Source organism: Notamacropus eugenii, chromosome 2 (assembly GCF_028372415.1).
Source record: "Notamacropus eugenii isolate mMacEug1 chromosome 2, mMacEug1.pri_v2, whole genome shotgun sequence".
NCBI classification, from domain to species: Eukaryota; Metazoa; Chordata; class Mammalia; order Diprotodontia; family Macropodidae; genus Notamacropus; species Notamacropus eugenii.
In genome coordinates this window covers 249,312,595-249,384,683 of record NC_092873.1, presented here as the reverse complement: position 1 = coordinate 249,384,683, position 72,089 = coordinate 249,312,595, and the positions used below count along the sequence as shown (strand labels likewise).

General features: G+C 36.7%; 1 long non-coding RNA gene across 1 annotated transcript; it reads right to left on the bottom strand.

Moving 5' to 3' along the window:
- Positions 1-35,901: 35,901 nt before the first annotated feature.
- Positions 35,902-59,363, bottom strand: LOC140523859 (uncharacterized). Its single transcript, XR_011973493.1, has 3 exons — positions 59,102-59,363; positions 36,349-36,386; positions 35,902-36,066 (listed from the first exon to the last, which is right to left on the bottom strand). It is a non-coding gene; the product is annotated as an uncharacterized lncRNA (long non-coding RNA).
- Positions 59,364-72,089: the final 12,726 nt, after the last annotated feature.

Sequence of the window (72,089 nt, the reverse complement as noted above, 5' to 3'; positions counted from 1 at the left end):
GCAGCACTCTTTGTAGTTGCCAAAAACTGGAAATCAAGGGGATGCCCATCAATTGGGGAATGGCTGAATAAATTATGGTATATGAATGTAGTGGAGTACTATTGCGCCATAAGAAATGATGAACAGGAAGACTTCAGAGAGTCTTGGAAGGACTTAAATGATCTGATGCTGAGCAAAAGGAGCAGAACCAAGAGAATTTTGTGCATAGCAATGACCACAGTGTGAGAGTTTTTTCTGGTAGACTTGGATCTTCATAGCAATGCAAGGACATAAAAAAAAAAATTCCCAATGGTCTCTTAAGGCAAAATGCCTTCCACATTCAGAGAAAGAACTATGGAATTCAATCGCAGAATGTAGCAGATCATTTTGTGTGTATTAGGTTTTGATTTGTTATATGATTTCTCCCATTCATTTTAGTTCATTTACACAGCATGACTATAGTGAAAATGTATTCAATAGGAATGTATGTGTAGATCCTATACAGAACTGTATGCCGTCTTGGGGAGGGAGGGGGATAGGAAGGGGCAAAAAAAATCTAAGTTTTATGGTAGTGATTGTAGAACATTAAAAATAAAAAAAAATTCTTTGCTCTAGTGGATAGATCTCTGAGAAGGAGGAGGGGGAAAGATAAAAGAGGAAATGTTAAGAGAAAACACATCAATAAGAATCTATTTAAATTAAAAAATAAAATAAAATAAAAATGATTGGTAACCTCAATCATACTGATATGTACATAATAAATAGAGCACTTCCAGAGAGTATTATAAAAAAATTCTATTTAAAAATTTTATTTAGTAAATAGTATTTTATTTTTCCAATTACATGTAAAGATAGTTTTCACCATTCATTTTTTATTTGATTTTGAGTTCCAAATTTTTCTCCCTCCCTCCCCCTCCTCTCCCCAAGAGGGCAAGCAATTTCATATATGTTATACACGTTCAATCATGTTTAACATATTTCCACATTAGTCATATTCTGAAAGAAGAAACAGAGCAAAAGGAAAAAGCCAGAAAAAAACCCCCAGAAGTGAAAATAGCTTCCATCTTCATTCAGATGCCATAGTTTTTTCTCTGCATGTGGACAACATTTTCTATCATGAGTCTTTTGGAACTGTTTTGGGTCATTATTTTGCTAAGAAGAGCCTAGTCAACCGTAGCCAATCTTGGCACAATTGCTGTTACTGTGAACGTTGTACTGCTCATTTCACTCGGCATCAGTTCATGTAAGTATTTCAGGTTTTTCTGAAATCTGCCTGCTCATCGTTTTGTATAACACAATTGTATTCCACGATCACATTCACATACCACGACTTGTTCAGTCATTCTCCAACTGATGGACATGCCCTCAGTTTTCAATTCTTTGCCACCACAAAAAGAACTGCTATGAATATTTTTATACATGTGGGTCCTTTTCCCTTTTTTATGATCTCTTTAGGATCTAGACTTCGTAGTGGTATTGTTGGATCAAAGGGTATGCATAGTTTGATTGGGCATAGTTCTGGAACTGGTTTTTCTGAAGGAATAACTACCTGGTCCAAATAGGGGACTGAACACATAGCTGCGGCCTTATTAGCACTATGTGCTAACCAACAGGACTAATACTCACAAAGAGAAAAATCTTGCATGAAAAAAATCGGATGAGTAGATGTCTAGCTACCAAGGGACAATAGCTTGGGTAGTCAGACCACAGTTCCTTTCGTCCCTATTGTCAAACTAATTGCCCTACCAAATTCTCTAAGTGCATTTTCTGGCCATAAAACTCTTACATAGGAGAGAGGTGCCAAAATCATCAGCCTGTGGAAGCTTCAGTACTTTCCAGGCCAATTTGCCAAAAAACATCAGAGAGAGTTATTGATCTTTTTCCTTGTGCTCGCTCAGCTAATATTTTTTTCGAGCTCTTTTCCCTTCTTTTCTTCTTCTTGAGCTGACACCCAATAAAAGCGATTTCCTCCAGGTGCCAGCAACATGTCAGCAGCCAGCACCATTCACAATATGAGTTGCGGTTCCTCCCTTTTCTCTATAAAGATACTTTTCTCAGTTCTATTGACTGCCTGGGTATCTGTCAAGCTTGCTTATTTTCTGCATTTATTTGCTTGGCAAATGGGAATCTTGAGTGGCACAAGAAACTAACCCCTCTTGCTTCATTTGAAATTTATCTCACAGTGTATACGAGCTCTCAGGGCAATCTTTCCTTCTGCTTGCTTTTATAAAAAGAAGGAAGGCCTATAAGATTAGGGAGAAGTATTGGTTTCTTCACAGGAGTAAAGTCTGGATAGGGCCTTCAGAGATATGAACAATCTTTCTGATAGCTCTGTCCTCCTTACATGATCCTAATGTCTCTTGCTGACAAAACTGGTCATGTAGTGTCTCTTGAACTGGACTGGGAGTTAAGACAAAAGAATCTATACAGGTAAACACAAGCTTATGACTATGGGAGATGGATAGAGTGGGAAGGATATGCCAGGATTTATGTAAACTCAGAGAACTTAATACTAGTTAGCTAGAAATAGTTTTTCTTCCTATGCTAGAAAGTACGAATAAACATCACTAGACCATGCCTTTAGTAAAGTGTAGGTTAGTGTTTGAGTTGTCCTGATGATAAAAGCAGGCAGGTGGTACAGTGGATATAGTGCTAGGCCTGAGTCAGGAAGACTTGAATTCAAATCTAGCCTCAGATACTTAGCTGCGTGACCTTAGTCAAGTCATTCAATCTCTGTTTGCCTCCATTTCTTCATCTACAAAAATGAGGAGAATAATAGCACTTGCCTCCCAAGCTTGTTATGAAGATAAAGTGAGGTAATATTTATAAAGTGCTATATAAATGCTAGGTATTATTAGTATTACCATTATTACTGTATCCATAACTTGGTTCTTGTGTGGTCATTTTCATTGTTCAGTCATTTCAATTTTGTCTGACTCTTCAAGACCACTTTTTGGGGCCAAGATAACTGAAGTGATTTGCCATTTCCTTCTCCAGCTTATTTGATAGATGAGGAAACTGAGGCAAATAGGGTTAAATGACTTACCCAAGGTCACACAGTCAATGTCAAAAGTGATATTTGAACTCTGGTTTTCCTGACTTCAGAGCCAATGCTGGAGCCACTGCATCACCTAGCTTCCCTGTTGGATCTTGCTTGAGTGAATCACTCCACTGTGAAAGTTTTATAATGAGTACAAAATTTATGATCAAAACATAACACAGATTATGTTCATAATGTAACACAAGTGACATAAGTCTTTTCTCTTTCTGGACAGTAGAAAGTAGCTGAGTTTAAAGTCAAATCCTCATTTGCCACATACTGGCTATGTGACCCTGGCCAAATTACTTCCATCTCTCAGTGCTCTAGACAACTCTCTAGGACCGTATATTGCAGAGGAGGTGTCTATGTGAATAGTTAGAGAAAGTTTTCTCATTTAAGAGTTCCCTATATCAATGAAATTCCTGTCACAGTCCCAATCCTATCCCAGAAAATGGCATTCTGGGTTCTGCTTCTCACCACAGATCTGATTTGCAATATTATCCCAGGCAAACCAAAGATTGCCTTTGTTTCTTGCTGAAATTCTTAGGCCCTAAGTAAGTGTTTCCCTCCTTTCTTCCCTTCCATCTCCCCTAATTCCAAAGCACCATGATGCATATGCAAGTTAGTTTGTATAGGAGCAATTGGAAGTCAGGAAGAACATAAATACCTATGTCATGGGATAAGGAATTAGGATAGAGTTCTGTCCTGGAGTTAGGAAGACTCATCTAACTGAGTCCAAATTCAGCCTCAGATGCTTACTAGCCGTGTCACTGTGAGCAAGTAATGTAACCTTTTTCTCAGTCTCCTTGTCTGTAAGAAGAGTTGGAGCAGGAAATGGCAAACCACTCCATTATGTTTGCCAAGAAGACCTCAAATAGGGTCATGAAGAGTTGGATGTGACTGAACAACAACTGAACACAAGAATATATGTACCTCATCACATTGCTGATGTTCAATGGTTTAGTTAGACCCAACTCTTTGTGACTCCATATGGGGTTTTCTTGGCAGATAAAATGGAGTTGTTTGCCATTTTCTTCTTCAGTGAATGAAAGCACAGAGAGGTTAAGTGACTTGTCCAGAGTCACACAGCTAATGAATGTCTGAGAATTAATTTGAATGCAAGTCTTCATGACTCCAGGCCCAGTGCTCTAACCACTGAGTCACTAAGCTGCCTCCTGACGGTGGTAGAACGGAAAAAATAATGACTTTGGAATCAGAGGACCTAGTTTCAAATCTTGCTTCTGTCACTACCTATATGATCTTGGAAAAGTCACTTACCACCTCTGAATCTCTATTTACTCATCTGTAAAATGAAGGGAGTTGGAATAGATGGTCTCTAAGTCATCTTTTGGCTCTAATTCTATGATCCCAAGAATTGGCTTTGGAGCTATCTGGCAAGTAAGTCCTGGAGATTTTCCCTGAGGTCCATGTGTAAGACTGGGAGAGGGTAGATATAATTTCATATAGGTTCCATATGTACATATTAATACAACACATACCATTGGAAACCTCATCATTCTAAAATGAAGTTGATGGAAAAATTTAGCCAGCAACATTTTTACCAGTTCATTAATCCTTGTCATTTGCTTTTCAGAGCATTTTGTAAAGATTTCTTTTTTGATATATGGGGAAAAGGTTTTGAGTTTCTTAACTCACAGCCATTAACAACTACCAAGGATTTTTTTAGGATATAAAATTTTCTTTATATTAATTACTTTATTTTATCCATCTCTGATTCCACCACCTCTTTTCATGCAGTCAGTCTCCCTTTGCCATTTTAAGAAAGTAGTCAAGAAAAGCATTTTTTCCCATCTTTGCAGCAAGTTTCTCTGATAGACATCTATTTCCAAGATACACAAGGATCTGATTCAAATTTATTAGAATAACAGCTATTCCCCAAGTAACAAATGGTCAAACAATATGAACCAGTAGTTTTCAAAGGAAAAAAATCAAAACTATTAAAAATATGGAAAAGTATGCTAATCACTAATAATTATAGAAATGCATATTGAAGCAATTATGAAACTCAACTTCATACCCATCAAGCTGGCAAAGTTGATTAAGAAAAAGATGATAACAAATGTTGGAGTGGCCATGAGAAAGTGGGCCCAACCAGGTAAACAACCAAGGCCTGTAGCCCCTGGCCCAAGAAGCCTAAGAGACTGCCCTTTCCACCTGAGAAACAGAGCTCAAATTTAAAAGAAAGGAAAAAAGCCAAAAAGAGGTGAGCAGAAAAATAACAAAAAAAATCTGACCATAGAAAGTTATTATGGTGACAGGGAAGATCAAGACAGAAAGTGAGATGATAACAATGTCAAAACACCTATGGGCAAAGCCCCAAACAAACATGGCAAGTGGCCTCAAGCTCAGAAAGAACTCTTGGAAGAACTTAAAAAGGAGCTTAAAAATCATGTGAGAGAGGTAGGAAAAAAAATTGGAAAAAGGAATGAGAATGATGCAAGAAAATTATGAAAAAAGTCAACAGTTTGGAAAAAGAAAACAACTGCTTAAAAAGTACAATTTGTCAAATGAAAAGGGAAGTACAAAAGTTAACTTAGGAAAACGACTCTTTAAAAGTTAGAATTGTGCAGGTGGAAGATAATGACTATGAGACATCAAGCATCAAACAAATTCAAAAGAATGAAGTAACAGAAGAAAAGTAAAACACCTCATTTGAAAGAACAACTGACCTGGAAAATAGATCCAAGAGAGACAATATCAGAATGATTGGATTACCTTTGAAAAATCAAAAGGAGGATCTGGATAGCATCTTTCAAGAAATTATTAAGGAAAACTGCTTTCATATCCTGGAACTAGAGGGCAAAACAGGCATGAAAAGAATCCACTGATCACCTCAGGAAAGGGATCCCAAAATAAAAACTCCAAGGAACATTATAGCCCAATTTCAGATGTCAGGTTAAGGAAAAAATACTGCAAGTGGCCAGAAAGAAATAGTTCAAATATCTGGGAGCCACAATTAGGATTACATAGGACTTAACAGCTGTAACATTAAAGTATCAGAGGTCGTGAAACATGATATTCTAGAAGGCAAATACAACCAAAAGTTACCTATTCAGTGAAATTAAGCATAAAACTTTAAGGGAAAAAATAAATTTGATTGCTAATATCAAGACCCAAGAGAAGCCTAAAAAGGGGGAAAAGGAAGAAAAAAACATAAAGGATTCAATGGAGCTGAACTGTTTACATCCCTACAAGGGAAGATGACAACTTGGAATTCTTAAAAATTGTACTGCTAATAGTACAGCTAAAAGGAACATACTTAGAGAGTGTAGATATAGGGTGAATTTGAGGGAATGACATAAAAAAAAAAAACAATTAAGGTATGAGAAAGAGGAATTCACTGGGTAGGGAGGGGAGAGGTAGAATGGGATAAATTATTTCACATGAAGAGGTGAGAAAAACCTGTTACAGTGGAGAGAAAGATAGAAGGATGGATGATGGGCATTGTTTGTACCTTACTGTTATCAGTTTTGACTTCAAGAGGGAATAATATGCACAATCAATTCAATATAGAAATCTATCATACCTGATAGGAAAATAGGAGAGGAGATTGGGGGGGAGGAGACTGACAGAAGTGAGGGCAGAACAGGGGAGGCAGTAGACAGAAGCCAAACATTGTTGAGGAAAGAAAGGGTGAAAGGAGAGAGAGGACAAACAGGAGAAAAAAACAGGATGGAGGAAATCACACAGTTAGTAATCATAACTGTTAGTGTGAATGGGATGAACTCTCCCATAAAATGGAAGCAGATAGCAGAGTAGACAAAAAAATCAAAACCTTAATTCTACAATATGTTTTTTCAAGAGACACACTTGAAGCAGAGAGACACACATAGAATAAAGGTAAGAGACTAGAGCAGAACTTATTATGCTTCTGTTGAAGTACAAAAAACAAACAAACTGGGGGTAGCAATCCTGATCTCAGAGGAAAAAAAAGCAAAATTTCTATTTTCATGTTTAATTAGAGATCTAACATTTGTTTATATTCTTGTTTTCTAACTACCTATCAACTTTATTGATCTGTTCTCTTTTGTTGATGAAAGTACTTAAATATATAAATTTTGCCTCAAAGAATGCTGTTGCTATATCCCCCCTATTTTGTACTTTGCTTCATTATTATTGTCAATAATGAAGTGACCTGTAATTTGATTTGGACTTATCAGTTCTTTAGGATTAATTTATTTAGTATCTAATGTTTATACCTTTTTAATGTCCCTTTATTGAATATACTTTTTATTACATTATGGCCAGTAAATGATGTGTTTAATATTTCTGTCTTCATTTGTTTATGAGGTTTTATGTCCTAATAAATGATCAATGATCAAATGTCTTCTGTATCCTATTTTCTATTCCTAATCAATAATCATTAGGGATCTTTCTTGTTTAACTTTTCTAAGGTCTTATTCAAGTTCCTGACTCTTTACTTCCTTCCTTCCTTCCTTGTTTCCTTCCTTCTTTCCTCCCTTCCTTCCTTCCTCCTTCCCTCCCTCCCTCTCTCCCTCCTTCCTTCCTTGCTTCCTTCCTTCTTTCCTTCCTTCCTTCCTTCTTTCCTTCTTTCTTTCTTCCTTTCTCTTTCTTTCTTCCTTTCTCTTTCTTTTCTTTCTTTCTTTCTTTCTTTCCTTCTTTCCTTCTTTCCTTCTTTCCTTCCTTCCTTCCTTCCTTCCTTCCTTCCTTCCTTCCTTCCTTCCTTCCTTCCTTCCTTCCTTCCTTCCTTCCTTCCTTCCTTCCTTCCTTCCTTCTTCTTCCTTCTTCTCTTTCTTTCTTTCTTTCTTTCTTTCTTTCTTTCTTTCTTTCTTTCTTTCTTTCTTTCTTTCTTTCTTTCTTTCTTTCTTTCTTTCTTTCTTTCTTTCTTTCTTTCTTTCTTTCTTTCCTATCTTTCTTTCTCCAAGTTTAGGTATCTCTATCTCTTACATTTTCTGGGTTCCTTCAAGTGCTACCTAAAATCTCACATTTCACAGCAAACCTTTCCTTATCCCCCTTAATGCTGGTGTCTTTCCTCTGTTGACCATTTCCAATTTATCCTGTAAATGTCTTGTTTGTACATAATTGTTGATATATTCTTCCTCATTAGACTGTGAATTCCTTGGCACCAGGGATTGTCTTTTGCCTTTGTTTGTATATCCTCCGTGCTTTGTATATGCCTGGCACATTAGTAGGCCCATAAAAAAATTACTGACTGACTGATACTGGGCTAAAAATTCCTAGTTCCTATAACTGACCATCAGGTCCTCTGATTCCAGAGGGGTTGGAGGTCCCTCATTATTTTTATTTTACTATTCCCTATAGCTAATTTAGTTTTTTCTTTAAATATGTAGAAGCTATGCCATTCAATGTACATGTGCATGTGCACACACACATATAATTTATATTAATTCATTTCTTTGGTACCTTTCTGAATAATGCAGTTTCTCCATTTATCCTTTATTCTAGTCTAGTTTCATTGTTGCCTTGACTGAGATTGAGATTCCTTTCTGAGTTCATCTCAGGCAAACAGATCTTATCCCAGCCCCTAATTTTATATCTGAATGAATATTTCTGTTTCAAGTGTGTTTCTTGTCTATAACATTATTGAATTATAGTTTTATCCATTCTGCTATCGTCTTCTCTTTAATGGGTGAGTCAATTCCATTCACAGTTATGATTTTTAATTGTGTATTATCTTCCATTCTGTTCTCTTATATTTTTTCTTTCTTTGCTACTTGTGCACTAAGCACCAGTACTCATTACTTGATTCAACCTAATTCTGCTGCCCTCCTCCTCTTCTTATCCAATCACACATTCTTGCCCCTTTTTCTTCCCTTTTAACTTCCTCTTCATGGTTAGAGTTTGTCTTGCTTATGTTTAATCCCTCCCTGAATGTACTGTACCTCTTATTCCCTCTCTTCACTCTCCTTTTACCATCCTCATCTGATTCTCTATTAGATATATTACTTCACTCAACTCTGCCTATGTAGACTAACCCCTTTTGACCACTTCAAGTAAAAGTGTGGCTCAAGTGTCTCTCACTACCCCCACCACTTCCATCTTATTTTTAGTCTTTTACTTAACACCCTGATCATGGGAGATAATTCCTTTACTCTTACCCCATTTGTCTCTAATGCATTACTTTTTCCTTTCCCTTCTTCTTTACAGACCATCAAACCATAATGAAACCATGTTTGGCTTGTCTGTGGTATTTAATTCTCTCTGATGACGTTAGGGTTCTCAGGGTCACTTGTGTCATTTCTTCTGCTAGAATGTAAAGACATCATCAATGTTTACTATCTTCTGATTGGTTTTTTGTATTTGCTTTTTATGTTTCTCTTGATTCCCGAATTTGTATTTTATTGTTTCTACTCAACTCCATTCTTGGAATGCCTTTATTTTATTAAAGGTTTATTTCTCCTATTCCCACCTTGTAAGATAATACTCAATTTTGCTGAATAACTTATTTTTGGTTTTAAGCTTACATCATTTGCCTTTTTGGCAATATCATATTCCAAGCTCTCCACTCTTTAATGTTGTAGATACTATATCTCATGTAATTTTGATTATGGCTCTAAAGTATTTGAACTTTTTCAGTTACCTTTCAAGATAACTTGCCATGTATCAAGCCTTCTGTTAAGTGCTGTACAAATGTTATCTCATTTAATCTTCACAACAACCATGGGAGGTAGGTGATATTAATATTTCCATTTTCTAATTGAAGAAATTGAGGCAAACAGTGGTTAAGTGAGTTGCCCAAGGTCACACAGTTAATAAAATGTCTGAATTTGGATTTAAACTGACTCTAGTTTGAATATTTTATCCACTGAACCACTTAGTTGCCTTTGACTTAGCAGTTCTAAATTTTGGTTATGATGGTCCTTGCAGTTTATGTTTTGGAGTGACAAGTGGATTTTTTCTATTCTAGAAGAGACAATAAGATAGGATATAATCCCAGAGGGCCTGTATCTTTCACAGCTTCATCTCTAACTTCTCTTTAAATTGAGTCACCAACATCCCCAAATCTGCTCAACTTAAAGCAGAACTCCTCCTTGAATCTTGGAGAAAGTATTGTATATTCAATATTCCAAGCTTGAAGGACCAATTCAGAAGTTGTTTATTTTCAAGTAACAAGTTGTTGTGAATAAGTGCTTATCCATCCTGCCATATTAACAAACAGAAAGCTGCCTTCTTAAAAAACCAAATCATGTGACATGTCTGGGGTTGCTATTCCTGACACCTATTGTTCTGGCTGCAGCCAAGCGGAGTAGAAGAAAGGCAACTCAACACACCTAACCAATCCCAATTCCAAACAGCTAAAAAGTAATTTGTTATCTATTGTGGTGGTTGGGCAAGCAGACTCCCATTTATTAGACTATCCATTTATTAGTACTACCGTATTGAATTTTTGTTCTGTAATGCACTGGACTATATGACTTTTGATGTTCCTTCCAAGTCTGAGATTCTCTGTTTCTGTGCTTTTAAAATATTTGCAAATAGTTGTATTTCCCCACCATTTTCTCTCAAGGTAAACCATTCCTGGTTCCTTTCCTTACTCCTCATATGATTTGGTTTTGAAATCTTTACTATCATCTGGAGGCAATTCATTTGTAAAAGTCCTTCTTAACAGCTATATCTATAAACAACCTTAATATCCCAGGTTTAGTCTGATCAGTCTAAGGTACAATGAAACTACTACCTAGCTTCTATTATAATCACACTAATTTCTTTGGCTTTCACATTATGCCACTGACTTATATTGAATTTATAGTCAACTAAATTCCAGAATGACTATGTCCTCCCTTGATTATTCCACTTCTGTCCATTAAGGTATGGACACCAACTTTAGGACGGACAATCAAAAAAACTTGAGTTTGTACAGAGGATGATGATTAGGTCCCTTAAAACCATGTCATACAAAGACATTTTGGAAGATCTAAAGATAAATTTAGTTTAGAAAAGAGAAGTAGGGAAACATGATAGCTGTCTTCAAATATGCAGCCACTTCTCATTTAGACGATTAGATTTTCTTTGCTGGATCACGGAAGATAGAATTAAGATCAATGAGTTGAAGTGAAGGGAAATCTAAGGAAATAGGTTATAGAAATAGATGGAAATCTATACTCCTAACAACTAAAACTATTCCAAAGAGAAGTAAATGCTATTCCTTTAGAAAGAGTCCTGATGGCCAATTTTCAGGGATGTTACAGAGAACTTGCATGTTTCAACTATGATTTAAACAGGATGACCTCCCACACCTCTTCTGAATGGAAAATTCTGACATATCGTATTCTTAGTTCATGAATGACTCCTAAACCACACATTCTACTATTGGTTCTATTGTCTTTTTAGGCAACTCATACTATAAATTGTGTGTGTGTATGTTTGTGTGTGTTCATCCTTCATTGCTGAAGAAGACCATGCGATCAGAGAAATAATGACATGACTTGCACTTGACTTTGTTTTGAGTGAGTGAGGGCTCACTTCTTCTCCAGAGCCATCTGAATCCAGTGACCAGATATTCATCAGGATGACTGGAGATGACCCAAGATGAGGTAGTTGGGGTTAAGTGACTTGCCCAAGGTCACACAGCTGGTGAGTGTCAAGTGTCTGAGGTGAGATTTGAACTCAGGTCCTCCTGACTCCAGCAGTGGTGCTCTATCCACTGAACCACCTAGCTGCCCCTACTATAAATTGTAGAGACTATTAGTAAACACAATTTCCTTCTCAAAACATTCCCCACATTGATAAAATCATGAGTCCAAGGCCTTGGTCTTACATATGGGCCTTTAAATTCATCCACATTAAATTTCATCTTACTAATTTCGGTCCATCATTTCAGCCTATTGAGATCTTGTTTCATTCTCATCTGTCACCCAACATGTTAGTTATATCATTTATAAATCAGAGAAGCATGGCTTCTTCACTTCTATGACTTCATTCAAGTTGTTGATAAAAATGTTAATTAGAGCAGGATCAAGGCACAATCTAATGGCATATTACTAAAGTTCTTCCTCTAGGTTGACATCTATCCATTAGTGGATATTCTTTCAGTTTAAATATACAACCCAATTGTAATCTCATCTGGGTTAGATTTTTCTGTTTTATCCGAAAGGTTGTAGAATTAAAGAAAATGGATATGGCAGGATCCTTACAGATTATCTAGTTTAACTCTTCAAATTTAGAGATCAAGAGAATAATATCCAAAAAGAGGATTTAATTTGCCCAAAATCACACAGTGAATTTGTGACAGAGCAAGAATGTATCTCTGCATTCTCCTATTCAGTGCTCTTTCCACTATATTACACAGCTTTTCTCATCACAAACTGTCAAATACTTTGCTGAAAAAATCTCAGTTTACAGTCTAGGACATTTCCCTGATTTAAGAATGCAGTAGTGGGGAGGTAGTGTCAATTAATGACTAGAGAGCAATCCTGTAAGTTTGAAAGACCTAGGTTCAAATCTTGTCTTTGATATATGCTAGCTATGTGATCCTAGGTGAGTACTTTAACCTCTTCAAGCATTTTTATTGGTTTATTCTCATGCCTAGAATTTCCTCTCTCTCTTCATCTCTCCTTCCTCTCTTCTCTGCCTTCCCTCAAGTCTCAGCCAAAATCTCACTTTGTACATAAAGCTTTTTCTTATTTTCTTTCATTCTAGTTCCTTCTCTCTTGATTATCTTTAATCTAGTCTATATTTATCTTGTTTGTGCGTATATATTTTTTTTCTTGTTGTCTTCTTCATTACACTGTGAGCTCCTTGAGAACAAGGGCTACCTTTTGCCTTTTGTGTATCCCCAGTGCTTAGCACAGTGTCTGGTATATAGTAGTTGCTTAATAAATGTTTAGTAACTGACTATCAGCATTCTTGACAACATTTTAAATCTGTAAGTTGCAGAGAAGGTGCCAACTTGCATTAGTGGTGGTGGGAGGGGGTCTATCTACCAACATATATATATATATATATATATATATATATATATATATATATATATATATATATATATATATATATATATATATATATATATATATATATATACCTTATTTTTTAAAGTATTAGTATTCTAACTTCATAAATAGGTTATAAATACTGAATTTATAGGTTAGATTTTTAAAACTGTTTTAGATATTTCAATGAAAAGTGTCCAATCTACTTTAAATGTTTAAAATTTATTTTTGTTTATTTTACCTCTATGTATATAAATTTTTGTGGGAGGAAGAAAAGGGAGGAAGGCATAAACCAATTGAACTCATGTATGTAAAGGGGGAATATCAAGTATGGATGTGATTGAAAGAGAAAAAGAGCATAATTTTATAAAGGAACATATACCTTTTCCAACATGTGACTGACAATATGGGGACTTCCTCCATTAAAAGGCTCTGGCTCTGAACTCACACGGACTTGGTTCCTTGAGGTGGGAAGGTCAGGCTTCTTTTGATCTCTGGCTCATTCTGACTTCATTCTGGAGTAATTCTAGGGAAATGTCTAAGACAGAGCTTAGGGATAGCACATGTCCAGAACATTTTCAACATATGGATAATAAACCATTTATAATGTCGAGGGTGTTCTAGAGAACCTCATAACCTCATATTTTTCCCTTATACAAGTGAGCTGTGTGTTTTGGGGAAGAGATAGAACCCTACCTAGGTCAATGTAGGAATCATGGAAATGCATGTTGTGGTCCCTTTATATTTTATTCCATTAATATCAGATTCCTCCACAAAAGTCCCACTCATGCTTCCATGTAATTTGAAAATGACCCTTAGATTTACAAAAGTTATGCCCAAAAAGGATTAATATTTTGCAGATTCTTGACAGACTTACATAAACTGATGCAAAGTGAAGTGAGCAAACCCAGGAGAATACTGTACATAGTATCAGCAACATTGTGCAGTGATCAACTTAATAACTTAACTATACTCAACAATACAGTGATCCAAGACAATTCCACAGGTCTAATGATGGAAAATATTATCCACATCCAGAGAAAGAATTGGAGTCTGGATAAAGATCAAAGCATACTATTTTCATTATTTTTTTTGGTGGTAGTTTTCCTCTTTTGTCCTGTTTCTTCTTTTACAACATGACCAATATAAAAATGTTTTACATGATTACACATACATAATCTATATCAAATTGCTTACCATCTTGGGGGAGAGAAGAAAGCAAAAGGGAAAAAAATTGGAACTCAAAAATTATCAAGTTGAACTTTAAAAATTGCCTTTATATGTAACTGAAAAAAAATACTATTTAAAAAGAAAAAAAATATTTTTCAGGTTTCACCATGTCATAAGTGTTGTCTGTCCTCCATGCCTAAAAGATATTCTTTTCTCACTCTGTCCTCCTAGTATCCCACTTTTTGCAAAGCTTAGTTCATATGCTGTCTTCTCAATGAAGCCTTTCCTAAGCAGATCACAGCCCTTCTCCCTAACTATACTTTTTGTTGGTCTTAACATTCATCTCCATACTTGGCTCCTTTTTCACTTTAGTACTTGTAGCATCAATGTGGTATTCAGAGCACCTATGGCAGCCATGAACATGCCAGCTCAAAACTGAATATCAAAATACAACAGACTCTACACATGGAAGACAGAACCAAAACATTTGTTCAGACACCAGAAAGCCAAATCCATCACAGTAACAAAAATCTATACACAATAACAGAGGACAACACCAGCCCCAAGCCTTGCCCCTGCTAGGCTTCCCACAAACCAGCTCCTTTAAACAAATCATGGACAGGCTCTCTCACTCAGGCTAACCAGCTGCCATTCCCAGCTCTTACTGCTCTCTGACTAACTTCCTTTCAGCTCTGCTCCAGCTTCGCCTCTTCCTGTTCTACCCTGCCTGCTCCACTCCTTCCTGTTCCTTGTGACTTGACCCATGTGACTCAGGCTTCCATGTGACTTAAGTGGGTCACATGGGCCTATTAATGGATGAAAAGTTCTTCCCTTAAGCAAAAATATATTAACCCATTATGCGAAAATACATTAACAATACAGTACTTAACACAATTCTTATTGGAGAATGCATTTTTAAAATTCATTTTCTGTTACTTGCTCTGATTTCACCTTCTATCCACATCTTTTAAAACTTTTCTTTGTTGACCAATAACTTGCCAACCACATCAGTCTCCAAATATAGACACTTATCCTTTTTTTTCCTCATTAGAATCCATTCTGCTTCCAACTTGAAAAGTCTTTCTTTTTTTAAAAAAAATTTATTTGGTTATTTTTAGTTTTTAACATTCACTTTTATAAGATTTTGAGTTCTAAATTTACTCCCCCCCCTTTTCTCTTCCTCCTCCCCATATGATTTTAGATGTATAGCCTATATCAAATTACAAAAAGTCATTCTTAAGAGTTTTGAATCCCTCTTGGGCTGATCAACCCTTCAAAATATTAAATAATTTGATATTATCTATCCTTTTTCTGAATCTTTTGAAATTTGTCCTTTCAAAATCAAGGATACACATCAAACTATGCCAGGATCTCCTCTACTTCTCTTTTGTGGACTCTGAGCAATCAGTTTTTGGTTTCTACTTCATCATGATTTGTATTCCCATCAATTCTACTTCAGTTTGTGAGTTCCTTCCTTTTGGACAGAATCAGACTCCAGAAGGAAGCCATAAGACTTCTTCCTGCTTCCTTCTTGTGAAAAAGGAATTAAATTTATTCTGTGTTGTTTCAGGGGATAAAACTTGGAACAGTAAATAGAAGTTATAAAGAGATACATTTTGGCTCAATTTAAGGAAATGTTTTCTGTCATAAAGGTCCTACAGTAGGATTGTGCCTTTAATTACTGACTTAGGTTTCTGTTTTCTAGGAGATTGTGAGCTCCTTGAAGGCAAGGATATTTCCCTTTTCTTTGTATCCCCAGAGCTTAGCATAGTGACTGATTCATACAAGGTCCTTAAATGCTTGTTGACTCAACTTTTTCACTGAGAGTTTTCAACAGAAGATTTATGACCACTTGTTGGGAAAATGGAGTCTTTCATGGAGTGGGAAGATGGAATACAAAAGCTCCTTTTCAGTTATCTGAAAGCTAAACGATGTAACTATAGAGCAGAAATTGTAGTTCCTATTCATATAGCACATTAGAAGAAAGGCTAACATAATCTTAAAAAATGTTTTGTAAATAAGGCACAACTGGCTAGACACCATTCCCAGCTTCTTCTCTGGCTGGTATTTTTAATATTCAGTACTGGATTTGGAATCAGAGGAGCTCTTTTCAAGACCCAGTTCCAATACTAACTAGCTGAATGACCTTTGGCAAATAATTTAATTTCGCTGATAGTCAGAATCCTCCCCTACAATGCAATAACATCTATCCTAATACCTACTTCACATGGTTGTTGTGAGGATCAAACAGAGAGAACTCAGGAAAGATTTTTTTAAAATTAAAAAATACCATACAAGATGTACCAAAAAGGTCAAGTTTCAGCTTTAATAGCCAAGAACTAAACTAAAAGTTTGGGGAAATACTGTATTAATAATAGCTTTAATCATTGTTATTGTTACCTGAGTCAGTTCCTTTACTGCTAAAGAAGAGTTTGCTAAGGTGAGGAAATTCAGCAGTCTTTATTATTAGTTACCAAAAAGAATTTCAGGCCTGAGAAATTATGTTTGCTGATGAGCTAACCCCCCCCCCCCCCCCAACATTAGTGAGATAGCTGAAGTCAATAAATACCCTAATTAACCAGCAGATGTTGACCATTTTAACAGTATATGTTTCTCTAGCACTTTTAATTCTTTCAAAGAATTTTGGTCTCTACTGCTTCATTTTAGCAAGAGAAGCTTCTTCTGTAGGCTTTGAAATATGAATGTCCTTAGGGCTAATTCATTTTAAACTAATGAATCATTTGGGAATTGAAAAAAGCAGGAATTCTTTCCCCTCCCTTTTATAGTCTAGTAATAAATAGAGGGGAAATTAAAGATTAATTTAGAAGCACAATACAATATGTAAACTTTCTCATGTTGACCTGAATTCAAGTCTGCAAAAGTTTTCTTTCCAAAAATAATCCTTCATAATTGTTTGTAACCTGATACTTTGAGGGATTCATGATTTCACCATCAGCATTTCTTCCATCCATATAGAGTCTCATGTCATCATACCTTTTTTTTCCTATGCAATTTTTGTCTGTATTTTTCCATAAGTCTACTCTAGAGGATGTATGTAACAAATCTACCTTCCTGTGATTATTTTTATGTTCCAGGGTTGTTTGTCTCTCATTCTCAATACATTATTGATTTATTTCCTTGTCTGGTCATATATATACCCTCAATAATGTCTTTTATGCCACTTCTTGTATGCCAGTCATTGTTGGCAATATGAAGCAGTCTATTTATGACTACCACATATCTGTCTATTGCTTTTTGATGAAGTCCATGTGTAATTCTGCAATTTTGAGTTTTGTAGTATCACTAGGATCCATGATTTATACCAATACAACTTCCCTGGAAGAATATAAAAGAGGTAGACTTTTTCAATAGTGTACGGTTTTGGGTTTCCCAAACATGGTCCAGTCCAATCTCATCTTACATAATTCTATTCATTGTTTATCTTTAATACCTTTCCAAAAAATATGGCTTGGCTAATTTATTGGACTATCCAACTGGATATTATCATATAAACATAATACTTTCATTCACCTTATTTTTCCAAAGTGCATGATCAGGCTAATTTCTTTTGCATTGTATAAACTTCACTAAAGAGACTTTGTAATGTTCTAGGGCTCAGTGCAATTAGTATTATGTCCATAAATAGGAACATTTGTAGAAATTTGTCATCAATAGGAAAACCTTTTTATCTGTTCTCTATATAGACATCTTCCATATGCCTTAGATGAACATATATCTCCATATTTTAAAATTTAAAGACTTTAAAATTATATACTCATATAAAGGTACATAGATATACATGTGCATATATATAAGTAAATAGATAACATATATATATACATATACGGAGAGAGAGAGTTCTCTTTTTGATGGAAAAAACCCCATAACTAATTATGAAAGCATTCTATATTCTCTTTGACTTGGCTTTGCCAAATTGTGTGTATACACACACACACACACACACACATACACACACACACACACACATACACACACACACGTACACACGCACATATACATATATATACATATACGCTCTCTCTGTATATATATATACATATATATATATATATACTCTTCATTTGTTGTAATATTCATCTGTAGTTCTTAAATTAAATATGCAGAATTTATCATTTGTCTGAGTTAAATAAGACTATTTAAATGTCAGCTGTGTTTGGCAATGATAGTTATCTCCCTAATAAGGGATTAGCAAACATATCCATTATTAACCTGTTGGATTCAACAAACAATTCATTCAACAAATATTTGTTGAGTGTTTACCATGTGCAACACATTTTGTTAGGCAATGGGAATAAAAAGAAATGAGTAAGACATGATTCCTTTCTTAAGCATCTGCTTCAATTAGCTTTGTAAACAAAATCACCAGTTCATCACTTTCTTTTCTAACATAGCTGCAAATTTAATCAGAAAATACATCAAGGTGTGTCACTACTTCACCATGTAAAAAAACGTGTAAATTTAGGACTTATATTTCTCTGCCTCTGAATTGTCAAAACCCTATTCTGACCTTTTTTACCTCTTCTTTTACTCGTACTGTATTCTATACCAGGAATGCCTTTCTGGGATACTTTTACAAGTTGAAATCATACCCATCCCTTTGTGTCCAAATCCAGCTTCTCCATAAAAATCTTCCTTAATTTTCTTAGTTAGATGTGATCCCTCTCTTCTATTAAGTTTTTTCTTAGTATAATGAAAGGAGCACCAAGTTTCAATTCAGAGGACCTCATGTTAAATTTCTGCTCCTGCCAATAACTGTGTTAGTGACCTTAGGTTAGTTTCCAGGCCTCAATTTTTCCATGTAAAATAAAAGAGTGGGACTAGATGTCCTCTAAGATCCTTTCCAGATAGTAGTTCTATAAACATGTTCACGCCTCTTTTACATTCTTATTGCATTCTATTTTAAATTCTAATTGTGTATGTCTAATGTTCCATACTGGATTTAAACTCCATGAGGGCATAGATCAGTATGCCTTATTTACCTTGGTATCCTCCCTAGTGCCAAGCACAGTTCATCAAATGTAGTGGGTACTTCATATATTCATATATGTTCAATGAATGAATATTGAATTAGTAAGCACCACAGAAAATTTTTTTAAGTTTTATTTTAACTAGATTTTCATCTACTTCATCATAACAATTAGGAAATTGCTGATTGTGTTTATACTTAGTTGTGTAAATATAGAGTTTTCTTTTTTGGTGGAAAAAAACCCCATAGTTAATTATGAAAACATTCTATATTCTCTTTGACTTGGCTTTCCCAAATTGTAGCCATAGTAGTCAGGAGAAAATAGACTCTAGATTCCTGATCTGCTAATATAAGTCTATCTATCTATATAAATAAATATGATATAAAATAAAAATAATATAAAATAAATATAAATTTATATAAATAATAGAAGTACAAAATTGCCTATAAAATGATGAGAAACATCACTGCCCTGCTTCTCTCTTGATCTCCTACGCTCTTTATCCCACTCATCTCCTACATCAAATTCTTCCCCAGGCAACTGAAAGAAAATAGACTTAAAATCATTTTTGATAAACCATAACAAGCACCACTGCTACCAAAAGATGATGTTCTTCCTTTTCTCTTTCTATTTACTGACCTTTCTTATGCTCTTATCTTACTTCTATTAAGACAAAAGCAAATACCAAAAACTAAGAACAAAGCTTTTATTAACCCAGTAAAAATCTTTCCCAAAGTTTACAAAAGCCAATCCATTATTTTCTTTTCCATGGTTCTAACATAGCACTAACATAGTAAAATTGTTGAAAGAGACAAGAACTAGTTTGCATTTCTGGTACAGTTACAGTTCAAGGCTAACTGCAAGATAATGTCCCACATTCTCCTGAGGGTCTGGCTAAGGTTCAAAGTAAATGAAAATCTTTATTTTAGGTGAAAAAGTAACCTCAATTTCGGGACTGTATCTTTGCTGATTGCTTTGTTAAATTAAATATTTCACACCTGAAAGGACAGGAGTGTTGAATGTGGGGTTTTCTTGCATTGAATACTGAACATAAGGCAGGTGCTCATATTATAGAACATTATCCATTTCTCTTCCTGCTTCCTCTAACTTCCACCCCCACACACAATGAATCAGAGGCTCATAGAATTTCAGAATTGAAAAAGAGCTCAGGGGCCATTTAGTCCAACATGTAACCAATAAAAATGTACCCTATACAATATACCCTGCAAATGGCCATCCATCCTTTGACAGGTTCCCCTGTTGGGGAACCTACTTCCTCTAGGGGTCCGTTCCATTTTTGAATAGCTCTAATTGTGAGGTTTGTCCCTTATAGGAAACCTAAATTGTTTGCTGCATGACTTACCTATTTCTCCTTGACCTTTGAGGACAAGCAGAAGGATGGTTAGTTTCTCTTCTGTATGACACCTTTTCAAGTATCAAAGATAACAATCATGTCTGCCCATGAGTCTTCTCTTTTCTAGGTTCAGAGAGCATGAATTTGAAATCTTTAACTATGTGGTTGACCTCAGATGGAGGTTCTCCATCTTACCAATGCGACGTATAAAAATATAATACCTAAAATTGAGCACAATATTCTAGATATGGTTTGAAAGGGGCATAGTAAAGTGGAAATGTGAACTCATTATTTTTGAAAGATATGTTTCTTTCAATGTAGCCCCAGTTCCTCTTTTCTTTTTCTGTCTACCATGTCACACCATTCACAGAATCACAAGTGTATGGTAAACAGTACGATAAGGTAACTGTAGGGTAAACTCTATCTACAACATTTTCCTTGGCTTACCTAATAGTTTAGTAACTCTATGAAAAAATGAAATAAAAATAGTTTAGCATGACCTATACATGATGAAACAATACTTTTCCTTTGTGATTGCCACTCTCCTCTCTAGATATTCTCCAACTTTTCTTGAAGAATCCAATTTAAAATTTTGCCGTGAATTAAGTTCACTGAATCATAGTTGACAAGTTTCATTCGTCTCTTTTTTTTTTGAAAATCAAGACATAAGGGTCAGCTGGTTGATGCAGTGGATAGAGCACTGGCCCTGGAGTTAGAGGATCTGAGTTCAAATCCAGCCTCAGGCACTTAACATTTACTAGCTATGTGACCCTTATTAATTAATTGAACATTAACTCCATGTTGTCGTTCTACCATTTCTATCCATCATTCTCATTGACAAGGGAAACAGAAACAAAACAAAAACCAGGGAACTATGTTTCTTTCTGTTGTTGATTATCATCCATTGGCCATCCTGAATGAGGAATCTATTCATTTTTTGGCCTTCTCTTTTCCTTACCATAGATTTTTTTTAAATGACATTTTTGTCAGTTTTTCTTGTCAGCCAAAGCTGAATCTGAACTTTAGGACTCCAGACTGTATTCACAGAGGACTATCCATACTTCTTGATTCATCTAGAACTGATAGTTTGCCTTCCTTCTGACTTCATGTACCTTAAAAAATCAACTTGATCAGTGAATTCTTCACAAATCCTCATTGTTTATTTTAGCCAACTCCTCCTTTTCCTAGTTATTGAAATATTCTTTGTGTCTTCAAAATTTGTTCTTGAGAATTGCCTGTCCCTCCTGAGTTGACTTCCCTCTGGAATTTTAGACCATGGGATTTATTTTTTTTCCCCTCAAATCTTCTCTCCTAAAATCTAGTGTCCATGTCAGATCATGCCCAGCTCTCCTTCCTCTCCTTTGTTGTAAACTTTAGGAGTGACTGGTCAGTACCCCATAGGGTTACCATCATTTCTCCTTCAGTAACTAATTCCTTCTTGCTTACAACAATTAGAGTAGAATTCATGGTCCTTCTGTCTTTTTAGGGATGAAATTATCATTAAGAAACATTAAGAAGTTATTAGCTTATCTGCTCTAGGCAAGATGAGTTTCCACTGATGTCATGGAAGTAAATAAAATTCCTTTTCACTACTACATTATCAATCTGTGCCAGTTTTATGATCTATTTCCTGAACTCCTCTCTGCTTCTTCTTTCTATCCAGGTGGCCTATAGAATGTCTGATGACAAAATTGTTTAGTGTCTCCTTTCATTGATCTTTACCCAAAGGCTCTCCACCATGCTTCCCATAATGATTCTTGAATGTCCTCACATTACACAATGTTTCTGTTATGATCTTCTTTGTATTTCAGTAACAATTTTTCCTACATTGCAGCATTTCTCTGTGCTATACCTTGGCAATTTCTTTCCTTCACCATTCTTTTGTGGTTTAAAGCTCTTTTGTTTATATTTGTAAGATGACAGAGAGATCATCCTTGCCAACATGTGTTAGGTGCACTCCATCCTTGGTCAGGTGCATGCCATTCCTTCATTTTAACCTGAGTTCGGAAATCAAATTTTTATTGTCAGACACCATCTTCTTTGTGTCTGTACATTCTTTAAGTTTCTTGCCCAAGATTGCAATCTTTGGCAATTTTTTAGGATCCTTCTGGTGATATTGTTCATGACAGTATGAGTTACTGGAAATAGATATTAGTTATCCATTTTGAAAAAAAATCTTAGTTTGTCCTTTCTATCTTGGATATGTAGTCTGTGAAGACAATAGGCCTTTCTATTGTTTTTAATCAGTATAGGCATGCAGGGAGTAGGGAACCTATGGCCTTGAGGCTACATGTGGCCTTCCAGGTCCTTGAGTGTGGCCTTTTGATTGAGTCCAAGTTTTACAGAACAAATCCTTTTATTAAGGATTTCTGTGAAGTTTGGATTCAGTCAAAGGGTCATACTTGAGGACCTAGAGGGACACTTGTGGCCCAGAAGCTGCAGATTCCCCACCCCTGGACTAGTGGACAGGGAGCTGGGCTTGGAGTATATGTGACTTGTATTTAAAATTTGCATCTGATGAAGTTTAACTGTTAGACCCTAGACAAATCACTTACTTTCTAAAGTGCCCCAGGCAGCTCCCAAAGACCATAAGTTGCAGAATAGATACAAAACTGTTTATCTTTCCCCCTAAATCTTCCATAATTCCTACTTTGCCTATTACTATAGAGAGCATCATCATCTTCCCAGTCCTTCAAGTTCACAACCTTGATACCTCGTTATCTCTCATCCTCACCCCCAAAACCCATATCTAAGCAGTTGCCAAGGCCTATTGATTTTACCTTTACAACATCCTTCAAAAGTGCATTTTTCTCTCTTCTCTGCCCCTGCTCTAGTGCAGGCGCTCATCACCTCACACCTGGAATAATGTAATAGTCTGCTGGTGGATCCACCTGTCACTCGTCTCTCCCCACTCCATTTTATCCTCCATGTAGTCACCAAAGTAATTTTCCTAAGGTGCAGATCTCTCCCCTACTCAATAACTCCTTATCACCTCCAGGATCAAATACAAAATGATCTGCTTGCATTAAAGACCCTCATAATCTAACCCCCACCTACATTTCCAGTCTTCTTGTACCTTATACCACCATGTACTCTCTAATTCAGTGACACTGGCCTCCTGTCTGTTCCATGAACCATCTCTTGATTCTGAATATTTTCTCTAGCTATCCTCCATCCCTGGAATACTCTCCGTCTCCAACTTCACTTACTGAATTCTCTGGCTTCCTTGAAGTCCCAACTAAAGTCCAGTTTTTTACAGGAAGCATTCTCCACTCCTCTTAATTCTGATGTCTTCTCTCTGTTAATTATTTTTCATTTATCTTCTATATAACTTGCTTTGTATATTTTTGTTTGCACGTTGTCTCTCCCATTAGATAATAAGCTCCTTGAAGGCAAGGACTATCTTTTGACTCTCTTTGTACCCACAGCACTTAACATAGAGTAGGCACTTAATAAATGTTTATTGATTCTTGATTGTTATCCATCTACATTGAAAGAGGTAATTTTCTGCCTAAGAGTTACCCACACTAATGAAATAACAGGTTTCAATACCCTCAGTTCTTCTCAACAGGGAGTGGCCCATCAGAGATACTTCTTTTTTCATCCTGTAATCCTTATTTGATGATCTACCTGACAGCACCTGTGAAACAATTAATCATTCCTTAGAAGATGAGCAATTCCATTCTTTTTCAATGAGCTCTACTATTTCCATGTTGTTGTTCAGTTGTAGTCAACTCTTTCTGACCCCATTTACAGTTTTCTTGACAAAGATACCAGAATGGTTTGCTATTTCTTTCTCCATTTCATTTTACAGATGAGAAACAGAATTAAGTGACTTGCCCAGGGTCACATAGCTAGTAAGAGTCTGAGGCTGGATTTGAACTCAGGTCTTTCTGACTCTGGACCCTGCACTCTATCCACCATGCCACCTTTTCATAGTGTTAAATGTGTTTCTTAGTTCCATTCATTCAGTATTCTTCTTCCCTTCCTCTTTGTGACTTTTTTCCTCCCTCCAATCCTATGACACAGTTCTAGATTACTTTTTGTGTAACTTCTTTTTCTTCCTCATTTTCACACTGAAGTGCTTTTGAGTTTTTTTCTAAATCTTTTTAAAAAGGATACTTTGTCTCTGAAAACCCATCATGTAGAGAGGCATTCCTTGATTTCGGTCACCTTCTCTTCTTGAAGAGTCCCCAGCATGTGCTTTGTGCATAAGAAGTAGACACTTTGGCTGTGGCAAGAGTCTAAATATATGCTGAGTACAAGTTACAGTTTCAATTTTGTCTTTGTGTCTTTAATACCTCAGTGTCTGGCACATAATAGGTGCTTGTAGATTGATGGAAGTCACTGAAACATGCTCCCTGTTATCTCCTTTTCCTGACAGTTTATGTACTTTTATCACTTCCTTCAATCTTTAAGTCCTTTTATTCCCTTTATAAAATATCCTTTGTCCTCTAAAATTTAAATCTCTTCAGGGATCTCTGCTGGGGAATTTAGCAAGAATGGTTTACTCCATTTTATTTGTTTAGTTTCTTTACTCTGTTTTATCACTTCTAACATCTTGACAAGTAGAGTCAACTTGTCTCTATTTTAAATAAACTCTTCTGTTTCTTACTTTGCATGACCAACAGCCATTTCATTCTCCTTAAATACTACTCCTCAGTTCTCTTTCCTTCTTTAGATTGATTTTTCTGCCTTCAATTGAAGTCAACATTTTTTTTTTCAAATTTTCCCAAATTCTCTAAAAGTGGCATTCTCTGGAATTCTCATAAGTTCTAAGCTCTCCATATCGGCTTAATAATTTTCTCCTCCTTTCTTTTTAACTCAAGTTTATCTTCTTCCCAGCTCTTCCTGCCAATACAATCTTCCTGAGAGACCAAAAGTGGAATTATCAAATAGGGACAAACCTGAGAATAACACACATGCACACATACATATACATATATACTCTCTCTCTCTCTCTCTCTCTCTACATATATATATATATATATATATATATAAAATGCTCCTATTCCATTCAATAAACACTTATTAAATGCCTACTATGTGTCAAATACTATGCTAAGTATTGAATTGCTAGCATTTATATGGTACCTACTATGTGCCAGTTATGGTGCTAAGTGCTTTAAAAGTATTATGCTATCTTTTCCTCACAATAACCCTGAGAGGTAGGTGTTATTGTTTTCATTTTATAGTTGAGGAAACTGAGGCAAACACAGGTTAAATGACTAGTTAAATGCTAGTGAGTGTTTAAGGTTGAATTTGAACTCATGTCTTCCCAAATCTCAGGCCCAGGGCTCTATCTAATCATCCAACTACTGTACCCTATTTAAAGTAATCAACAAGGTACTCTGGTTTGATAGCTTTATTGGATCTTTTTTTTGAAAAATTGTGTTAATATTGTTTGTTTTTATATTTCTTAAATCCCCCTCCTCCACTTCCCCTCCCCAAAAGTCATCCTATATAACAGAATATTTGAGAACATCTCTGTTGAATCAGTCCACCAAAGGTACCAAACTAATGCACAGCCTGTCACATCCTGTGCATCTTCTATAAAATAGCATTCCAGTTCAGAACTTGGCACTTGAATATCTGGCAGAACTGTTGAGAGGGAATCTTTTGGGGGTGGGTAGAACAGAGTCTTTGTCTCCTCCTCCTATCTTAAAAGAATTCAACCTTGTAAAGGTCGAACAATTTGGATTTCTTTTTGGTGTTCCTTCAGCATCCCAGGAATATCTGTAACTGGTGCTGCTGCATGCACCAGGAGTCAAAGACAAATAGGGAAAGCAGCATTAAAGCATTAATGATCCGAACAGGAAGTCACTCGATGCTTAAAGAGAACTTTTCAGGATCCTACAAAGGGAGAAAGGGGATCCCAATAAGCACAAGTTGTGAGTTTTTCCCTTTGCTGCATGAGCTCTCTAAGTTTGAGACCACCTTCCCCTAGACACTGTATGTACTTTTGGGAGAGTGTGTCACAGATCTTTGAGAGGTATGTTTATAAAGATTGTTACTACCTTAGTTAATAACAACTCCTAAAGGGTAATTGCTCTGGCTAACTAATTGTTATTAATACTCATTGCACTGAGTGTACCAGATGTGAGTTTATGAGTATAGCATAATATTGTTATATACAATATAATATTATATACACACACCTTAGACCCTCAGGGTCCTCTAGAACCTTAAAGGGAGAAATTACAGCCAGCCTCTGATGACCCTACCTGCCAGTGTGAATGGAAGACTAGGATAGAAATAATAACTATAATAGCTACCATGTATTTAGCATTTGAGTTTACCATTTAAAATACTACTGTGCAATAAGAAATGATGAACAGTTAAGTTTTATAAAATCCTGGAAAGACTTGTACAAACTGATGCAAAGTGAAATGAGCAAAACCAGGATGACATCGTACACAATATCAACAACTTTGTGTGATGATTAATTATGAATGACTCACTTCTTCTCAGGAACACAATGATCCAAGACAAGTACAAAGGAATCATGAAGGAAAATGCTATCCACATCCCCATAAAGAACTAATGAACTCTGAATGCAGATTGAAGCATATTTTTTCTCTTCATTCTTTCTCATTTTTTTCCTTCTGATCTGTTTCTTCTTTTATAACTGTGACTAATGTAAATGTAAAATGTAAAAAAATGATGGTACACGTATAAACCATACCAAACTACCTATGATTTTTAGAAGAGGAGAAGTGAGAGAAGGAGAAAAATTTGGAACTCAAAATCTTATAAAAATGAATGATAAAAATTTTTTTGACATGTAACAGGGGGAAAGAATAAAATACTATTAAATGTTAAATAAATAATACACTTCCCATTTAAGATTTACTGAGTGCTTTTGGTAGCTTGTCTCTCGATTCTCACAACCACCCTGTGAGATAGGTGCTATAATAATTATTCCCATTTTTTTTCCAGATAAGAATATTGAAGCTAAGAGACGGTAAGTGATTTGTTGGGTTATACAGTTTTTAAGTGCTATAAGTTGGATTTGAATTCAGGTTTTCTTGTCACGAAATTCAGCATTCAGTCCTCCACCTAGCTACAATTCCATCTAGCCAAAATGGCAGATGCTACACTGTGTACATGTTTAAATTTGCAAAGAGCTAAGTTATGGCATAAATATTCACATTATAAAATAACTATCTGCTTTATAAAAGAATTCGTTGACTAGGATTATTTTAATAACAGGTTCTGGAAGTACATTTCAAATATGAAACTCCTTTACAAATAGAATCTCCTAAACCATCATCCTGTATATAAGACCAGAAGTTCAAGTTTGAATTGAAGTAATTTTATGGGAATACAAGGCTGATGGAAACATTTTACAAATATATATTTCCCATCATGAATACTCACTTCATGGGTTGGCAGTGTAATAGTCAAAATTTTAGCAAATTTAGGGAATTATTCATTACAAGGGATGAAGTCAAAACATGCAGCAGAATTACGATTCGATTGTTATACAGTTTTTGGAATTAGTAATAAAACTGAACAAGTGGATAAGAATTGGTGAAACATAACTGCAGAAAGACATTAGTTGGTCCAACAAATTCTTTCCTCTCAACCAGATATTTTATTTTCTTTAAATGGTCTAAATACTGCAAATAAGAACTTTTAAGACAGATACTTTCAAACTTTTTGTCTCAGTACCAATTTATACTCTAAAATTATTGAGGACCCAAAGAGTTTATATTTATGTGGACTATGTCTACTGATATTTAATGTATTGGAAATTAAAATGGATAAGTTGAAAATATATTTATTAGCACATGAAAATATTGATAAATTCATTACATTTTAGTATATTTTTGGAAAAACACCTAAATTTAATGTGAAGAGCAGCATTGCTTTACATATTTTTGCAAATCTCTTTAATGTCTGGCTTAATCAAAAACAGCTGGATTCTCTTATCTGCTTCTACATTCAGTCTGTTGAGATGTGCTTTGGTTGAAATATATGAAGAAAATCTGGTTTTACAGATGTTTTGTTAGAAAAAGGAGAAGTATTTTATTAGACTTTTCAGATATTTGTGCATATTCTTTAACACTACTATAAAATCTGACAAGTGGTAATCTCTTAAAGGTTAGTTGTGATATGGAATCTGAAATCATATCAATGAATGAATGAGGGTGAAAGAGACAAATAGTTTCTTAGTATTATTATGAAAAGAGTTTTGATCTCACAAATGTCCTGAAAGGATATCAGGTATTTCCAGAGAACTGCAGATCCCCTCTTTTTGAGTGCTGATGATTTAGGAGGTCTAAACTCCTGGGTCAGTAGACTGGTGTATCATCTCCCCTCTGTTTCTTTTTCAAAGGTATAGAGCCCTCTTGCTCTATTCACAATCTTCATGATCTTCCAGATAAAAATATTCTCCCTTGGTCTTCTGATATGAGTGTTATTTTTTTTCCTGTTAGAAGGTGAGCTCTTTAAAGGCAGGGAATATCTCACTTTTGTATATTTATTCCCAGCGCTTAGCACAGTGTGCAGAATATGCTGTTTTTAATACATATTTTTTTCATTCATTCATTCACAAAATGGCAGAAAATCAAGGTATATTTGTCCTAAAAAATTTTTTAACTTGCCAGAAAGATATGTGCCTATCAGGATGATGCCCAGCTTAGTGTTACAGGTAAGTGTTACAGGTTAGCGTAACCTTAGTGTTACAGGTAAGGACAGGAGAGAAAAGATAGAGCGTGGCATCTTCACTTGACAAAATGAAGGAATTCCCTGAATCTCAAGCCAACAATCTACAAAACTGTTGGAGAATGGAGTCAGTAGAAAAGATAGTTTTCCCATCAGGTATAAAAGTGTTCAACATTATAGGCCTTGCTGAATGAACAGGAGGAGTTAAGGGATTTAGGGAATCTCTTCAAATTTAAGTGCAAAACAGTTAGTGCTACATTTTGAGGGCCAGTTCTCTCCTTTTAGACTTCATATTCTTTGGTTAACTTTAATTGTACCTAAGGAGAAATTTCACTCTCAAAATTAAGGTGGTCTTTTCAGTCCATGGCACTAGGCTGAAGTAATTTGCTAATTCACATGGCTTTATTTCCAAAAATTGGAAAAGGAAGGGAAATGAAGGACATTCTTCCTATTGTTGATATTTGGGAGGGAAATTAAATCACAGGAAATAGGACTGAAGGGAAATTGATATTGAACTATAGTCCCCTACTAGAGTGGCCCAATGCACTCACCGATGTAATTTAAGCTTAAGGCATTTGAGTAAAGAAGCTCCAAATTGTTCAGTTGTGATATTTGCAACAGAATCCCCATTCTCAGAAGAATTACAGAAAAGGGATATATTTGAAATACTCATCTTCTCCCAGAACACACATGGTCTTCCTCCTTCACAGCAGGATAAGGTAGTTAAAGAATCAAATGGCTTCAGGGGAGTTTATAAATGAAGAGTCTTTGTGCTAAGGCAAAGGGCATGAAGTCCTCCAGATAAGGCTCAGTGCACGTAAAAGGTGGAAAGGCTAACAAGATAAAAAAGATGGTCTAAAGGGAAGTTAGGGACTGGTATTTAGAATTACAGTGCACAGCTTGAAGCCCAGAAGGGATGTCTTAGAACCTTGGAGGACGGCAAAGACATTATCTTCAATAACTGATATCCACTTGCCATCAACTCTTGGGGTTAGTGTTTGGGGATGAGAGTACATTTGTCATATGTTTCTGTAATTCTTCCTCTCCATTACTGAGAAACTGAAGCTTTTCAGGAAAGCATCCCATGAAGAAGCCCTGGTATTTTCTGTGTGTTCTGTAGTACCAGCTTAGGGAAAGAACAAAGCATAGAAACTAACAAAGTGGAATGTAAGGCAGGTACATTTTGTGGTTTATTGGGGAATAGGAATTTAAGCCAGTGGACACCAAAGGTATCCATGTACAAATGTCAGAATTTCCACTTAATATTTAAGGAAATATTTTAGCGCTTATAAATATTTGTATACGTGTATCTATGAAGTCCCTTTGAATACTATACTTAGCATTATTTCAGGTGTAATTGAATATTTTTTTTGATTTTTTTGCATGGATATGGACTTGTGGTATAGTGGAATTGAGATTCAGCCTCAGTCATTGAGATCTGGGTTCAAGTCCTGCTTCTTGACATGTCTTGCCTGTATGACCTTGGATGTGTGTTCGTCCTTTGTTCCTGAAGAAGACCATGCCATCAGAGAAATAATGACATGACTTGCACTTGACTTTGTTTTGAGTGAGGGAGGGCTGTGCAGGTCACCAGCCTCACTTCTCCTCCAGAGCCATCTGAATCCAGTGACCAGATATTCATCAGGATGACTGGAGATGACCCAGGATGAGGCAATTGGGGTTAAGTGACTTGCCCAAGGTCACACAGCTAGTGAATGTCAAGTGTCTGAAGTAAGATTTGAACTCAGGTCCTCCTGACTCCTGCACTGGTGCTCTATACACTGTACCACCTAACTGCCCCGTGACCTTGGATAAGTCATTTAACAATGTCCCAGAGTAACTCTCAAAAACCACAAATTGCAGAATATGGATCAGCATACATTTGTAGAGAAAGCTCTTTCCTCCACACTTCATTATAATGATGAAATCACAGATTTCTTCTCCCTCACCCTCTACCATGGACTCTGTTCATTTGTTTAATGTATTTTACATGACTTAAATGACAATAGTAGTTATAAGCAGACTATGGAATATTATCAATGGTGACTTGGATGCTGTAAGAGATGCCACAAAAGACATAATCTAGGAAATGTGACCAGAAAAGGAGGTGAATCAGTCACATAGCGAGATTGACAGGTAATAGATGAGCAGCTTGAATGTTCATCGATATCCACAAACTTTTAAGTGAACTGGAAGAATCCTTCTAGTACATTAGGTCTATTCTCCATGAAAGATTTGCAGAATAAAACATGAGCAAGAATTACACAGGTATGGATAGGTGGCATTCTGCGCCATTTGAAGGAACACTCACACTGGGATCCATTCACAGATCTGTCAAAGTATTGATGGTGGTTCATGCTCACACAGGAGGGAGCTTACAACCTAAAAGGTCAAGACTTACTAACAGACAGGATAACATTTACAAGCATATACATATGAATACATCTCTACAGCTATATCTACATACAGATTCACAGAAGCATAGTTATAAATAGAGTTCTAAAAAAAAGTGGATTGATGGACCATGGCAGAGATATTCTGTTAAAGGTATTGAAAGGCCTGGATCTAAGAGATGGAGAATGGATGATAATGGAGCATTTAAACAGGATGAAGCCAGTCAATTCAAAATTGTGAAGTCTGTGATTAGGAAGGTAATCTATTTGGTCCAATTCTTATAGGAAAACCTATGTGAAAAGGAGAGGTTGTAATTTAGCCAATAGTGTGTTTGGCCTGACTTACTATTTTAAAGTCCTGTGTGATCATCAGATAAAAAAAATGCGGTGTGGAAATACAGTCCTAGATTTAGTGGCTTTATTTCTTTCTTTCCTAGGCTGAAGAATCCACCCCACACCTCATTTTATGTATAGAAAACACATAAATGTATTGCAGTTCAGTATTGTGCCACAGAGCTGATTGGATTTTATGTATGCAAATAGAAGAGCACTGTGATTGTAGAAACAATAGGCTTAGGTTATTTATTGGCTTGTATTTGGTCCTCATTAGTTTCTGAGCTTGGCTTTGGGCCTAGAGTATGTTTTTAAAGTTTACACAAAATCAATTTGCCCATTTGACTGATTAGAGTGTAGAACAACCTTCTTCTAACCCTGACTCCAAGTTCACAAAGGAGTTCAGTTTACCTGATTTCTTAATGATTCACATATGACCAAAAAAACACTTTAGAATTTGATACATGCAGTTAGAGGTGGTTTCCTTACTAAATTCATTTAAAAGAAAATGGAAGACCAAAATGAGTGGAAATTTGATTTGGGACATGAACATCAAGTTTGATTCTTCCAGGGCTCGTGTCACTCCTTGATGGCAAATTAGGTGTTTGGTCAAACATGGTAGGTTTTTCAGCTCCAGAGAAGTCATTTAGAATGGTATTTGTCACACTGAGAATTCATACCTCCTCCCTCCACCCCATTCCTGAACCTCCTGGTGAGTATAGCTTTGTAATTTCACTGAGTAGAACCACTGGGGAGGTGATATTATCTTTTTGGTTCTTAAAGGGTAGACAACCTATTATTCTCCCAATCTTGCCTTTCTCTGAGTAGTTACATTAACTCATTAATCTGGGTATTGTAGTTAGGGTAGATTTTCCCAAAGAGATTAAGTTCCAAGCCCCCATTGTACTAGAGATTTCATTTTGTTCTGGAATATGGTATATTTCATGGTATACTTGTGGTATAATGGAGTTGCTTCTCTTAGTAATAGACAGGAACATCCTCAACTTGGCCTAGGAACAATAAAAGCTAAAACCAAAACAGGATTAAAAAATATACCACATACTGCATGCTTACAGCCCTCCTAAATTTACTCAGTCCTTTAGACAGTATATAGGATCTTCCAAACCTTGGAGTTCTAGGATAAGGCACAGTTCAGCTTACTTAGTCCTTCTGGTTGCCCTTCCTGTGAATGGACAGAGAAAGTACAACAGTTCCCAAATTATGCTCAACTCACATGATCATCCTTCACATAGCTGCCATTGTATCAATATTCAGAAACTCAGAACGTGGCCCTTCTGCCCCATGATGTAGGCATGGACTTGGAACCCATTGCTTCTTCATTCAGTGTCCTGGCACTGGTAGAGCTTCCCCATTAAATCTTGTTGTGATTGGCTTGTTCATGGCTCGTGGAGCAGAAAGAGAGGACTGAATTGTAGGTCTGAAAGGAGAGCCTGCTGCCATTCTGCCCTGGCATCTCTCTAACCTTGAGAGTCTCTGTAGCCATTTCCAGGAACTGTCACTTGTCTCAGTCTCCTTATCTAGGGCATGTATTCCCATTTGCACATTTCTTCTTTCAGTCCACACTGGCTGCTTCATACATTAGGGGAAAGGCAGAGTGTGGGGTGCCACACTGTCACTCAGTAAGTAGGTATTGATTAGCTAGTACTGTCAATGTGAATTGTTAGCACAGTCTTCTTGTCTGAGGAAAGTTCTGACTCTCTCTCTCTCTCTCTCTCTCTCCTCTCTCTCTGACTCTCTCTCCCTCTCTCTCTCTCCCTCTCTCTCTGTCTCTCTCTCTCTCCCTCTCCCTCTCTCTCCCTCTGTCTCTGTCTCTGTCTGTCTGTCTGTCTGTCTGTGTCTCTCTCTCCCTCTCTCTCTCCCTCTCTGTCTGTCTCTTTCTCTCTTTCATTCCTTGCCCTTGATATTGTTTCTTATTTCTACATCTCTCAGCTGTGTGACTTTGTTGCTTGGATACATGATGCTCTTGAGTCAAAGGTGGGCAACACATGGCAGACCTGGAGTTAAACTCACACAAAGATAGGTTGAAGGAACTTGGAATGTTCCGTCTAGTAAGGAAAAGATTGTATTTGAAGAGTTATCATGGGAAGAGGAATTAAAAGCTTTTTGTTTTGTTTTGTTTTGTTTTCCTGGCCCTGGAGCATAGCACTAGAAGCAATGGATGAAAGAAGTAGAGAGTCAGAGTTAGATTGCACGTAAGGAACTGGTGATTAGGCGCTTTTAAAGGTCTAATGAATGACCTGGGAAGGAAGTGTATTCCCTCTCAATAAAGGTCTTCAAGCAGACATTGCATAACTACCTGTAACAGACAGAGGAGGATTCCTCTTTAGGTGCAACTATTATGTGTGTGTGTGTGTTCATATACATATATACATATGCATACATATATAATATATAAAACAATTCCTCTGAATTCCACTTCTATAATTCATCACTCAAAGATATTGTTTTTTATTTTTTCTGGTCTGCTTTAGGGAAAAAAAATCATTTTCCATAGCCGTAGACAGCATCTTTTATTCCAGCTTATTATTACAAAAGGTCTTGGGAAAAGGCATATTGATGACCTCTAAGATCTCTTCTGGCTCTAAATCTATGGTCCTGTTGGTGACTTAGTATGAACCCCCAATGAATATTAGAAAAACAACTCAAACGTGCATCTTTCTGACTCGGTGGCATTTATACAACACATGAGGTTTTATAAACTTAAAAATATTATAAATGTGAGTTATTGTAAATTGTTATCATGATGAAGAGGAGGATAAAATACAGGATTTAATCAGTACATTTCTAGCTGTGTTGGGAAATCAGAATATGTGACTATCTCTCTTTTATTGATAACATAGAAATCTTCTGATTCCCACTTTGTTTTTGAGTGACAGGAGCAGTCGAGTGTGGAAATTTCTTTACTTGGAAGTCATCTGGAAACTACTAACTTACTATCATTGTATTATGACTATTCAAATGCTTGATCCACAGAAAGAAATTTGGGCCTTATGGGAGAGTCAGACATGTTCAATCAATAAATTAACTGACTAGATAGAATGGTTATTTTCCCTTGGGGAAAAAAGTTGTGATGGTGTTGGCAGGAAGTGCATTAGCCTAGAAGTCATAACAACTGTCATCCTCACTAACTCACGAAGTGTCCTTGAGCTAGTCACTTTCTTTTTTGTGGAAACTATTTTTTTCACATGTTAAAAAAAAAGTGCTGGCCTAGTGACATCTTGGCTTTTTTTTCTGGTACAAATATTTAAATAATAATAGCAATAATTAACATGTATGTGGTCCTTACTATGTTTGAGGCACTGTGCTAGGCACCTTACAATTGATCCTCACACCAAACCTGGGAGGTAGGTACAATGATGATTTCCACTTTACAAATGAGGAAACTGAGCAAACAGAGATTCATTAAATTGCTCCAGGTCACAGAAGGAGTAATTATTTGAAGTTGGATTTGAGCTCAAGTCTTCCTATTTCTAGGCTTGATGCTCCATCCACTGCACCATTTTCTAGCTGCTCCAATATATGATTTTATGACTATAGAGAGTTGTCCATTAGAATAATAAAATAGTAGAGTCAGTACACAGAGAACAAATATCAAAAAATTTGCAGGTGTGGAAAAGGAGGAATAAAGATGATGTCATTTCACTAAAGCTATCTGCCAGCTCCTATGGAACAGAGACGGCTAAGTAGCTGAGGACATACATTATATAGATTAGCAACTATTATACAAGGAGTATGGGGAGTATTCAGGGAAGACTGGCACCTCTGGTGAGAGGTCTTGCTAAGCCCTTTTCAGGGCTGCTCATCCACCTTTAGTTTCCAGCTGGCCACCCAGCTCTCACTTGTGACTCCAAGAAGCTGTCGCATGTGCAGTGGTCACACCGTAGGAAATCATCTTGGCAGATGGGCTAAACTAGATTGAGGATAGCTGATGGGCCTGAAATCCATCAGTGAGTTGAGGGAGGGAGATGTTTACCCCAAGAATGTGAAGACTTCTCCTGATGGAATGGATAAGAACAATTGATAATGGATAAGAATCATTTATTCCAACGGCCATGAAGGTGGCTAGAGCAGGGTCTGTGGAGTGCTTAGAGCTTGATTACACATCAAAGATGCTAGTGTTATCTACTGCAGCCTGGGCCATCTCTGGTCATCTTGACTTTTGCGTTGCTACTGAACTTTGATGACTCTGGAAGAGAGAGTAAGGCTGATTACTTTGTACTTCTCTGCCTCACTTATATCCAAATTTATGTGCCAGTAAAGACATCAATCCATGATGTCCCTGGTCCTTTTCAAAAACAAAGGACAAACTAGAACATACAATAACAACAACACAGAGCAATATAATTATAAATATTTATAAAATAGTTATGAATATAGAGCTTTCTAAAATTATATGGAGTTAAGAAGGATTCTAATATCTCAAGAGGAAATATGTAGATACATGAAAGCATACTATGTATGTACCTACCAAAAAATTTGTTTTGAAGACAAATGAAAAATCTCTACCTGAAAAAAAGGGAAAAAAAATCAAGAATTCAATTTTAAAATATATATACAGTTAGTAAGCAAAGTACATTTCTTGCAATTCCAGTCATGACTTATTACCAGTAGGAATTTTGCAATTTGAGTTTTTACCACTAGTAAGTCCAACTTGTATCTAAGAGTTAGTGAATAAAAAGACATCTCTCAAAACAGAGAAGAAAGGCAAATGATGTGAGATCTTTCTCAATGATTGACTTCATGAAAGTCCCAACTAGGATTTTTGTTCACTGACCCATAAACTCTGTGGAGATTAATTAAGGAGGTAGTGAGGCTTCTGGACTCAAAAATCAAATAAGTAGAATAAATTCAATCATCTCCTTTATTTAGCAACTTAAATCTTGGATCTTAGGACCTGAAACTTCTCTCCCACTAGTTTCTTTTTTGGACCATATTATGAGTTTCTCAAATTGACTCTACTGCCTTTGCCAGCTGCTCTTCTCTCTGGGTCTTTTTTACTTATTGATCCTGGTTATTGAGCACTGGGTTTGGGTGGTATGAAAAGAGAAGTTTTGATGAGAATGTTGGATACAGGCTTTGTTTACCTCTCAATTTTGCTAAAGGCTGATCCTGGTGATTTAATCTCTCATATGTGTTCTTTATTAGTACTTAGGTATGATCTACTGAATAGATTAGGAACACACTATACAAAAGTATATGACCACAGTAACTGAGTGTTTGATAAACCCAATGATTCTAGCTGTTGAGGTAAGAACTCACTGTTTGACAAAAACTGCTGGGAAAATTGGAAAGCAGTCTGTCAAAAACTAGGCATAAATCAACATTTAGCATCACATACCAAGATAAGCTCAAAATAGGTCCATGATTTATAAACAAAAGATCATATCATAAACAAATTTGGGGAACATGGCAAAAAACACCTGTCAGATCTATGAACAAGGGAAGTATTCATGGCCAAGCAAGAAAAAGAGAGGATCATAGAAGGTAAAATGAATAATTTTAGTTCCATTGAATTAAAAAGATTTTGCATAAATAAAACCAATGTGGTCAAAAATAGAAGGAAAGTAGGAACATGAGAGTGGGGGAATTTACATCATTTCTCTAATAAAGGTCTCATTTCTGAAATATATAGGAAACGGAGTCAAATTTATAAAAATAAGAGCTATTCCCCCATAAATGAATGGTCAAAGGCTATAAATATGAAGATTTCAGAAGCAGAAATTAATAGTCATACGAAAAGTGCTTCAAATCATTAATAATTAGAAAAATTAAAATTAAAACAACTCTAAGGTACTACCTCCCACCAATCAGATTGCTAATGTGATAGAAAAGGAAAATGTCAAATGCTTGAAGGGATGTGGAAAAATAGGGATAATAATGCACTTTTGGTAGAGCTGTTATCTGATTCAAACTTTCTGGAGAACAACTTAGAACTATACCCAAAGGGTTATGAAACTGTGCATATCCTTTGACCCAGCAATGCTGCTGCTGGTTCTATACTCCAAAGAGATCAAGGGAAAGGACCCAGATGTATAAAAATATGTATAGCAGTTGTTTTTGGAAACTGAGGGTTTGCCCATCAATTGAGGAATGCCTGAACAAGTTGTGTTGCAATACTACTGTGTTATAAGAAATGATTAAGGGGATGGATCTGAAAAAGCTGGGAAGACCTACATGAATTGATGCAAAGTGAAGTGAGTGGAACTAAGAAAACATCGTATACGGTAATAACAATATCGTAGATAACTGTAAGACTTAGCTTCTCTAATTAGTACAATGATCCACAACATTTCCAAAGAACTCCTATGATAATTGCTATCCACCTCCAGAGAAATGATGAACTCTGAGGGCAGAAGGAACTATATTTTTTTTCCATTTCTTTACTTTTCTCATTTTTTTCCCTCACAACATGACTAATGTGGAAATATGTTTCATGTAGCTTCATTTGCATAACAAGTATCACGTTTTGCCTTTCAGTGGGTGGGGGAAGGGTTGGAGGAGGAAGAGAATTTGGAACTGAAAATAAAAATAGAAAAATTTATATATATAAATAAAATATAGAAATATAGAAAATATGGAAATATAGAAAATATGGAAATATAGAAAATAAAAATAGAAAAATTTATATATATATAAATAAAAAATAAAAGTACTTATATATTTACACAGATATATAAGCTCAGTATACAGATCTATAGATGAGCCACACAGCATACTACACATGGCCATGAATTATTCTAAAAGTCTAAATTCCAATATAACATCCAGGTTATATATTGATGGTCATTCATCCTCACTACATGATCCTTCTTTCTGATCACACAGGTTCTTAATGATGTCTTTGATGCCACTGTCTCAGGAAAATCATTACTGTTAACATGCTCTATCTCACTTATATGTCTTTACATTATCCTTTGAGTTACTGTCTATATCTATTCTTCCAAGAGCATGATTTCCATTGATTCACAGCTGTGTGCCACCACTGGGAGAGTATTTGTGTTAAGCAAATGAGTTTTTTGTATCAGTGGGCATCTTATGATCTCTGCATATACTGTATAGTTTTCCAGATCTAATTCAGGCAAATTTTCTCCTCATTCAATTTTGAGCTCAGCTCATTGGGCATCTGAAGCACTTGCAAGGAGATAATCACAAATCATTATCATTATTCCCAACCCCAACAACTATCAATTTATATACCTACATTCCCATCTATAGAACAACATTATGAAACTTGGTTATACTTGCAATGAGAGTGTTTTTAATGAAGGCATTAGTAGGGAACAGGCAGACTTTCATAAGTAGTAATCTGTAGTAGTTAACATCTTTAATATTTCACAATTGACTGAAAAATGGAGACCATATAAAAAAATCCTCCTGTACTTATTGTTCATCTTGAAAAAGATTATGATTCAGTAAAGCAAAATGCCATCTTAAAGGCTTTCTTATGAAAAGCATCTTCTGTTCACACATCAAAATTATTCAAGATTCCTTGAAAAATGCAACATAGATAACCTTATTAAACAGTTTTCTGATCACAAACATCAGGTGAGGTATAAAAGAGGGAAATCTATTCTTGCCAAAGATATTTCTATTGTGATGGAGTAAATCAAGCCCACACAGTAAATTGAATGATTTTTGTGGATGGTGATGCACCTGTTTGCAAATTACATTATGCTGATTTCATCAAGCTATGTAACATTTCAGAGCCTCCTGGAAGAGATCCATATGAACACCAAAGAGTTCAACCTAACCATCTATAGAAGAAAAAACAAGTAGATGAAAAATGTCAGTTGTTCAGATTATGACATGCAGCTGGAAGGACAAGTTCTAAAACTTGGCCGTTCATAAGTATACGTACCTAAAACAGGCAGCACAATGGAAGAGTTGGATCCACAATGAGACAGCTGGATTACCTTCAAAAGTAGGAAAGTTCCTTTAAAGGCTCCAAACTTCTCCCAGAAACAAAGATCTAACTTTTTAATATCAATATTCTACTGTTGTTGCTGTAATGGTGTGAGGCATGGACCACAACAGTCTCCGAAGAATTGAAAATAAGTATCACAGAGACGATAATGAGGAAGTATATGATAGATAATAGTGTACTGAAAAATATAGCCAACGAGAAATTTCAAAGAAGAACATTATCAAGGAAATATCCGATAGGAATAGGAGATGAGCAAGTAAGAGCACAAGTAGGGGCAAGGATGAATGGGAAGTGTTCCACTGATATCCTTGCAATTAAGAGAAATCAAGGAAGGTACCCAGTATATTGGCATACTGTCAGGGATGAATTTAAGGTAGGACAGACATAAGAGTCATATAGGATGGGAGTCATGGAGAGGATGTGATCAGCACCTTTGGAGGTAATATCTAATATCCAAATTGATGAGATCAAAGATCTATTTACATCTTTATGTACCTGGTCTGAGCATAGTCTTACAAAATCAGTTTTCTTTCATTGAGTCCATTAAAAAGCCCACACACAATAGATACAATATAATGGTAACTATTTGTACCTCTCCTTCAGTTGTCTTACTGTAACAATGTGATTTACTACAGAAACTCCTTTATGGAATCCTTCTGATTCCATTTTCATGTTTTTTTCAAGGATAGCCTTGATATGTCCTTGGAACTTTCTCATAAATATTTTGTGAATATGAGAAGGTAAGTATATGAGCTATTGGTTGATGATGAGTTCTCAGTTGCCTTAAAAAATAGCATGATGAATGATGATGATAGCTTCCATGTATATCATGTTAAGTTTTATAAAACACTCGCTATTCATTGCATCATTTATTCCTTCTAATGACCTTGTCAGTTAGATAAAATAAATAGAATTATCCCCATTTTCTAGGTGAAGAAATTGAACCTCAGAGAATTTAATTGTTTTGCTTCTCATCTTGTAACTAGCATGTGTCAGAGGTGGGATTCAAATTCAGATCTCTCCTTACTCTAAGACCAATGCTCTTCCCACTACATTATCTACTCCCTTTTTCTTCTTTTGGAATCCTCTTTGATTTTAGATGTATTGAAAATAAATTCCTGAGAGCCTTCAAAGTTGGTTTGACTTCAGCTTGTATTTCTTCTATGTGTCTTCGATCAAGTCTAGTCAATTTTCTTGATATCATCTTCATATACGTCATTGTCATTTTCTCAGATAGTTTGTTGACTACTAATATAGAAGAGTGGAAATTCAGTGGTTCCATAACTGTTGCAGTCTACTGGTTAGAGCAAAGATCAAAGTAGATGTCAAACTATACTTCCCTATGGAAAGATTAAAGGATCACATCTGTTTGTTGTCTTCTTTTGGCTTTCTTGTAGAAATTATCTCAGGATAATGTGACTTAGTTGGGTCTCACATCAGTGTTTCTGTATGCTTATTTTGCTATCAGCTACTTTTATTTTTAAGACAATATTGCCTACAATTTTTCTCATCAGTCATCTGAATAATATTTTGAAAATATTTTGCACTCTAAGTAGATGCTATCCTTGTCTACCATGCAATAGAATCATAGATTTAGGACTGGAAGGTACCATAGGGACCATGTATTACAACCTTAATATTTTGTGGATGACCCAGAGAAGTTAGATAACTTTCCCAAGGTCACACAACTGATTAAGATAATGGACAGGTTTTGAACCCTGGTCTTTCTGGGTTCAGCAGACAGACTACTATACCATGCTGCCTCATGATCGACAAGATCATTATACTTGTTATTGGATAAGTCAATCCTAACCTCTTTTAGCATTCTCCTTGGGGTGATTTTTTTGCATCATTTAAGCTCTTCTAAGAAAAAGTGGTGGTTGTGATAATTTTGTCCATTTCTCTTTTCCAGATATTTAGACAGATCAGGTTAGAAATGCTACAATTGTACTCCATGTCTTCTGCCATTCATTTAAAAAACAGTTTGACATCTACTTTGATCTTTGCTCTAACCAATAGACTGCACACAGAAAACTGATCCTGAAAAAGGTCCTATATCAATCATCTCATCAAGTGAATTCATTGAAATGACTGAGGAAACCAAGTCTTAACCTTCCAGGCATATAAATTATTAAACAATGCATGCAATTGCATGATGAATAGAGACCAGGCCTCCTCAGTTTGGCACTGGACTCTGACTGTAGTGGGAGATGGATTAAAAGAAAATAATTAACAAGATATAAACCAGGATACAAGATTAGGTCATCTGGCTTCTAATTGGAGGGAAGATTAGGGGCTTTCCCAGTTGGGAGAGAGAGAGAGAAAATAGGTGCAATTCTCTGAAATCAGAAAAAAAAGAAGTGTCCAACTCTTCCTCAAGTGTCTGTATTCAATTAAAGGAACAAAGAAATAATAACTAATTGACCAGTATGGGGACAGTTTTCAGATAAGACATATGAGTTTCTTGAGAAGTATAACTGTGAGAAAACTTTGTTTTTTCAATTTTTGCATCTGACTGGGTTTCTATTTCTAGGTTCTTAGTTAAGGGTCTTTAAGGAACAGGTAGCAGTGGTACAACTTCCTAGTTATGCAGGACCAGATTTAAACAATGAAATAAACCTTTCTCATACTACTAAGACATAACCAGCTTCTCTCTCTGTCTGTCTCTCTGTCTCTGTTTCTCTGTCTCTCTCTGTCTGTCTCTGTCTGTCTCTCTCCCTCTCCCTCCCTCCCTCTCTCTCTCTCCCCCCCCTCCTTCTCTCTCTCCCTCTCTCTGTTGTTATATCCCTTTCTGTTTCTACAGCTCTGTCTCCTGTCTCTGTCTTTACTCTTTTTCTCTGTCTCTCTCTTTCTCTTTGCCTTCCAAATCTTTTCAAAAAGTATGAACTAGATAATCTTTAATGTCCCTCCTAGCTCTGGATCTTATAAATATGAAAAATTTATATTCTACAAGGAAGAGGCTTCTAAATAGTCTCTGAAGTGACTTGATCAAGATCACAAAAACCTTTGCCTTCTACAATTTTTTGTTCAAGAACTATGTTTTCCAGTAAAGGTTTCTCCAAGCACCCTTATGCCTACTTTGGCATTAAAGTTGGTTGAGTTACTTTGAAAGAGCTTGTCAAGTTTTTAAAAGAATTTTTTAAATAAAAAAGTTTTTAAAAAAAATTCTCTATTCATCTCTTGAATAGATGTCCTGCATAAACTGAAGTTAGCTTCATGGTGTTCTGTTTCTGTTCACCATGAACATGAGATGACCAGGTGTCTCATAAAAATCATGTTATCTCTGAATGAAACCAGCGCTGCCAAGTTCTTCTTTTCCTCCTCTCTGGGGAGAACCTGCGATCCATCCTTCCATTTAGCTGCAACATTTTTATGTCTTCTAGCTTCATTTAGTGAGAATATCAATGCGGATTTGCTACATTTCTTCTGGTAGTATGTCAATTCATTGGTCATTTGCACATTATTGTACATAAAGATCACACATTAAGAGAACCAACGGTTAAATTAATGTTTAGAGATGGTTGAAGAACTATGAAATCCTTATCAGTCTGTTTCTTCTTTCCCCTTTCTTGCCACTCCAACGCTGTCACCAGATTGATGTCCATTCTGCACCTTTTGTTCATCTCACAGGTTGTCATGGCACCCCAATTTCATCATCATGCAGTCAGTCTTCTGGTGACAAACTTCTCTGTGCTTGGCTAGGCTGACCTTCAGACAACAGACATAGTCTGTCACTGGATTTGCTCTGGAAGACTTTTCAGCTTGGGAGAACTTGACAGAGCTTATATAGCTTGTAGAAACTCAGGGCCACTGCCATACCATTTAATAACCCTATTAAATGATGTATCTACAGTTTGTAATCCTCTGCTGCCTGTACCCAATCTTAAATAAGTGAGCCAATAAAAGATTCCCTCAGCAGCTGTAAGGGTACAACAGTGTCTCCTCCTCTCTTCTTTCCCTTTCACTTTATTTTCTCCTTTTAAATGAAATTTTACTTTTTTTGGTTAATAAGGATTTATTTTTTTCCCTTTCACCTCTTCTCCTACTTTAAAAAACACACAGTGAACTGAAAAGTGATCAAAGGAATTTATATGCAGTGAATTCACACATATAGAATCCAAATAATAAAATTTCCAATAATAAGAATTCTTTTTGAACATTCTGTGCTTATGAGGAAAAGTAGATGGAAAGTATTTATTGAAAATATCAAATGTTAGGTTGTGTCAGAAGGTCAGTTCAGATTTATTCTCATAATATTTCCTATATATGTCCCCTTCTATGTACTCACATTGACATCACTATCCCTTGCTATAGGCAGAAAGGGAAGATGCAAGAAATGTAAAGATAGAAAGAGCAAGGATTAGCAACTGATTGGATATGATGGGTAAGGAAGGATGAGAGTTAAGAATCACACAGAGGTTATGAACCTGGAAGACTGGAAGAATGATGGTGCCTCTGACAGAATTAGGAAAGTATGGGAGAAGGGACAGTTTTGGGAAAAAGATAATGAATTCTGTTTTGGACATGTTGAGTTTAATATGGCTCTGGAACATCCAGTTTGAAATATGCAATAAGCAATTGGTGATGCCAGATTGAAGCACAGGAAAGACACAATGGGGTTGGATATAGAGATGTATGAGTCATATGCACAGAGATGACAATTATACTGATGGGGGCTGATAAGGTCACCGAGAGAAGAGGGCTCAGCATAGGGGGCCTTTGGAAGTACAATGTAAGATGATCCAACAACGGAGACTGAAAAGAGTGATTAGATTGGTAGAAAGATCATCCAATAGAAAATGGTGTCAAGGAAAGCCAGAGAGGAGAGAGCATCTAGGAATAGAAGAGGGTTAAATGTGTTAAATCCAGAAGATAGGTCATGAAGTATGAAGACTGAGGAAAGACCATCCTATTTGACAGTGAAGAAATCCTTGGTAGCTTTTGTGAGACTAATTTCTATTCAATGGTCTGGTCAGAATCCAAATTGCATGGATTAGGGAGTAAATTACAGTAGTGGAAGTTGAAACAGGGAGTATGAATAGCTTTTCCTGGGAGTTTGGCTGAGAAAGGAAGAAGAAATATAGGATGACAGTTGAGGGGATTATCAAGTTTAGTGAAGGTGGCCTTTTTTAATGATAATGGGGGGAATCTCGGGCATGTTTGAAGGTAAGAGGGGGGAGAGAGAGAGAGAGAGAGAAAGAGAGAGAGAGAGAGAGAAAGAGAGAGAGAGAGAGAGAGAGAGAAATTGAAGAGTGGGGATTATTGAGGTTACAATCTGCCAGAAAAAAAATGGGAGAGGTTCGAGTCAACAGCACACATAGAGAGATTGGCATAAGTGAGGAATGTAGTTCCCTTGTAGTCAAAGCCTACGGTAAAGGCTGAAAAAGTGAGGGAATGAACTCAAAGGGTTTTGAGATAAAAAATAAAGATGAAGGTTCACAACAAGTTGCCTCAAATTTCTCAGCAAAATAAAAGGTGAAATCATCAGATTTGAGAAAAGTAGAGGTGTGGAAAGGAGGAGGTATAGGAAACAAGGAGAGTAGAAAAGATTCAGAACAGTTTATGTGAAGAGCGAGATAGGGAATCAATTGTGGGAAATAGAAGTATTGCTTTGCTGCAGTGAGGGCCCAACTTGTACAAAGCTATAACATACCCAGTCAACATGGCTATGTGACTTCCTTCAGCTTGGTTCAGAGTGAGGATTTCAAGAACAGAGGAGAACATGGGGATGAGTTGGTCAACCATAGAGTCAAGATTGGAGAAGGAGGAAAGTGAAGTCCGAGTGGAGAAAATACTGGGGTGGAAGCATCAGAAATGTTAGATGTAGTGATATGGGCCATGAATAGGTTAGGAGAAGTGAGGCATAGGAAGCCAAGGAATGATAATTGGTTACAGTCAGTCAAAGGAATGTAGAGAGAACTAGAACACCTGCGGAAAATAGTGACACCTAGGGTGTGACCATCAGGGATTTAAAGAGAATGGGGAAATAGGAGATTGGGAAGTTTGATGAAGTAATAGTGTGGATGTTGCTATTCCTTTGTTCATTCCCCAACAGTGTCCAGAGGGTCCTTACATTCCAGGAGAGGTGCCAGTGGTCAGTTAGATGAAACAGTATGGGTAGCTAAGTGGTACAGTGAATAGAGTGCTGAGCCTGGAATCAAGAGGACTCGAGTTCCAGTCTGGCCTCAGACACATTAGCTGTATGATCCTCAGCAAGTCACTTAACCTCTGTTTCAGTTTCCTCAACTGCAAAAAGAGGATAATGACAGCCCTATCTCACAAAGTTGTGAGGATTAAATGAGATAATTGTAAAGTGCTTAGTAGAGTGCCTGGCACACAGTAGGTACTATATAAATGCTCATGTTCTTTCCCTTCCCTTCCCAACTGACCAAGAAGGAAAAGAGACATGGCTGTTCATACTACTTAGAAGATCTGAGAGTTATTATCTATAAGCATTCCAGTTAGCTGGACGACTGCCAGATCTTACCATCTATCCTGCAGTTGTGTTCTATAGACCCACTAGGCATTGTCATCCTACGTATTAATAAAGTCCTAAGACTCATGGACCTTGCCTTTGGCTCTAAAACAGAACTCTTTTATAAAGTATTGTCTTACCAATTAGATTTTGAGCTCCTTGAGAGCAGGGATTCTCTGTCTCTCTGTCTTTGTCTCTCTGTCTCTATCTCTCTGACTCTGTGTGTGTCTCTCTCTGTTTCTCTGTCTCTGTCTGTGTGTGTGTGTCTCTTTCTCTGTATCACTTTCTGTCTCTCTCTTTCTCTGTCTCTCTCTGTCTCTGTTTCTCTCTCTGTCTCTCTCTCTCTGTGTCTCTCTGTGTATCCTAAGTACTTGGCACATCAAAAACAATGAAGATTTCAATTTTCTTTTAATTAAGTAATTCGTTGAAGTCTCCTGGTAGAAGCAAAGTTGTTGGAGAGAAGAGGAAGACAGCAAGCCTGGCAAAGAAGTCCTTGAGAAAGGAAAGAGAATGATCTGAGAGCCAGTACAAAGCAGTCACTATGATCTAGATTGGGTGGAAAATTTTAATTAACCTCAAAGGAAGTGAGGTTACTAAACGATTGTGGTAAAGGGGGATTCCAGAAGTGACAATGGGAAGGAAGGTTGATTTCCCACTTCCCCTCAGGAGTACTGTGTCCTGGGGTGTAAATGAAGGCACAACCAGTGCTGGAAAGAATATCTAGGGATGCAGTATCTTCAGGGGAGGGGCAGTTCTCAGTGTGGGCAAGTAGATAAAAGGATTATGTGAGAAAAAAATGATACAGAAATGAAAGGTTATTTGTTTACTGTAGAACCAGAGTTTCAAGGAACACAGTGGAAGGGATGGGCAGAATGGGAGTGGGATGTGGGTGGGATAGAGCTGAGGAGCATGGGTGAAAGGAATGGGAGTTGGGGATAGCCTGTTCTTATGTAGTCTGTAATTGATTAATATAGGATTATAAATACTAAAAAGAAATCAGATATTATTAGCTATAAGACTAATGAGTGACAAATTAATTCTAATGTTCAGAGTGTTAAAGGGGGAATTGTTGCTGGGTCCACAAGGAGGGGGTAATAAGAATCAATCAATGAACAAGAATTTATTAATTCCCCCCTCACATGCAGACACTCAATACTGAAATGGATTTGTGCTTTCCCAGATTCAGATCCCAGATCCTTCCAATGATACAAATGGTAAAACATCCATGCCTTCCCATTCTGTGAGATCCTTGTCCATGTTTTCTCATCAATTTTACCCAGGGGTTCCATCCAACATGATGGAAAACTTTATAATTTTCTTTTGACATTATGAAGCTACCAGTAGAGCACTCTCATTGTCAACCTCTCATTTTTTTGTCTCTCCACAGGAGAAGCCCATCTTTTCTATCCATCATACATTTCTTTTATCTTTAATAATATTTTGTTTTTTCCCCAATTACATGTAAACACAAATTTTAACATTTGGGATTTTTTTTTTTAAGTTTTGAGTTCTAAAGTTTTTTCTTTTCCTCTCTATCTTCCCTCTCTTCATTAAACCATCTCATAAAGGTTTTATATATACATTCATGTAAAACATTTCCATATTCATCATTTTGTGCAAGACTGAGGAAGGAAGGAAGGAAGGAAGGAAGGAAGGAAGGAAGGAAGGAAGGAAGGAAGGAAGGAAGGAAGGAAGGAAGGAAGGATGAAAGAGCATGAAAAATAGTATGCTTCAGTCAGATAATATAACTTTTCTGTCTGGAGGCAGATAGCATGTTTCATCATGAGGCCTTTGGGATTGTCTTGGATCATTGTATTGCTGAGAATAGCTAAGTAATTCACAGCTCTTCATTGTACAATATTGCTGTTACTATGTACAATGTTCTCCTGGTCATGCTCACTTTACTTTGCATCAGTTCATGTAAATCTTTCCAGTTTTTTCTGAAATCATCCTGCTTATCAATTCTTTTTTTTAAATTTATTTATTTTTAGTTTTCAACATTCATTTCCACAAGATTTTGAGTTCCAAATCTTCTCCCCATCTCTCCCCTCCCCGCACCCCAAGACACTATGCATTTTGATTACTCCTATCCCCTATCTGCCCTCCCTTCTATCACACCCCTCCCTTTACTTATCCCCATCTCCTCTATTTTGTTTTAGTGCAAGATAGCTTTCTATGCCTCATTATCTGTATTTCTTATTTCCCAGTTGCAAGTAAAAACAATTTTTAACATTCATTTTTAAACCTTTGAGCTTTTGCCACTGAGAAGGCAAGCAATTCAATGTAGGTTATATATGTGTAGTTAAGCAAAAGATTTCCATAAAAGTCATGTTGTGAAAGACTAACTTTATTTCCCTCTATCCTATTCTGCTCCCCATTTATTCTATTTTCTCTTTCAACCTTGTCCTTCCCCAAAAGTGTTTACTTCTAATTACCCCCTCCTCCCATTTGCCCTCCCTTCTATCATACCCCTCCTCACCCTACTTCTCCCCTTCTGCCCTACTTTCCTGTAGTATAAGATAGATTTTCATACAAAATTGAATGTGCATGTTAGTCCCTTCTTAAGCCAGATGTGAACAGAGTAAGCTTCACTTTTCCCCTCTTACCTTCCCCCATTTCCTCCCCAATGAAAAAGCTCTTTTTGCCTCTTTTACGAGAGATAATTTGCCCCATTCCATTTCTCCCTTTCTTCTCCCAATATATTTCTCTCTCACTCCTTAATTTTATTTTTTTAGATATCATCCCTTCCCAGTCAACTCACCCTGTGCCTTCTGTCTATATGTATATAATACCTTCAACTACCCAAATGCTGAGAAAAGTCTCAAGAGTTACAAATATTATCTTTCCTTGTAGGAATATAAACAGTTCGACTTTAGTAAGTCCCTTATGATTTCTCTTTCCTGTTTACTTTTTCATGCTTCTCTTGATTCTTGTGTTTGAAAGTCAAATTTTCTATTCAACTCTGGTCTTTTCATTAAGAATGCTTGAAAGTCCTCTATTTCATGGAATTACCATTTTTTCCCCTGAAGTATTATACTCAGTATTGCTGGGTAAGTGATTCTTGGTTTTAATCCTAGTTCCTTTGCCATCTGGAATATCATATTCTAAGCCCTCTGATCCCTTAATGTAGAAGCTGCTAGATTTTGTGTTATCTTGAATGTATTTCCACAGTTCTTGAATTGTTTCTTTCTGGCTGCTTGCAATATTTTCTCCTTGACCTGGGAAATCTGGAATTTGGCTACAATATTCCTAGTAGTTTTTCTTTTCAGGTCTCTTTCAGGAGGTGAGTGGTGGATTCTTTCAATATTTATTTTACCCTCTGGTTCTAAAATATCAGAGCAGTTTTCCTTAATAATTTCATGTCTAGGCTCTTTTTTTTGATCATGGCTTTCAGGTAGTCCCATAATTTTTATATTGTCTCTCCTGGATCTATTTTCCAGGTCAGTTGTTTTTCCAATGAAATATTTCACATTGTCTGCTACTTTTTCATTCCTTTGGTTTTGTTTCATAATTTCTTGATTTTTCACAAAGTCATTAGTTTCCATCTGCTCCATTGTAATCTTTAAGGAATTATTCTCTTCAGTGAGCCTTTGGACCTCCTTTTCCATCTGGCCAGTTCTGCTTTTCAGGGCATTCTTCTCCTCATTGACTTATTGGATCTCTTTTGTCATTTGAGTTAGTCTATTTTTTAAAGTGTTATGTTCTTCAGCATTTTGGGGGTTAACTCAAATTGAGTTTTGGGCAGTTAACTCACTTTTCATGATTTTCTTGCATCACTCTCATTTCTCTTCCCAATTTTTGCTCTACTTCCTTACTTGATTTTCAAAATACTTTTTGAGTTTTTCCACAGCCAGTTCTTATTTTTCTTGGAGGTTTTGGATGGAGGAGCTTTGACTTTGTTTTCGTCTGTTTGCATGCTTTGGTCTTCCTTGTCACCCAAGTAACAATCTATTCTGATTCTTTTTCCAGTTTTTGCTCATTTCCCCAGCCAGTTATTTGATTTTTGAGCTCTTTGTCAAGGTAGTTCTCTGCTTCTGGTGGGTGCATTATTAGCTGCTTGATCCCCCCATAATCTGTGAGCCTACAGCTTCAGAAACAATTGCTGCCACTGCCCCTGCTGCTGCTGTGGCTACTATGGGCTCCTCTGCCCCTCCTCCTCTGCTGCCCTGGGGCTGGGATCTGACCACTCCACTCTCCCACACTGGTCCCACAGGCTTTTTCCACTGACCTTTCAGTTTGTCCTCTGCGTCTGGAACCTGCCACAAGTGGGAGAGATTCCATCTCCCCAAGACCTGCTCAGGTCCTGTCTATGCCCGTGTGGCCCACACTGGCCTGTGCCCTCCCCAGGTGGTGCAATAAACCCTTCCCTGCAACCTTCCAGGCTGTCTTGGGCTGGAGATTTGCTTCACTCTGTCATTCTGTGGGTTCTGCAGCTCCAAAATTTGTTTAGAGTCATTTTTTACAGGTATTTGGCTGGACTTGGTGAGAGCACTCTAGAGAGTCCATGCTATTACTCTGCCATCTTGGCTGCACCCCCCCACCCCGCTTATCATTTCTTATAACACAATAATATTCCATCACAATCATATACCACAACTTGTTTGGTCATTCCCAATAAATGGGCATCCTCTCAGTTTCCAATTCTTAGCCACCCCAAAAAGAACTCCTATAAATATCTTTGTACAAATTGGTCCTTTCCCTCTTTTTTTAAAAACCTCTTTGGAGTATGAACCTAGTGATGGTATTGCTGGATCAAAGGGTTTGCACTGTTTCACAGTGCACTTTTATAACCCTTTAGACATAGTTCCAAACTGTACTATTGATAGAGTTGTGAACAGATCCATCATACATTTCTGCAACATCTTTTATTTGTCTTTTCAAATTCCTCATTGGTTATATGTCTCAGACTGTTCACCCTCTCTATTGGAGGGAGTTTTATCCCATTCTTCTCTGCTATATGAAAATAGGGTCCTAGAGATACAGAAACAAAATGTAATCATTCTACACAGTCATAGGGTCTGGACATTCTACAGGGCAAAATGACAAATACCACACACTTACATGTAACAAAATAAGGCTCTGGCACTTGTCACTTGTTCTACCCCTGTCATTAACTGGTGGCATTTTAACCCAGACTTGCTCCTTGGGCTCCATTTTGTTACTCCTGCCCAAAGTTATAGCTTTAATATCAGAGGACTCCATTTTATATGCTAATCTGCTCTTAGAAACTTACCTTGAATGCTGTAGTAAGCAAGCTTTGTCTTTACAGAATAAGCAAGAACATGAAGAGAGAGAGAGAGACAATGAGAGAGAAGACAGAAGCAAAGTCATATAGAGATATGGAGAGAAAAATAACAGGAGGAAGGGAGGAAAGGGAGGAAAGAAAGAAAGAGAGGAGGGAGAGAAGAGGGGAGAAAGAGATAGAGAGTCATAGAGACATACAGAGGCAGAATTACAGAGACAGAGACACAGAGGCAGAGAAACATGGAAACAATGAGAGTCAGAGAGGAGAGAGAGAGAGAGAGAGAGAGAGAGAGAGAGAGAGAGAGAGAGAGAGAGAGAGAGAGAGAGAGAGAGAAAGAGACAGAGACAGAGAGAAAGAGAGAGAGACAGAGAGACAGAGAATAAATTACTTCATTATTGCCAGAATGACAGATGGGATTGGGGAGGACGCAGAGAGAAGAGAAAATGAAAAGGAATGCAATAAGGAATGCTTTCATTTTCCTCTCTAACAACTGGACACGTAGAGTTCAAAGAATATCCACATCTGCTCTCTCATTTTGTCCCCATAACAACTCTGTGAGGTAAGTAGGGCAGGTATTCTTAGCAGCTTTTGACAGATAAAAAAGCAAGGTTAAGTGATTTGGGGAGAGTAGTGTGCCTAGTTATGGCAGTACTAGATCCCAGTCAGTGCTCCCCAACTTCTCTCTTTCTATCCTTCCCACTGTACCATATACCAATGTACAATGAGGAATCTAGAAGTGTATTAAGGGTGACCAGAAAAGCAATCATTATCACTGCATTCCTCTTCAAAGGTTAAAGATCATCCAGGTTAATTCCCATCCTGTCAGAACCCATTACAGATAGGGGAACCTTTAGCATAATGAAGAAGAACTTGGACTCATGGATTTAAGGTCCTACAAGAGCCCCTATCTTTACAAAAGGAAAATGTGAACCTCCACACGTAACATCCCATGTACTTAGTTTTCTTGTTCCTTGGAGACAATGAGCTAGGATGAAAAGAAATCATACTTAGGGAAGGATAAATGTCATCTTGACACTCTCTTTGCATGAGCCTGAGCCTATGTGTACTCCTAAAGAGACAAAGGGTATCTTGAGTATCTCTATTTTTTGTGCTTTAAATTGGGGACCATTATATTTTTTATGTCCTACCTCAGAATTGTGAGGAAAGGTTAAAATGTGATTATCAAGTGAATTGTAATTTTGCTCTCTACCCCCCATCCCTTTCATATCCATTCGTTTTTATTTTTAGAACTGTGACTCCTCCCAGGAATCCTGCCCACCACCTTTACTACTGGATAACTATTCCTTGTTTGTCATCCTTTCTACCCCTGTTCTCTCCTCTTATCCCTCCCTCTTTTCTCCTTCCCTTTTCTCCCTTTCTGTCTATTTTTCATTTTTATCTTCTCACTTATGGGTGGACAACTTGATTTCAAATCAGATATCTTCATAGGTCTGCTCTGATTCCTACTTCTTGCCTGAACAGAGATTTCGACCTTAAGCCAGGGTTATTCAACTAACCTGCAATATCCTGGTGTAGGTGGTGAGGGAAAGTGAATGCTTTCCACAGAAGTGGCAACAAGTAAGCTAAGCATAGTGTTGTATAAGGAAATGGGGAGTTGCTGGAGACAGAAGGTGAAGAGCATGTTGATTTCTGGACCCCAAGAGTCCAGTTGACCATCATATTAATTTTCCTTACTAATATAAAACTTCGTTCTCTTTAAATGGGGTTACATTTCTAGAATCCTCCGTTCCCAAAATAAGATCCTCCAATTTGGAAAATCTAGCTGAAATGAATGAAAATAACAGATGGAAAAGAAATAACAGAAGCTATCCAAAGAACAGCAAGAGATACGAAGTTGGGAATCATCTGTCTAGAAAATGGCACTCAGTTGTACTTTTGAAATTAAAGGTACATTGACTTTTGAAAAGATGATAATTTTCCTCTTGACACTTCCTCTTTATACATTATTGTCCTTCCTGGGCCAAGGTGAGCACATAAGAGGTATATTTTTCTTTTCTATTCCTGCTTCTCCCATTTGGTGTTTCTTCCATCTGTTCAAAGGTGTTAAGATCAACTGTTCTGTTCTGTTGGATAAAGGTTCTGGCTTTTGGCAAGGCTTTGTAAAAATGCAAAGTGATAGTATTAGCATAGGGTGTTTAATAACAGATTATTAATGCTCTTTTAGGTGCTTTTCAAAGCAGTGGAGTGCACCTACTAGCATCGCTGTATCTCTGTGGGAGTCACTAGCCTTGACAGCCTAGGATAGCACTTTTGCTGCTCAACTGTTTCTTATCAGTGACATGGGATCATCTGCAAAAGAATATTGTTCTCCCTCCCTAGGTGCCTTTCCTTCCTCCTCCTGAATTTATTTTTGAGGGGGAAAAGCAAACAAACCTAACACATCTGCTGCAAGGGAGACAAATACAGTTGGATTTATGCTGTTGCAGAAGTCACATTCCCTTCTTGTCCTATTTGACTGTGTGACCTTGGCCAGATTGATTAATCTCTCTGCATCTTCTTTCCTTCATTGATAAAACAGATAAGGACTCTTGCCCTAACCTTGTTCTGGGAGATTTGGGAAACTTAAGGTGGTCTATATGAAAGTGCTTTGAGTTCTTGTAATGAATGGTGATCTATAGCATTATTAAAATGTGCTCATTTCTAAAAACATTATGAATTTTGAATATACATTTTGAGCAATTTAATGATATTTAAAAGTGCTAGAGTGTGATATCTTAATTTTTTAATCATTCAACAATCACTGATTAAGTGCCTGATATGTACATGGCATTGTGCTTGGCACTGGAAATGTAAAGACAAAAATCTTTGTTACTGCCCTCAAAGGGCTTATAGACTATCTGGCTTACCACTGATTCCCCGGTGATCCCAGAAAGCTAGAGATCTTGGTCCACTAAAAAGCTCCTCATTACTTCAGAAACTTCACCTGAGTGAATGCCAAACAGTATTGTGTAGCTCACTTTGGATACCCAGGGATCTTCAGTTTTCTAATTTAAAGTTTCCTGGGTACTTCTGGTACTACCAACATTCAGTGACTTATTTCTGTAGTGAAAGCCTTTTATAAGCTCTAGTATTGACTGTTTTAGAGTGAAAAGCCAAGAGGGCTGGTCAGGTAACTGCATATTTCAGGGATGCTCAACTTTATTCTGAGAATGATTTCTCTTGACTGCCAGTGAGTCTCATGGTTATGGGTGTGCAAGTGTGGGCAACCAGTAGTAACTGTTGGGTGAGTGGGGAGGGGGAATAGAAAAGAAGAAGCTTCTTTCCTCCCTGTTGGGAGGCCCCTAGAGTCAAAGATGGGGTGTGTGGCAAAGACAACTGGCATAGAGATAAACTGAATCCTTCACCATCAACAAGGTGGTTTCGATCAACCCTTTGGGAGCCCCAATCTAGTTTATTTCATGGAATGAAAGGTGGGGCCATTCTCTGTCTTCTAATCTTCTCAAATGGCCCATTTTTTTTTCTTTTTCTGATGCTAGTGGTTTCCAGGAAAGTGCTCTTCCTTACCCTCCCCTATGACATGTCTCCTAGAATTATCTCTTCTTTCCCATGACCCTTTTTTTTTCTAGAAATCTAACATGCAAATTCATTTTCTTTCCACAAGTGCAAAATTGTGAGAGAAAGGGAATAAATACTACCATAGTAGAGGAGGGATGACCAGAAGCTTTCTCTCTTCAGCTATAACTCTTTCACTTCCTCTATAACTCCTAGGAGCTGATAATGAAATGATGACACCTTTCTAATCTAAAATACCTTTCTAACCCTTAAAATCTATGTAAACATTGGCTGTTCTTATCAGTTCTCTACTAAAGTCCTGATTTGTCCATGGGCAGATTACCCTCAGTGCTTCTGATCTCTTCTTGCCTTGACAGCTAAGAAGGATCAAGCATGCTTATTGCTTGGATAAGAGCTCACCAGATAATACCAGGTGTGTTATCTTAAATATCTTGCAAAGTCCTACTTTGATACTCCATGGAGGTGAGCCAAGGTGCTTGCTAGCTATGCCAGTGAAAAGCAAGTTCTGGTAGATGCTACCATACTAATGAAGTGTGGGAAGATGATGGGGGACTCTATCTCTGCCCTCAAAGTTCTCTGGGTAAGAACAACATAGTTTGTCTAGCAAGATGCAGTACTACAAATTAGAGCTTGCCTCAGTTCATCGCAGCTGCCTCTTCATTACACAATGTTACCCAAATTTCCCCCTTTCAACTCTCCCTTCCCCCAATCAAGATGCCATAGTGGAATTTGGGATTTAGAATCAGGTAGATCTGAGTTAGAATCCTGCCTCAGATACGAATTAGCTCTGTGTGACCCTGGGAAAATCACTTAACCTTTCTCAGTCTTAGTTTTCACATCTTATACAAGGAGCATAATGAAAGCACATTTCTCACAAGGTTGTGAAGTTGTGATAACATACAGTCTTAGGGAGCTACTGGCACCCCTGAGAGGTTAAGAGATTTGCCTAAGGTCATATAATTGATCAATAAACATTTATTAAGTGCCTTCTACATGCTAAACTCTGGGGATACAAAAAGAGGCAAAAGGCAATCCCTTGCCCTCAAGGAGTTTACAATCTAATGGGTGAGACAACATTTAAAATATACAAGCAAGCTTTATACAGGATAAAGAGGAAATAATTAACAGAGGGAAGGTACTGGAATTAAGAGGGGTTGGGGAAGGCTTCTTGTAGAAGGTGGAATTTTAGTTGGGACTTAAAGAAAGCCAGTATATCAGGGGTAGGACTTGAACTCAGGGCTATGGACTTTTAAGGCCAGTTGTCTAAGCCATTCAGGCTTTTTGCTGACATGTTAGAATTCTCTGATATTGAGGGGTTTTCAACTTTAGAATAGATTACTAGAGAAAAAAATCAATGAACATAATATGATTCCTACCATTCTGATATGGCATTATGGCCTTAGCATCATTTTATTGGAGCAACTGAGGTAATATGTATGAAAACTCCTTTTCAGTGGTGCATCATTCTACAGTACTATGCACATCTAAGATAATGTGATTTGCCACAGAATGTCAGAGCTGGAAAGGACCCTAGGCATACTATAGTCCAACCTCTTTATTTTTCATATGAGCAAACCTAGACTCAGTAAAGTTAAGAGATGTGTCCAAAATTAGAAGCAGAAGGATGCCTAGAAAGAAACCAGGTTTCAAATTCCCAGGCCATTTTCCTTGCCCTATATTGACTTCCTAGAGTTGTTTGGAGCACTTCAGGCCCATGATTTTAATGTTATTCTTTGATTTCCAAAAATGTAGTAGTTATTGGATAAGGAATTCTTTTTTTTTAATTAAAAAAAAATCTTTTTTTTTAAATTAGCATCAGAAGAAAAACAATCTCTTTTAATTAGTCATATTCCTGAAGTGGCCAACTAAATATGGTAAAGGAAAATGGGGAAGAAAGGGCAACCTGGTGGGATCTCTTAGCTGTGTTGCCTAGCAGGCAGAGCTGAGTATGGTCATCAAATGAGAAGGGGGAAGAATGAGTAAAAATTACTCAGTTGGTATAAAAAAGCAGCCTGTAGAGATCAATAGCATCGAATGTAGCACCAAGGTCCAAAAAAGCCAGCATTGAAAACAATCCCTGACTGGCACAAAATAAAAGGCTTTTAACCGCATGGAGCAAATCAGTCTCTGGGCTGTGCCAAGATGGAAACTGGAAGGGACACAATTATGGAGATTATGACTAGAGAGATGATTAGAGACTTGGGGAATTCTTTTTTCAAGGACTTGCTAAGGAAATGGGATTGTAATTAGAATGGGAAGTGGAATGAAGATTTTTTTTATAAGGTGAACTAAAAAGCTTCAGTAAATACATAGCAAGAACCTACCAAGGTTCCAAATCAGTGGGAAAATGTTCTAATGTCAAAAATCACTAATGAATACATTCAAAAAGCAAACTGCCACATTTCAAAATCAGTGTCTTTTACCTAGCTGCCAAATCCTCCACTTAGGATTTCAGGTATGTCCTGAAGCAGCAGATGACAAGTGACTGAAACAGAAATTATGAATAAAATTAAGACCATCCTATAGAGGCAAAGTGGTAAGAGACAATTCCAAAGGTTTTGTGAGCTGAGAGCTGATGACTGATGGTCTAGTTTCAAAAAATTTTGAAATTGCTTTTTTTGCATTTCTTTTTAAAAAAGAAGCTGTGATTTTGAATTTTATATTTTGGTAAATTTTGAAGATAGGATGGCATAATTTTGGCATTTAAGGATTGAGAGGCAAATGGAAATGACATCATTTGGCTTGGGGGAAAATAGAATGAGCAGCAAAAGTATATTTGGACAATTTCAGAAGTTGGCTGCTGCTGGAATAATTTCCAATCCCCTTTCAGTGAATTTAGTTGTCATAAAAGGCAAAGAATTGACATCCCAGGAGAAGAAAATGAAAAATTCCAAGGCATCCCAAGTTTTGAGATACTCCATGGGGAAATATTGGAAAGATAATTGTTGTTGACATACATGGAGTCATTGACTTATGCAGGGTAGCTGCCTATTTGGGGGAAGTATATTTTGATATTGGGATAAATGTCAAATTTATGAATTTAGTGAAATGACCCAGCTGCAGTGGTATTGGGTTCTAAACTGGGTTGTACTAGCGACAACCAGATCATTGGAGTTAGAGCTGAAATGGACCTTTAAGACCACTTGATCCAATCCCCTCATTTTCATGAATCAGAGAACTGAGTCTCAAAGCAAAGATTTAACTTGCCCAAGGTTATAAAAGTAATCAGCAGCAGAGCTAGGGATTCAAATACAGTTCCCTTACCTTCAAATTAAGGACTGTTGCCTAGAATAATTTTCCATTACCAATATCCTGAGCCAACCAAAAGTACCCTGTTTCCAGGCAGCAGATAATGTATTTTGAAACATGAGGCAAACATCCTAAAGCTACTTACATTTATGACTTAGGTTGCTAAAATGGGATAAAATCATAGTCCTATGTGAAAGACAACATATATGTGTGTATACAGATATATTTATATGTGTGTATGTATACATATATATGTATATACATAATTATTTTTAATTTACTTGATTTAATTAAGAAGAAACTGGAAAAACCTTGAAAAATGACATGACGGCATGAGGAGAGATATCCAGAACAGCATTCTGACTTACATAATTTAGCAGGAATGAGAGAATTTTGGGAGTTTCTCTCTGGTCTTTTCTTTCTCCCTTTTCCCCATTTGGTTCTGTATGGAGATGGTATAGTATACTCCCCTTCTGTGATAATCCCCTAACTCCTATTTGCATTTCAGGGTAGATCCCTGAAGGAAAACTGACTATTTTCCTCAAGGTTCTAACGGTAACACAAAAGTGCTGTTTTTTTTTAAATTTATTCTCAAGTTCCCATACTGCTTGCTAACTTGACTTAATTACCTTTTAGAAAGAATTTTTACCAAGCAGGTATAGCAAGGACAGTTGTTAAGTCAATATTCCCACTTCCCTCAATCCAAGGGTAAACTCTCATCTTGTGCACATGAGGTCACTGTGAAGAGTGGGGTCAGACTTAGAAAATACATGTGGTCAAAGGGTAACACTTACAACCCTGGATACTGAAAGTCCTTTTCTCCTTCGTGTCTTCATGAAGCTCCTTTTAGATATAGATCTCTGATTATCTCTAAGGGTCAGTGCTCTTGTAGAGTTCTGAACCTGCCTTTTCTTCATGCGTCTAATTGATTCTTCATTTACTTCTCACCTCTTGATGTACATTCTGCCATCACCTACTGCTGTATCAGTACTACTGGCACTGATGAGGTGACCATTTGACTGACTTGCTGATTGATAGTAGGTACACTTCTGAATTGGTTTGTTGTTTATCCATAGCCCCATGGGATGTGCCCAGTTCTTTTAAAACAACCACAGGTTATTTCCTGTGTGGAGTCATCTGTTTTCATCCAGTGACCCATGCATTTTGCTCCTCTCTAGCTACACCTTTGATTTAATCTGGTTGTCTGAGCCTTCTATATTTACAGTAATTGGGTTGAAGGTAGACTCTTTCATACCTACAAGGAAATGGATGCTCTCTGGAGAGAAGCAAAAAGGGAACATAAGAGACAGAAAAGAGGAGGGAAGAATATGAGACATATCCTAGAGCTGGGTTCACTCATCCTCAAACAGAGAACCAAGAAGAATGTCATCAGTTTCTCTTTGCTTCTCCTTACTTCAAGTTTTGTCTCCAAAGATATTTGTTGTTTCCCCAAATTTCTGGTTATGTCCTTTTGGGTTTAGGATGGGCAAGTACATTTTTCAGATTGGAAAACTGAAACATGTGTTACTAAATTCATGTTACCATAAATCTTCATGATGACAAACTTGGGTATTGCATTAGTGTCATCCTAGATTTTGATTTGTAAGGGCCTTTAGATATACCCAATACAATTCCTTTTATAGATGAGGAAATTGAGTTTCAACAAGGTAAACTGAATTGCTCATGGTTACCCAGATGGTAAATGGAAAAAAAGATTTGAATTCATGTCCTCTGAATCCAAGTATATGTGTTCTTTTCACTTCATCACATGATTATCCATGGTTTAATGTCCATACCTGTTGTACTGCCTTTTTATACTTTCTGTTGCAAGGCATGCCTTTCTATCGTGTCTGGAAAGATTTTTTTACACAAAATTTACAGCATAATGATCAACAATAAATGCCACAATTTAGTTTTCCTAAAGGGTTAAATGACTTTGAACAAGTAGATTAGCGAAACTCTCACCAAACCAAAACACTGGATAAAAAGCACCCATAACTAGGAAAGGACTAGAAGGAAGTCTAAGGGGGAAAAGAAAAGAGCAAGGATTCTCTGTGTGTGTATGTGTGTTTGTCCTTCATTGCCAAAGAAGACCCTGCCATCAGAGAAATAATGACATGACTTGCACTTGACTTTGTTTTGAGTGAGGGAGGGCTGTGCAGGTCACCAGCCTCACTTCTCCTCCAGAGCCATCTGAATCCAGTGACCCATTCATTAGGATGACTAGAGATGACCCAAGATGAGGCAACTGGGTTAAGTGACTTGCCCAAGGTCACACAGCTAGTGAGTGTCAAGTGTCTGAGGTGAGATTTGAACTCAGGTCCTCCTGACTCCTGCACTGGTGCTCTATCCACTGCACTACCTAGCTGCCCAGTAGGATTCTCTCTAAGATCTTCTAGAATGAAAATACCCTTATAGATCAAAGTAGGAGGGGAAGACCCTCAGGGTTGCTGGCTAAAAGAGAAACAGTGATTATTTACATTCACTCTGAGCCAGGAGGGCCTAAAAAATAACCAGTAACTTGTACTTGGGGAGGGTTTTTTGTTTTGTTTTGTTTTTATTAAAAGGGCCATCCTTGACTCACTTCTTAAAGAGGCCTATTTCTCCTCACTCAAAGTGAAAATCTGGAAAGACCTTAGCTTAAAAGGGCCAAGGTCTCCCATGGCATTCTGGGTCATCTCCTGATCAATATCTGGCCACTAGGCCCAGATGGAGGAGAAAGTGAGGCTGGTGACTTTGCACAGCTTGCCTCACTCAAATCAAAGTCCATTGCAAGTCATGTCATTGTCTCCCTGATGTCATGGTCCTCTTCGAGAAGGAAGGGCAAACCATACACAACCTTTGTAGATATTATACCTAAACTGATGAAATCCCAGGCCCAGAATACCCCCATTCCCCCCAAAACATTATCACTAGTACAAATTCATTAAGAGGCTGGCGAAAGAAAGAATATGACTGAGGGGTGGTCCATGACCTATGGCAGTTGCCTATAAAAGGAAGCACTCAGGAAGGAAGGAAAGACTCATTGATCTGAGAGTGAATGGGAGACTAAATACAATTCACAATTTTGCCTATATCTGGTTGGACTTTGCTGTTTTGGGCACTCTTACTAGAAGGTCAATGACTTTAGCTCCAAGTGCTATAGGTGGGCAAAAACAAATTTGAAAGAATATATTCTCATTTTATTCCACTCAGCATATTCTATTGTATTCTGTCATTTGCACATGGGTTTTTGGTAGGATTATCCCCTTTTCTTGTTTTCCTTATAGTATTATGTCCATTAATGTTAAGACTATACTGGGATAAAGTCCATCTCAGCTTTCTCTTAAAACTTTGGCATTGGAGATAATGCTTGAGTTTTATACAACAATCCAGCCTTATGCTGAATGTTCCTGGTGACTGCTTGGTGGCAATATTATTTTCAAGGGTGGATTACACTAGAAATATTATTAGAAGAGTGTGCCACAGTTATTCACCAAGAAAGTTATTGGTAGTACACGAGCATGTATAAGTGTCTACCACAGACAAAGCTAAGTGTTAAGGATACAGAGTATAGTTAAAAACAAAACGAAATTTAAACATACAGTCTCTACTTTGGAGAAGCTCACAGTGTAATGGCTGAGATAACATGAGAACAAGTATGTACAAGCAAGATATATATACAGGGTAAATTGAAGATAATCTTGGAAGGAAGGCACTCAGATTAAAAATAACTGGGAAGATGGAACTTTTGCAGAGGCCTGAAGTAAACTAGAAAAGTCCAAATAGCTTTAAGAATGGAGAACAGCTAGGAAAATGCCTAGAATCAGGAGATGAAGTGTCTTTCATGAGGAACAGCAAGGAGAGCAGTGTCTCTGAATGGCAGAATATATAGAGGAGAATTAAGTATAAGAAGACTAGAAAGGTAGAGGAGAGAGCCAGGTTATGAAGGGTTTTAAAAAACCAAGAAAAGGATGTTATAGTTTTTCCTGGAGGTAAAAGGGAGAGACTTGACTTTATGGGGCTGGCATGACTACACTGAAAAAGGACTGGAGATAGTACTTTTAGCAAGTGGAGAGATCATGAAGAAATCTTTAGTGACCTAGATGGGGTGCATGATGTTTGTATTTCAAGTGACTACTTTCTACATTCAAAGTTCAGGCTGGCCATCTTCTGAAAGATAAAATAAAGGGGCTCAAGGATATCTTCTATACCTTCTATATCTTCATGGTTATTAAGGTGAATGAAGTTTTTCTTAATTTTAAAAGGATGAATGGTTCCAATATGAAACAAAAATGTAAAGAAGAGGAAGTGGGGAATCCTAACCCAATGTCAGAAGGTTGAAATTTGAAACTGTATTTTACAGAGTTCAATATGCAAAAGAAAAAAGAATCATGGAACACTTGGTTCTAAAATCAAATATAAGACCCTTCCCAAAATTAGGAAGCTGAATACTTGAAAGAAGTAGCTGCTTGTATTCTAAGGAATAATGTATATGGTCACATACAAAATTGTATATCCTAATTTATACTCTATCAATCAATGTCCTAAGGGGTTACTTCATAGGACTAGAAAAAATTAATTGTAAAAACAATAGATCAAGAATTTAAGGGAAATAATAAAACATAGGAATGAAGGAGTCCTAGTATTAACCCACACACATTATTATTGAAAAAATTGTTAGTGGTTACATCAATATAAAATAGACTAGACAATTAAAGCCTAGAAGGAAATGAAGACAAAAATTCCGTACTTGTTAAACACGAAGACATAAATCCTTATTCAAAAGAATTTGTGAGAAACCTAGAAAGCAGTCTTGCACAAAATAGATTTAAACCAATAACTTACACCACATATCACAAGTTCATATTTCAAAAGGGAAAAAGATCTGGGTTTGCAACCAAGAATTGCCCACCCAGCAAAACTGAGTATGAGCTTTCAAAAATACATATTTAATGAAGTAGAGGGCCCTCAAGACTTCCTGACGAAAAGACCACAGCTGAATAGAAAATTTGACTTGGAAATATATGACAAGAAAAGCATAAAAAGATAAACATGAAAGACAAATCATAAAGGACTCAATAAGATTAAACTGTTTTTCTTTCTGTATGGGAAGATGATACGTACATTTTTAAAGAACTTTTCTATTATTAGGGCATTTAGCAGGATTCCACATCGAAAGAACATGTAGGAATGAGCCAGTTATGTTGGGATAATGTAAAAAAAATGGATAGCAGGGGTAAGGGAGAAGAAAATTTGAGGAAATTATCTCACATAAAAGAGACATTCATGGAAGAACTTTTGCAGTGGAGGGGAAAATGGTGGGCGTGGTGGGCAACACTTGAACCTCACTCACATCTAAATTGGTTCAAAGAGGGCAAAAATATACTCACATTCACAATTGGTAATATAAATTATTTTATTCAACAGGGAAGTAGAAAGTGAAGGGGACAAATGAAAAGGGAGGGCAGATAAAAGAAGGCAGTGGCCAGAAGCAAAATAGATAGTATGGAGCAAAAAACACAATTTGTGATCATAACTGTGAATGTAAATGAAATCAATTCACCCTTAAAACAGAAGTGAACAGCAGAATGGAATAGAAATCAGAATCCAATAATAGATTGTTTACAAGAAACACCCTTAAAATAGAGAGACACAAAGTTAAAATAAGCTGTTTGAAGCAGAATCTGTTATTCATCAAGTGAAATAAAACAGGCAGAGTGGCAATCATGATCTCCCTTTAAAATTTTTGGAATTTTGTTGAGCTATTTCAGTTGTGTCTGATTCTCCATGATACCATTTGGTTTTCTCTTGGGAAAGATACTGGAATGGTTTGTCATTTCCTTCCGACTCATCTGAAAGAAGAGAAACTGAGACAAATAGAATTAAGTGACTTGCCCAGGTTCACACAGCTAGTAAGTATCTGGGGATGGATTTAAACTTAAGTCCACCTGACAGCACAGTCAGTGCTCTATCTGCTGTGCCTTCATGATCTCAGACAAATCAAAATCAAAGCAGACCTAATTAAGAGGGGTAAGTGGGGAAACTACATCTTGCTAAAAGGAACCCTGGAAAATGAAGTAATACCAATACTAAACATATATAAACCAAATGTCAGAGCATCCAAATTCTTAAAAGTTAAATGAATTACAGAAGGAAATAGATAGTAAAAGTATACTAGTGAGTGACCTCAACTTTCTCCTCTCAGAACTAGATAAACCCAAGTATAAAATAAACAAGAAAGAAGTCGAGGAGATGAATAAAATCTTGGAAAACTTTGATATGTTAGACCTTTTGAGAAAACTGAAAGTAGAAAAGAGTACACCTTTTCCTCAGCTGTGCATGGTACCTTCACAAAAATTGACCATCTGTTAGATCATAAAAACCTCATAAGCAAATGGAGAAAAACAGAAATATTAAATGCACCCCTTCCGGGACACAACGCAATAAAAATTACATTTAATAAAGGGCTGTGAAAAGATAGATTAAAAACTAATTGGAAACTAAATAATCTGATCCTAAAGAATGAATGGGTCAAAAACAAATCATAGAAGCAACCAACAATTTCATTAAAGAGAATGGCAATAATTGGACAACATTCCAGAATTTGTGGGATAGAACCAAAAAATTAGTGGAAAATTCATGTCTTTAAATGTATATATCAATAAAAGAAAGAGCAAATCAATGAATTTGACATACAACTAAAAAAAACTAGAAAAAGAACACACTAAGAATCCCCAGTTAAGTACCAAAATGGAAATCATGAAAAACAAAGAAGAGATTTTAAAAATTGAAAGCAAGGAAACCATTGAACTAATAAAACTAGAAACTGGTTTTATGAAGAGAAAAGCAATAAAGCAGACAAACCACTGGCTAATTCTATTTGAAGAAAAAAGAAAGAAGAATACCAAATTACCAGCATCAAAAATCAAAAGGGGAAAATGTAGCATCAAGGAAAATGAAACTAAAGTAATTAATAGGAGTTATTTCACCCAATTATTCACCAGTAAATTGATGATCTAAATGAAATGGATAAATATTATCAAAAATATGCTGCTCAGAATAACGAAAGGCCAAGTAAAATATTTAAATAAGCCTATTTTAGAAAACAAAATTGAACAAGCCATCAATGAGTTGCCTGAGAAAATATCCCCAGGACCAAATGGATTTACAAGTGAATTCTACCAAACATTTAAGAAACAATTAATCCCAATGCTATATAAACTATTGGAAAAGAGAGGTAAAGAAGGTGGCCAACTAAAGTCCTTTTATGACACAAATATAGTTTTGATACCTAAACCAGGGAGAGTGAAACAGAGAAAGAAAATTATAGACCAATTTCTTTAATGAATATCAATACAAAAATTAAATAAAGTACCAACAAAGAGATTACAGCAATATATCACAAAGATCATACACTATGACCTGGTAGGATTTATTTCAGGAATGCAGGGTTGGCTTAATATTAGGAAGACTATCACCATACTGGACCATATCAATCACAAAACAACAAAAATCATATAATTATATCAGCAGAAGCCAAAAAAACCTTTGACAAAATATAAAACCCATTCCTCTTAAAAACATTAAAGTGAGGCAGCTAGGAGGCACAATGGATAGAGTACCAGCCCCAGGACATGAGTTCAAATCCTGCCTCAGACACGTGACACTTGCTAGCTGTGTGACCCCAGGCAAGTTACCTCCAAAACAAAACAAAACAAAAAACCCAAACTATTAGAAACCATAAAGATCAATGGAAGCTTTCTTAAAATAAGTTGTATCTATCTAAAACCAAGAGCAAATATTATCTGTAACAGAGAAACTTGACATCTTCCCAATATGATTAGGAGTGAAACAAAGATGTCTGTTATCACTACTATTATTCAGTATTGTACTAGAAAGGCTAGTGACAGCAATAAGACAAGAAAAAAAGAAACTGAAGGAATAAAAATGGGCAATGAAGAATTAAGGAAATACTTTTGAAGATATTGCTCCCCATATGTTAGATATATAAATATGTATCTTAATTAAGAGGTTACAGATCACTTTACTAATAATGAAGAGAAACAAGGTTTTACATGTGTAACATATCTGGCAGAATAGTGTAATGAGTAGGTTGGGAATAGGCAATGGTGAAGTGAACAGAGAATTGGACATGGAGGCAGAACCTAGGATCAAATCCTGTCTTAGTCACTAAGCTGTGGGAGCCTGGGAAAGTAACTTAACTTCTCTGTGCCTCAGTTGGACTTGATGGCATCTAGCTTCCCTTCCAGCTCTAAACCTATGATTCTTTGTTTAAATGGAACTAAATTTAACTGAAGAATTCCTTCATGAGGGAAAACTGTAAGTACTTGCAACAAAATGCATAAGTACTTTAAAATGTTGTTACACTGGGAAATATCTTGGAATACCACAAAAATACAGGACACCTTATTCATGGGAGAGGGACAGCTAGGTAGAATAGAGCATAGAGTGCCAGGCTTGGAGTAAAGAGGACTCATCTTCCTGAGTTCAAATCTGGCCTCAGACACATACAAACTGTGTGACCCTGGGCAAGTCACTTAACTCTATTTGCCTCAGTTTCCTCATCTGTAAAATGAGCTGGAGGAGGAAATGGCAAACCACTCCAGGATCTTTGTCAAGGAAACCCCAAATGGGGTCATGAAGAGTTGGACATGACTGAAATGACTGACAATAACAACATCAAATTTATAGGAGATGGGTTCTAGAGATCGTAGAATTATGGGATCTAGAATTTAGAGGACTACTGAAAAAGGCTGCATGGTCCAAATCACACCTGAATAGGAATCCTCTATATAACATCCACAACAAGTAATCTTCCAATCTCCATTTGAAGACTTCCACTGAAAAGGAAACCATTGCCTTCTGTGGAAGCCCATTTTATTTATAGGTAGCTCTAATTGGTAAGAAGTTTTTTTCTTTATTTTAAACCTAAATATGCCTTTCCCCCCTCAATTTTTGTCAGTTTGCCCCTAGTTTTACTCCCCAGGACTAAGCAAGAAAAGTCTAATTTTTCTACCACTTGACATTTATTTAAATTTTTCAAGACAACTGTTATGTCTCACCTCCTCACCATTTTCTCACATCCACCCTACAGACACCTAATTCCTTCAGTTGATCTTCATATTGCATAATCTCTTTTCCCTTCAATATCATCATCACCTTCCACTGGACCTATTCCAATATCAATGTCCTTCCTAAATTACAGTGCCAAGAACTGAAAAAAAAAATACCCCAGATATGGTGTAATTAGGACAGAATACACCAGATCTATAACATCCCTTATTCTGGACACTGAACTTTTTTGAATGTAGCTTAACATCATTAACACTTTTGACTGCCATGTCATATTATTGTCATTGAGTTTGCTGTCTATGAAAACTCTCAGTGTTTTTCAAACTGTTCATCTGCTATACTTCTTAATCTTGATCTTTTTTGAATCAAAGTGAAGTTCTTTACATTTATCCCTATTAACTTTTTTAACTTCACCTCATTATTATAGACCATCAAAATCTTTTTGGATCTAGACACTATCATCCAGAGTAGCTACCTTTCCAAAATTTACATGATATGTAAATTTTATAGTCATTTTAAGTATGACTTCATCCCAAATCTTGATAAAATATCAAGTAGCCAAGAACCAAAAACAGGTCTCTGGCACAGCCCCACTGGAGACCTCCTTTTAAGTTGGCAAAAACTTATTAAGGCTTATTTTAAATCTAATCATTGAGTCTGTTCAAAATCCACCCAATAGTGCTATATCTAGCCTATATCTCTCCATCCTCTCCATAAGATTAGTTTAAGAAACTTAGTCAAATCCTTTGGTTAAAAATCATCTGTACAATATTTGCAGTATTCCCCTGGACTTTTGCAATTCTAGTAATCCTTTAAAAATGATATTAATAAATAAATAAACAAACAAATAAATAAATAAATGACAAAATTAGGCATTAAGTATGTGCCAGATACTGTACCAAGTGCTGGGAATACTCAGATGGATCATTGATCTCTCTGATTTAGTAGTTCTGTCCAATGACGCTGATTTGAACCTTACCTGCTTTTTCTGTGGTACTTGGGGTGCATCAGTAAACACTCCAACATATACAGAGGAGTCTGCTATCACAGATTCATAGATCTGAATTTATAAAAGGAAAGCCAACTTTTGAGGGGTTAATAATCATGTTAATCAAGTACATACATCATTCCTTCAACCAACACATGTATTGTTCACCTAGTTCAGGGGAGTCAGCACCCTGAACTTCAAAGAAAATACAGAGAAATCAAAGATCAACAGACATGGCTTCCTCTGCCTAAATTCAATAAACAGGTCCAGCTGTCTGACCATAGTTACCAGAGAGGGAAGCACAAAGATCTAGGCTTTCTGAGGACTGAGGAGAGGGGTGGGGCTCCTTAATAGCTTCCCAGAGTCCTCATTTGGCCAAACACTTCCAGTAAGCCCTAAAGTAAAACCTTGTACTCAGAGTATTTATATTTTTTTTAGAGCCAGAGGGCATCCCAACCCTTGAGAACCAGTGCCTAGTTAACAAAAGATGTGATCTTTCCTATAATCTTCCCTTATCAAACTCCCTTTAATGGGCAGGCCAACCAATGGATGGGGAAGATCTTTAATCACATTAACAGTACAAATACATATACTGTTTCTAGTTTTAAGAAACTCTTGTTTCTGTACTTTCCTCCTAGTAAAGAATCTTGGTTGATAAAGGCAAGATTCAATCAGAGGCATTTTGATTATACTAAAACAAAACAAAACAAAAGCAAAAGATCCTATTTTGCTTGCCATCATATATTCTAGTGTTTTGTCTATCTTCTCCCAAAAGTTATCCCCTTTGGGCTCCTTTCAGTGTGCTAGAGATCTTCTACCTGACATTGCAAGGGTATCAGTGCTTCTCTCTGGTTGTCACCCTGTCATGGCTGCTCTTGTTTTGTTTGTTTTTTTTTTATCATGGGAGTAGCTAATTTTTTTCCATCATGCATTTTATCACTTGGCATCCTGTTATTTGGAGTTCTGCATTGGATATACGTTGAAGTCTGCTTATACCAACCATGCACCTTTCCATTGCCCTGCTATCTTATAGTTAGCTTTAATTCTTCAGAGACTTAAATTCCATGTTTCACAGCAGCACTGGTAGAATGTTAGTCTTGAAAAAATGAACCTCTGCTTCTGGTCTAAGTACAATTGTTCAGTGTTTTTTGTCTTTCCTTTTTCTTTATCACATTCTTTCAAAAGCCTAATACAGATTGGGTTTTCTTTCTGCCTCTTCATATTTCTGTTTTATTTTTTAAGCATTTCTATCATTTTCAGGAATGCTTCATCCTTTCTTGATAACTTGAAGAATAGGGAAAGAGGCATTTTTTTAGCCCTTTAAGCTTCTACTTTAGAAGGGAGACCAGCTTGTAGTTTTTAATGGTTACTTGGTGCTGTCATAAGAGCACATTCTCTGTAGGTAACTTCAAAATCTCCCTTGCTTTCCATATATGCTAGAAGTAAGATGTTCATCCTTTGTTGTTCTTGTTGACCACTCTTGTGGTAGGTTGCTGTCACAACATTTAAGTTTTAATGCCCATTTACTCCATGGTAGCTTCATAGACTTGGTGCTCCTGAAGAAGTATTGGGAGGGGGTGTTTCTCATTTCTCCTCATGATACAATAGCTTTTCTTCCTCAGCTACCTCTGACCATCAGTTAGCAGAGTCAGGAATCTGATAAGCTGTTGAAAAGCTGCCCTCAACTATTATTTGTGAAAGAATTTAAATCAGAAATCCAATTAGTGACAAGTTTTTATCAAATTATATCTTCTTACTTACAACTTTCTTCTTATTATTGATAATAGATTTCACAGGGACAGCAAGGTGGTGCAGTGGATAGAGCACCAGTGCAGGAGTCAGGAGGACCCGAGTTCAAACCTCACCTCAGACACAACACTCACTGTCTGTGTGACCTTGCGCAAATCACTTTACCCCAATTGCCTCATCCTGGGTCATCTCCAGTCATCCTGATGAATATCTGGTCACTGGATTCAGATGCCTCTGGAGAAGAAGTGAGGCTGGTGACCTGCACAGCCCTACCTCACTCAAAACAAAAAAGTCAAGTTTAAGTCATGTCATTATTTCTCTGATGACATGGTCTTCTTCAGCAATGAAGGATGAACAGACACAACAGATTTCACACACTAACCTGATATTTCACTGGTCATCTCCTCTGGCTTCTTAAGAGGTCTTTGACCATAGATTTTGACTTCCTAAAGCTTGTCTTACATGGTGATGGGACAGGGATAATCCATTCTTGGATTAAAGGTATGATGAAATATGGATCATTGGAAATAAGATCCCTCAGTGAAGCCTTTGGTGCTTTAGGATTACTGTCCTCTTGGCCTCATTAGAGCATCCTAAATGCTTTAGTACAGATTTAAGCTTTAACAGCTTACAAGTATTTTGGGACATCCTGTATTTTTTACTACAAAAGGAGGTTTACGTACCCAAAACAGAATTTATTTGCTGAGAACCAGGAGAAAAAAGGCCAATATTATTTTATTTGGTTGAGTGATGAAAAGACAAGCACCTATCCATTCAATAAATATTTGTTAAGCTTCTACAGTGTGCAAGGCATTCCGCTAGGTACTGAAGACACAAAGGTGAAACTGAGGCAAGGATGGTACCAAATTGCATTTCTGACTTTTGGAAAGCCTACTTAGGGTAAAAAGTGAATACCAGTAAAAAAGTAAAAATACCAATAAAAAATACCAGTAAAAAAAGTAAAAAGTGAATTAGGGAAAAAATGTTTCAAGATGGCATATGCTTAATGCCCAATGAGTGATACAGATGACAACTGCGAGGAGTTCAGCTGAGATGTGATAAATGGAGTTTGTAGGGGTCCTGGGAATTTCCTAAGAAAATTTTCCCTAATATAAAGTGGTACTTTATAGGCTTATATTTAGAGAATTATTGTTCTAGTAAACATATCATCTTATAAGCTCTTTGAGGGTGAATTTTGTTTTTGCTTTATTTTGCCTTCCTTTGAATCCTTGACGGTTACCACAGTACTTGACATATGTCAAATACATAATAAATTCTTGCTGAATCACTAATAATAGACAATATTGCACCTGCAATTGGGATGATACATAAGAATAAGAAAGTCTGCTTTCAACGATCTTTAGATGGGGTATCTCCAAAGACAAATAATCATGGTAAACCAAAAACATACTGGATGTATTACGGAGACCCAGGTTCCAGGGCTAGCTCTGCCACTAACTAACTTTGAACCTCTGGACAAGTCATCTTAGGTGAGAAATAGTATCTGTTTTCAAATATTTAAGGAATAGTCATGTGAGATTTTGGGGCTGTTCTTCAAGGCCCCTTGGGGAAAAAGCAGTAGCAAAGAGTAGGAATATTAAAATGCCAAATTAGATGTATGGAAGATAAATCACTTCTTAACTGTTATGTAAATCTAAAGGTGGAATGGATTGTGTTAGGCTGCAGCAGTCCTCTGTCCCTAGAGGTCTTAAACCAAATTTGGATGGACATTTGTTAGGTATTATGGTGAGTAGATTCTTGTTCAGATGTAGATTGAACTAGATATTCTCTGAGGTTTCCTTTAATTTTCATATTCCATGATTCTTAGATTTACCATTAGAAGGTTGACCAATATATGATTTTTTCAAAAACTTGACCATAGTAACTCATACAACCCTCTATGGTGTGGAAGGGTTAAATATTCATTGGTGGTTTTCATGCAATCTGATTTTCACGCAAAATGTGAAGAC